Source organism: Mustelus asterias, chromosome 6, assembly GCF_964213995.1.
Source record: "Mustelus asterias chromosome 6, sMusAst1.hap1.1, whole genome shotgun sequence".
Taxonomy (NCBI): Eukaryota; Metazoa; Chordata; class Chondrichthyes; order Carcharhiniformes; family Triakidae; genus Mustelus; species Mustelus asterias.
This window is the reverse complement of record NC_135806.1, coordinates 3,485,386-3,557,474: the sequence shown is the minus strand read 5'-3', so window position 1 is coordinate 3,557,474 and position 72,089 is coordinate 3,485,386. Positions and strand designations below refer to the sequence as shown.

Here is a 72,089-nt window from a genome sequence, read left to right as displayed (position 1 = left end):
GAGTCTGTATGTGTGTGTGTGTATGAGAGTGAGTCTGTGTATGTGTGCGAGTCTGTGTATGTGTATGAGTCTGTGTATGTGTGTGCATGTATATGTGTGTGAGTCTGTTTGTGTGTGAGTCTGTATGTGTGTGTGTGTATGAGAGTGAGTCTGTGTATGTTTGCGAGTCTGTGTATGTGTGTGAGTCTGTGTATGTGTGTGAGTCTGTGTATGTGTGTGTGTCTGTGTATGAGTGTGTGTCTGTGTATGTGTGTGAGTCTGTGTATGTGTGTATGTGTCCAAGTCTATGTACGTGTGCGAGTCTGTGTATGTGTGTGAGTCTGTGTATGTGTGAGAGTCTGTGTATGTGTGTGTGTCTGTGTATGCGTGTGAGTCTGTGTATGTGTGTGAGTCTGTGTCTGTGTCTGTGTGTGAGTCTGTGTATGTGTGTGAGTCTGTGTCTGTGTCTGTGTCTGTGTGTGAGTCTGTGTATGCATGTGAGTCTGTGTATGTGTGTGAGTCTGTGTCTGTGTCTGTGTCTGTGTGTGCCAGTCTGTGGGCAGGATTTTCCAGCCATGCTCGCCCCAAAACCAGAAAATCCCGCCCGAGATCAACGGACCTTTGCATGGTCCGCCCCCCCCGCCAGCTACAATTCCCGTGCTGGGCGGGATGGGGAAATTCCCCCGTGTGTGTGAGAGAGAGTCTATGTGTGTCAGTCTGTGTTTAAGTGTGAGTGTGTGTCTGTGTCTGTGTGTGTGAGTCTGTGTGTGTGTGAGTCTGTGTGTGTGTGTGTGTGTATGTGTCTGTGTGTGCGTGTCTGTGTGAGTCTGCGTGTGTGTGTCTGTGTGTGTGCGCTGTGTTTAAGTGTGAGTGTGTGTATGTGTCTGTGTGAGTCTGCGTGTGTGAGTCTGTGTGTGTGTGAGTCTGTGTGTGTGTGTCCGTGTGTCTGTGAGTCTGTGTGTGTGTGTGAGTCTGTGTGTATGTGTGTCTGTGTGTGTGTGTGTGTCTGTGTGAGTCTGTGTGTGTGCGTTTGTGTTTAAGAGTGAGTGTGTGTATGTGTGTGTGTCTGTGTGTGTGTGTGTGTGTGTGTGTCTGTGTGTGTGAGTCTGTGTGTATGTGTGTCTGTGTGTGTGTGTGTCTGTGTGAGTCTGTGTGTGTGCGTTTGTGTTTAAGAGTGAGTGTGTGTATGTGTCTGTGTGTCTGTGTGTGTGTGTGTGTGTGTCTGTGTGTGTGAGTCTGTGTGTTTATGAGTGTGTTTGCGTGAGTGCGTGTGTGTGTGTATTTTTGAGGGCTCAGCACAGATGCTGAAAGTGTAATGAGATGATGGCATTCGGCATGCAGTCAGAGTAGACGATTTATTGGGAGTCATTAGTTTCAGTGAAAGCAGATGCAGCTCGAGTGTTTTATATTATTGATGTGACATCTTGCATAAAGCTGCCCAGAAATGAAGATGAAGAAAGACACGCAGCCTCGAAGGAGAAAGAAGGAAAAAGAACTTGCTTCCTTGCCCTGATGTTGGTGTATTTGACACCTCATTATTTTTCCGAAGGTCACTGTACATGTGCTGTATGTATTTCCCATATTTATGACTTACGTCTCAACGAGTGATGAGCTAATACCATAGAGAATCAGACCGGGACACTTTCATAAATTTCCTATTCCAAATTTACAAGGCCCCTATCTACCTGGCGATCATTGCAAGGACCAGTTACAACTGCGAATGAACTCTGTTCAGTGACATCACAATGTTTTCACACTATAGCCTCAGAATGAATGAGGCTGAAATTGCTGCCTCTCCAGTGTTGGATTTCTCACCAGAAGTGGAAGGGGTGACAGTTTCTGAATTGCAAATACTTCCCCCCCACTTCCCTTGGTCTTACAGCAATGAAGAACGTGTCAATGCCCCTGCCGAGGGATCCTGAATACACACCGCATGGGGTTTATAAGCCATAGAGCCTCCCAGTTACACTGTCCAGTACGTGGCCAAACCTGAGTGTCCCTCAGGTGTATTGATGGAGTCACTCAGGTAGTGACCGGATCCAAGAATTTGATTTGATTTGATTTATTATTGTCACATGTATTAGTATACAGTGAAAAGTATTGTTTCTTGCGCGCTATACAGACAAAGCATACCGTTCATAGATAAGAAAAAGAGAGACTGCAGAATGTGGTGTTACAGTCATAGCTCGGGTGTAGAGAAAGATTAATGTAATATAAGGTAGGACCATTCAAATGTCTGACAGCAGCAGCGAAGAAGCTGTTCTTGAGTCAGTTGGTATGTGACCTCAGATTTTTGTCTCTTTTTTCCAATGGAAGAAGGTGGAAGAGAGAATGTCCGAGGTGCGTAGGGTCCTTGATTATGCTGACTGCTTTTCCCCGAGGCAGCAGGAAGTGTAGACAGGATCAATGGATGGAAGGCTGGTCTGTGAGCAGCACTGAAAGCCCTTCCAGTGCCCCCCTCGACCACTGTTAGACCCTCCGTCATGTCCCTGAACCACACCACTTCTCTGAGTGCTCCGTTCCTGACTATTTAAGGCATTCCACACAAGCATTGACCCCACTAATGTGTGTGACTCAGTTAGAAGGTAAAATTCATATGTGCACTGGATGCAAAAACCCTGGGTGAAATTAGTTTCATTTCTGTGGACGCTGTCTCTCCACTGTCAGAAAGAAGAATAAGTCAGAGCCAAAAGATAATGAATTATCAACAATGTCTAAAGAAGAAGCAGATGACTTAGATCGGAGCTGTAAAGTGATCCCCTTCTTCTGAGGAGACAGGACCTAGAGCTCTGTGTATACAAGAACCATTGAACCTGTCAATGCTCATACACATTATAAAGACATTCCCTTTCCCTCCGCCATTAACTTTCTAAATCCCCCGTAACCTCCCCCACCTATATTTTGATGAGTTTGTGAAGTTGTACGAACTAAGGAATAGCATGATGGGAAAATTGGTTAGCTATTTGGTACAATATAAGCAAGGCTGACTCTGCATAACTTAAAGCTGTATGAATAAGACAAGATAAGGTCAGGGATGAAGGAGTCACAGACCTTCTTCTGTTACATAAAAGGACAAGATAAGGGTATGAATGATGCGACAAAGAGTTCTGGGAGGTCAGCAAGTTATGACATGATTAATGACGTTGCTTATGATTCTATTACTAATCGAATTCCTGAATATGCTCTGGTCACGCAAACTGATAATGATTTCTGTGATTACTGCTACTGGGGATAGGATTGCTTGGCTGCATGTGCAAATGCATTTTTAATCAGGTCATGGATATACCTATTTAATTAGTTGTCATGATATGACAAAAGGAGGGAATGTGAAGTTGTATGAACTAAGGAATAGCATGATGGGAAAATTGGTTAGCTATTTGGTACAATATAAGCAAAGCTGACTCCGCATAACGTAAGGCTGTATGAATAAGACAAGATAAGGTCAGGGATGAAGGAGTCACAGACCTTCTGTTACATCAAAGGACAAGATAAGGGTATGAATGATGAGACAAAGAGTTCTAGGAGGTCAGCAAGTTATGATATGATTAGTGACATTGCTTATGATTCTATTACTAATCGAATTCCTGAATATGCTCTTGGTCACGCAAACTGATGATTATGTATAAATACTGAACTGATTCTTTGTGTAATTGCGGACTTGAGGAGGAATTAGCAAGTTGTACCAACTGCTCTCTGAACTCAAGTTTTCAGCCAATACTGCATGCAGTCTTTCGTAAATAAAGGCTAGTTATTTAGTCAAAACGAATTTTGTTGAGTCTTTCTATCACAGTCAAGAAGCAGGAAAGTTTCCACTTGAACATTTGGCGTTGCGAAGCAGAAACCAATACCCTGAGTGAATTCCGTGGGGGACTGAAGAAGTGATCGAGCCACGACCTGGAGGGAAGAGAAGGACGCCGGCACAAGGTAAGATTCACCTTGGTCTCTCTCTCTCGGATCGGTGCTACGACCCCTCGTCCCTGGCGGAGAACACTAACAGGTGACGGTATTCGAATCTAAATTGGACTGTGAGTAGAGTATTTAGGGTCAGGGACCCGATAGAGTATTTAGGGTCACGGACCCGATTGTGTCTAGCCTAAGGTCAGGGACCCCTTGATCTCGTTTTACATCCGGTTCAGGGTTACACAGGCTTAGTTTGGGTCAGGGACCCTGTGATTTGAATAGTTTGGGTCAGGGACCCTGTGATTTGACTTTGGTACCAGGAATTCTATTTTATTAACATTTTTGCCAGGGGCACAGTATACAGATGTTGTGGGACAGAGTTTAGACAAAACAGGGGGAAATTCCCCTTTGCCTTTTATGTATACTGAGTCCCCCGCTCAGGAACGTAATTTACGTCGATTAAGTGCCGCATTAAACAGTAAATTGGGTAATGATATTTGGCCACTAGGCAGCACATGGAACTTGGATAATTGCACTGCAGCAGAAAAAGCTATTTGGACAAAAAATGCAGGTTCCAAGTGGAAAACTTTAATTTCAAAATGGAAAAAAGAGTCGACTAGGCGCCACGAACAATCGTTATTAATGAGTTGGAGGGATAATGCCCGTAAAAGAGGGATTGATGAATGTGTAGACGGGAAATCAAAAGATTGGGAAACATTAAAATTGGAATGTGAACTTTGGGATAGGAAGCATCATGGGACGAAACGACAGGATAGGGATCAGAAATCATCGGGTGATAGGCAGGCTGGGCTAGCCCATCAAATTAAACAACAGGAGGATCCTCCCAGTTGCTCTGGCATGCCGCTGTTTCCCTATTGCTTCCTCATCAATCGGCTATTATTAAATGTGCTGCGCACATGAAGGGGGATGCTCCTGTGCAATTAGGGAATGCCCGTGCTGATTCAGCTGCTAAGGCAGCAGCTGTATCGGCCTCTGTGATTGTTCCCACTGGGGGTAATCAGGCTCTAAATCGGGTACCAGCATTAGGGACGAAGGGCATGCCAGAGATAACTGAGGTTCAACAATTACAGAGGGACGCCTCTGATTCTGAGCGCACGCTATGGAAGTCACTGGGTTGTTCACACTCCTTGGCACGGGACCTCTGGCTCACCCCAGTTGGTCAAGTTTATATTCCAGATTCTTTATTGCCAGTCCTTATTGACTATTTGCATTCTTGTACCCATCTCGGCAAGGCGGGAATGGTACAGCGACTTCTAAAGACTTGGTGGCACCCAGATTTGAATACAGCAGCGCAAACGCGGCTGGATCGATGCCTCATTTACATGAGAAATAATAAGGGTAAAGGCACTAAATGCCCTCCCGGAACCACTCCCTTGCCAGATGGACCGTTTGCCTGTTTACAGCTTGGTTTTATTGAATTACCAAAAGTAAATTGCTATATTGTTTAGTAATAATCGATGTGTTTAGTAAATGGATTGAAGCCTTCCCCACCACGAATTGTACTGCACATACGGTGGTGAAGTTATTGTTGACAGACATTATTCCCCGTTTTGGGGTACCCAAAATGGTGAGCTCAGATAATGGACCACATTTTGTGGCTCTGATTAATACTGAATTGTGCGAAGCGCTCGTAATTAAACAACGACTGCACTGCGCGTATCACCCGCAGGCAGCAGGAATTGTGGAAAGAACCAACGGGACTTTAAAAGAAAAATTATCTAAATTGACTGAAGAAACTGGATTAAATTGGCTAAAGGTATTGGCACTGTTTCACATGCGGGTGACTCCACATTCGCGGACCGGACTGTCAGCTGCAGAGATAGTCTACGGTCGGCCAATAAGGGCTCCCTGGGATGCCCATGAAAAACCCCTGGAGGGAGTAGACCTCCGTGTGATGGGGGAACAGATGCAGAATTATTTGAAACAATTAATACTTTCTCTGAAGTTTCTCCCCTCACAGGTGAAACAGGCAAACCTCCCAGTGACAGCAGGGACAGCCACCCCTCGATATCCAGTGATCGAACCCGGAGACTACGTATTGGTGAAGAACTGGGATAGAAAGAAGCTAGGACAACGCTGGAGCGGACCTTTTCAAGTACTACTGACCACACCGACTTCCGTCAAGCTTGAAGGACATCCAAGTTGGATACATCTATCCAACTGCAAGAAGATAGTCTCCAACCCAGATACGAACGCAGGATGAAGATCTTCATTATATTTTTTGGACTTTCTGGACTATTTGGCCTTAATGGCCACTCGGTAGTGAAAAAGCGAACTACCCGGGGACTGCATGCCAATACCTATTTATATATGTCATATATTTATCCTGAAAGATTGAATGTAAGCAAGTGTTGGGTTTGTACCCACATCCCCGTCCATTCAAGGGAAAGAATACCTCTCCAATCCCTCCCATTCCATATAGAAGAGACAGTTGAATGGATTCTACGTCAAAACCGAACAGGGAGTGGGGGAGATATGAAAAAGTGGAAGCGGCTGGCTATGAAATGACTAGGTTTTTGGCTTGGTACCAGCCTGCTCATAACCATGCCTTGCTTCCACCCTCCCTTACCGTCCCCTCAAATGATGTGCGAGGTTCCCTATGTTTTAGTAAATCAGGGAAAGGAAAGCTGATGGGACAAAGTGGATGCAACCTTACAGCTGAGAGGCAAGGACCAGTAGCAAACCTATCCACCAAGGGTATGTTTATTGTTGATTGGTCCAGGGTATGGAATATAACCTCTAGCAGTTCATGGGCACATACTTCCCCAATACCCTGGATGACATTGGCTGATGATTTTACGGCCTATAATGGAACATATTTTATATGTGGCACTAAAGTATACTCGTGGCTTCCTATCAATTGGATAGCATCCTGTTATCTGGGATATGTTGTACCCTGCATGCACCACCTACCCTCCCTTCAGCATCACCCCTCGCGAGCCAAAAGGACCATTAGCGGAACCGAACGGTTCTTTATGATGGCCTTTCCACTATATGGAAGGGGCAGGGCAGCCAATGAACTGATTCTTATGGCCTCAGCATTGGAACAAGTGGCAAACGTAACAACGGCAGAAGCCAGGGCAACTGGACAGGCACTGGCCGAGGTCTCAGCTGAGCTGGTGGCTGTCCGGACCATGGCATTAAAAAAATCGACTGGCTTTGGATTATCTGTTAGCCTTGCAGGGAGGAACGTGCGTCATTGTAGGTCAGGAATGCTGTACTTATATCCCAGATGCCTCTGAAAATATCACCAACCTGGCCGACCATATTAAGAGCCAGGCTGATCAAATTCAAGAGATTGGCCGTGATTTTCATGATTATGACCCACCGGGTTGGTTAGGATGGCTGGATCACGGATTATTTGATTGGATCTTTAAGGCCTCCATGTTATTACTACTACTGGGTTTCCTCAGGGTGCTCCGGTTTCCTCCCACAGTCCAAAGATGTGCAGGTTAGGTTGATTGGCCATGCTAAAATTGCCCCTTAGTGTCCTGAGATGTGTAGGTTAGAGGGATTAGCAGGTAAATATGTAGGGATATGGGGGTAGGGCCTGGGTGGTATTGTGGTCGGTGCAGACTCGATGGGCCAAATGGCCTCTTTCTGCACTGTAGGGTTTCTGTGATTACTGCTACTGGGGATAGGATTACTTGGCTGCATGTGCAAATGCATTTTTAATCAGGTCATGGATATACCTATTTAATTAGTTGTCATGATATGACAAAAGGAGGGAATGTGAAGTTGTATGAACTAAGGAATAGCATGATGGGAAAATTGGTTAGCTATTTGGTACAATATAAGCAAAGCTGACTCCGCATAACTTAAGGCTGTATGAATAAGACAAGATAAGGTCAGGGATGAAGGAGTCACAGACCTTCTGTTACATCAAAGGACAAGATAAGGGTATGAATGATGAGACAAAGAGTTCTAGGAGGTCAGCAAGTTATGACATGATTAATGACATTGCTTATGATTCTATTACTAATCGAATTCCTGAATATGCTCTTGGTCACGCATACTGATGATTATGTATAAATACTGAACTGATTCTTTGTGTAATTGCGGACTTGAGGAGGAATTAGCAAGTTGTACAAACTGCTCTCTGAACTCAAGTTTTCAGCCAATACTGCATGCAGTCTTTCGTAAATAAAGGCTAGTTATTTAGTCAAAACGAATTTTGTTGAGTCTTTCTATCACAGTCAAGAAGCAGGAAAGTTTCCACTTCAACAAGTTAACTGTTTGAATCTTCAGGTTATCCACCCAGACAAAACTGATCACTGCTGTGAAGATGGCAACTGGGATTGGATTCAGCATTCAACGAATGCCACCGAGTGGAATCGGCTGCCGTCAGTGGTGGTGGAGGCAAACTTAATAGGGTCTTTTAAGAGACTCCTGGATGAGTACATGGGACTTAATAGGATGGAGGGTTATAGGTAGGCCTAAAGGGTAGGGATATGTTTGGCACAACTTGTGGGGCCGAAGGGCCTATTTTGTGCTGTAGTTTTTCTATGTTTCTATGTTTCTAAGTCTCCTTCACCCATCGCCCACTCCCTGTTGCTCACTGTCCTAAATTGGTTCCAAGGCCATCAACACCTCCCTATTAAAATTCTCATCCTTGTTTTCTACTCCCTCCTTGTCCTTCTCCCTCCTTATAGAAACATAGAAACTAGAAGCAGGAGGAGGCCATTCAGCCCTTCGAGCCTGCTCCGCCATTCATTTTGATCATGGCTGATCATCAAATTCAGTATCTTGATCCCCCCTTCCCACCATATCCCCTGATCCCTTTAGCCCCAAGAGCAATATCTAATTTCTTCTTGAAATCACACAATGTTTTGGCCTCAACGACATTCTGTGGAATTGAATTCCACACATTCACCACCCTCTGGGTGAAGAAATTTCTCCTCACCTTAGTTCTAAAAGATTTACCCCTTATCCTCAAACTATGACCCCTAGTTCTGGACTTCCCCACCATGGGAAACATTCTTTCTGAATCTACCCTGTCTAATCCTGTTACAATTTTATAAATTTCTATGAGATTCCCTCTCACTCTTCTAAACTCCAGTGAATATAATTCTAACCGATTTAGTCTCTCCTCATGTGACAGACTTGCCATCCTGGGAATCAGCCTGGTAAACCTTCGCTGTACTCCCTCTATAGTAAGAACATCTTTCCTCAGATAAGGACACCAAAACTGCGCACAATACTCCAGGTGTGGCCTCACAAACGCCCTATACAACTGCAGCAAAACATCTCTTTATCTATACTCAAATCCTCTCGCTATGAAGGCCAACATATCATTTCCTATCTCTGCAATCTTCCTCAAGTGGGGGATGGGAGTGGGAGGGTGGGGTGGAACTGGGGGAGGTGGGGTTGAGAGTGGGGGTGGGGGATGTTAACCAGAGAGCACAGATTTAAGGTAGTTATCACAAGAAGAAAGGGAGATGAGGAGATTTGCACGTTGTTGTGATCGGGAACACGCTCGGTGAAAGACTGCTGAAAGCAGATTCAGTAATAACTTCCATAAGAAAATTGGATAAAAACTCAAAAAGGAAAAAAAATGTTAGGAAAGAAAAGGGGATAGGAATATTTTGATAGCTTTTACAAAAGGGCTGAATGGCCTCTTTATTTCTATTGGGGAACTAACCAATGCCAGTTTCCCCATAAAGAAAGCAAGACAGGTCCAGATTCTAAACATCAATGCAGCAATTTGGCATCACTTGCAATAGAAAAGTTATTTTCTACAAAAAATGATGGTGTGTTTTGGTGGTTTCTTGATGATGGGTCTGAATGGGTACCAGAGCAAAGAGATCTTGGGCAGTAAAGAAACACAAATCAATGGTAAGGTTTCGACAGAAGTCAACACTGGGGTTCCAGAGGGATAGATTTGAAAAGCAGAGAAGTTAAACATGCTTGGAATCTTGGATGGACCACATTAGGGGTGCTGTGCATTGCTCTGACCTGCATCTTATAAAAAGGATATAGTGACACTGGAGAAGGTGAAAAAATGGCTTACAAAACTGATCCCAAAATTCAGAGGTTACACCGATCAGGAATCGTGGAACAAATCAGGGCTCCTTTCTCTAGAAAAGACAAGACTCAGGGTGATATAGTTACAACTAGAATAGGTTTGATAGAGTAGATATGGAGGGCTGAATTTTATTGGGGGAGGAGAGCACATATTGCTGCCACCTCCTACCACCCCTTTGTAAAAAGTCAGTTGTGACCTAACTGACTGTAAAAAAAAGGCAACCCTGCAGTGAAAATATATTGAGCTGAGAGAGGGACTTGTGTCCCTCAGGGGCAGGTTGTCCAGTCGAGTAGATCCAGTCGCATCAGAGCTCAGGAGTGGATCCTGCTTAGGCCAGACTCAGTCCTAAGGAGATGATCATGTGAGCAGACTCTAAGGTGAGTCCCAAAGTAGGACAAGGGAAGGTCATAGACCTTAGGGAGGGGGGAGTGTGTGATGGAGAGTTTAGGAGCATGGAGGCTTGAACCATACCCCCTCCAAAAGGAGGTATCCCCTCCCTTCCCATCCTTTTAACTCAGATTCATGGCACGAACCCATTCATTGACAAATTAAAGGCTTCAATCAGCCCAAGGATAGATTTTTTAAAATTCATTTATGGGCTGGAGGAGTCACTAACTGGGCCAGCATTTATTGTCTAACCCTGAGAACATTTAAGAGTCAACCACATTGAACTGAGCTGTAATTTTCTATGGTTCTATGGTTCTACGGAACAAAGAGCAAAGAAAAGTACAGCACAGAAACAGGCCCTTCAGCCCTCCAAGTCTGTGCGGAACATGGTGCCCTAACTAAATTAAAGATTGAAGAAAAGTACAGCACATTGCTCTGGCTCTGGAGTCACATGTAGACCAGGCCAGGTAAGGGCGACAGATTTCCTTCCCTAAAGGACATTAATGATCCAGATGGGATTTTACAACAATGGTTTCATGGTTATCAGTAGATTCTTCAGATTTGTATTGAATTCAAATATACCAATGTCCATAGTGGGGTTTGAACCCAGGTCCCCGTAGCATTAACCTGGGTCCCTGGATTACTAGTCCAGCAACAATACCACTACGCCATTGCCTACCTGCCCAGCTTGTTATGGGGATAGCTCAAGGATGGGCAGGAAGGAAGGCAGTGGGCTAGCCACCCAAGCCCGGCAGGGGAGCTTCATGCAACTGGACCCCTTCCTCCCCTTCTCCCCCTCCCCCAACCAGAGAAGATATTGGGGAGACTAAAACCAGGGACCACCAATCTAAAACAGTCACTAATGAATCCAATCGGAAATGCAGGAGAAAAGTCTTTGCACAGAGAGTGAGGGGAGATTGTGGAACTCACTACCACACGGAATGGTTTGAGGTGAATAATATAGTTGCATTTAAGCAGAAACTAGGTAGACATTTGAGAGAGATGGGAATAGAAGGATATGCTGATAGAGTGAAGTGACGTCAGATAGGAGGTGGTTGGTGTGGAACATTAACACCAGCGTTGAACATTTTGACCAATCGTCTATGCTGTAAATCTGATACAATTCAATGTAGAAATGGTATTAACCAGGGGATATTCTATTTTATTTCATGCATGTGGTTATTATTTTATTAAAAGTTGATTATTTTTAATCTTAAATCTTGTTGTTGAAGGCTGCACATAATCTTCACATGTTCTTCCAAACGAGCCTCTAGAGGGCACCGGTGTATCTCATGTCCATCCCTGGAGTCTCGATAAGCCACATCTGTCAGAATTTACCAACTCAGCATGTTTAATAAGTCATACCGTAGCGTGTTTCACATTGATTAGTCTCCAAAATCACACAGCACAGGAGGAGGCCACTTGGCCCATCATGTACGTGTTCTTTTGAAAGAACTATCCAATTAGTTCCACTCTTCCCCCAAAGCCTGACAGATTTTCTCCCACCTTCAAGTACTTTAAAAGCAGCGAGTGAATCTGCAGGACTCTGGGGGAGAAGTCCGCCAACAACACATTTCCAAAGATGCTTGGAAAAAAAAATAGGATTTTGTTTTAAAATGTCAAGACATTTTGTGCATCTGCTTTACACTCAGTAAATATCCAACCACCCACACCAAACAGGAAACCTTTTGAGTCCCGACAACCAAGATAGATGCAGCCATGATTGGAATCATGGATAATGCTGGACATTGTCGTATAGAGGGCATTGAGGTGAGTATTCGTGGTCAGCACTGCTGCCTCACAGCACCAGGGACCCGGGTTCAATTCCTGCTTGGGTCACTGTCTGTGTGGAGTCTGCACATTCTTCCCGTGACTGCATGGGTTTCCTCTGGGTGTTCCGGTTTCCTCCCACAGTCCAAAGATGTGCGGGTTACGTTGATTGGCCATGCTAAATTGTCCATTAGTATCAGGGGGACTAGCAGGGTCAATATATGGGGTTACAGGGATAGCGTCTGGGTGGGATTGTTGTCGGTGCAGGCTCAATGGGCTGAATGGCCTTCTTCTGCACTGTAGGGATTCTATGATTCTATTTCTGTTCTTCCAGGATTTCTAAAGGATTTGTAATCAGTGAAACACTGAATGATTATCATGCGAGCAACCTAGCTCCCTCAGCTCCTGGCATTTCCTTGATGTTTGCAAAATTGTTGAGTTGAAAATCTTGTGCTGATGCCACCAGTATTAAATAAATCTCTCCAGAGGTTTCTTTGCAATGGACTCCCTGACCAGTTTCTATTAGTTTGATCTCATGTTGTTTCCACGGATCGGAATGTCCAGGGTTCCAAGTCCTGTCTAGGTATTTGAACATCTAACCTGGGCTGACACTCCTTTGGGATAATCTGGGAGGGCGGAAATGTTAGTCGGATGTGATGAACCTGTTAAACAGTGTGCAAAAGATCGATGTCACCAGGTGAAGCGCAGAATAATCCATACTGAACATCACCCACAAAGGCAGATTCAGAAAGCAGCTGTCTCACCTTCAGTTCGTGGGGCCTACTCGTGTGTGACAACAACAACCTGCATTTGTATAGCCCCTTTAACATGGTAAAGAGTCTACTGGGGAGTTACTGAACTAAAGAAAAGCCACGTTAGGAGATATTAAGACAAGTGACCAAAAGCTTGGTTGAAGAGACAGGTTTTGAGAAAAGCTTTGAAGGAGAGGGAGTTGGGGATTCAGGGAGGGAATCATGTAGTTTAAAGCCCAGGCAGCTGTGGACATGGCTGCTGTCAGACAAAGAAAATTGGGAGGCTGGAATTGGAGGGCCGAGGTACTTTGGGGTTGGAGTGAAAATTGGCCCACATTCCATCTGTAAAAGAAGCCACTCATTGTATTTGAAACAATCCAAGCATATGATAGGCCAATTACACCTTCTTTCTTCCATTGCCACAACCAAGAAACATTAGCATTCATGTTGAGAGGGCTAGAATACAAGAGCAGGGATGTACTTCTGAGGCTGAATAAGGCTCTGGTCAGACCTTATTTGGAGTATTGTGAGCAGATTTGGGCCCCATATCGCGGGAAGGATGTGCTGTCCATGGAAAGGGTCCAGAGGAAGTTCACAAGAATGATCCCTGGAATGAAGAGCTTGTCGTATGAGGAATGGTTGAGGACTCTGGGTCTGTACTCGTTGGAGTTTAGAAGGATGAGGGGGGATCTTATTGAAATTTACAGGATACTGCAACGTCTGGATAGAGTGGACATGAAGAGGATAGAGATCTTTCTCTACGCCCTAGCTATAACTGTAACACTACATTCTGCACTCTCTCGTTTCCTTCTCTATGAATGGAATCAGGGTGGGCGAGGATCCGACAATGGAAATCTCTGTTGACCTCAGGCAGGAATTTCTGGTCTCGCCCGAGTGAGGCCATAAAATGGGTTAATGAGGGCGGCACGGTGGCACAGTGGTTAGCACTGCTGCTTCACAGCGCCGGGGACCCGGGTTCGATTCCCGGCTTGGGTCACTGTCTGTGTGGAGTTTGCACATTCTCCCCGTGTCTGCGTGGGTTTCCTCCGGGCGCTCCAGTTTCCTCCCACATTCTGAAAGATGTGCTGATTAGGTGCATTGACCCGAACAGGCGCCGGACTGTAGCGACTAGGGGAATTTCACAGTAACTTTATTGTGGTGTTAATGTAAGCCTTACTTTGTGACTAATAAATAAACTTTAAACTTTAAAACGTCTTTTAAAGTTTAATGTCTTTTTTATGTTTTTTATGTCTTTTTTTAAGTTATTAGCTCAACTTACTGCATTCATGGTTCATACTGCATTAACACTGCCTATATTTCCAGCATATTGGCAACATTGCTTCTTATAATAGTCATGAACTAGTTTTATACCCATAAACACAAAATATATAGCGTGGCATTGTGGCACGGTGGTTAGCACTGCTGCATCACAGCACCAGGGACCTAGGTCCGAAGCTGACCTTGGGTAACTGTCTGTGTGGAGTTTGCATGTTCTCTCCGTGTCTGCGTGGGTTTCCTCCGGGTGCTCCGGTTTCCTCCCACAGTCCAAAGATGTGCAGGTTGGGTGGGTTGATCATACTAAATTGATCCTGAATGTCCATAAATGTGTGTAGATATTAGATGGATTTCTCAATGTACAGTGTGAAGTTGTAAAGGACTTGTGCAATTGTAACCAGTTTATATTTGCTATTTGTACACATCAGAAGATTTATTAACCAAAATAGCATTTCTTGGTGACATTTGTTACATTGTCAGCTTTGGGGCCCCCCCACTCTGAGCCAGAGGTTGCGAATTCAAGTCCCAATGCAGAAACCTCAGCACAAATTCCAGGCTGACACTCCCTGTGTAGTACTGGGGGACTGCTGCACTGTCAGAGATGCTGACTTCTGGATGAGGCACTAAACCAAGATGCCACCCGAGATCTTGGGTGAATGGAACAGACCCCATGCCACATGAAGAGCAGGGGAGTTCTCCCTGGTGTCTCTACACATTTTTGATACAATTTCCCTTGAATTTCAACTTAAAGAACATCCTTTTTACTCAATCCTATGTTTTTACTGTACTCTACAGGGAGTGAATAAATTCCACCTCATTCCTCCCAGAATTAGTTAAGAGAACACAGCAGGAAATTAACCATAATTCTACGTCCATTGGAATTTAATGTGGAAAGTTGTGGGCTTCAGTTGTGCAACCCTGATCCATGTTCCTGGTATCTATCAGGAACAGTGGAGCTTTCATCTAAATATCAGTACCTCTCGCTATGGTTTTTATTTCCCATTTCTAGCATCAATGGCTTGACGAGATCATCTTGCTGTAACATCTAAAGTTCTTAAGGGGCTTGACAGGATAGTTGCTGGGACGATGTTTCCTCTGGTCAGGGAATCTGGAACGTGGGGTTAGAATGTCAGACTAAGGGCTCATCATGTAGAGATGAGATGAATATAAAGGCTTTCTTTACTCCCCTTTTGAGGCTCCAGTTCTGATGATGAAGATATAAGTCTCTAATGCTGCTAGCTGTAAGGAGCCTACATTAAATTTGGTGTGATCTGAGTTTATCTAGTTCCTAGGGTCAGGTCCACAATCCAAAAACTGCCCATCGATACCTCGAGTGAAGCCAAGCAAAAGGAGCTGGAGTGGGCCACTCAGCCCATTGAGCCTTGCCCCTCATTCAACAAGGTCATGGCTGATTCTCAACCTCAACTCCACTTCCCCAGCCAATCCCTATAACCCTTAATTTCCCAAGTATCTAAAATCTCTCAAAGTCTGCCGCGAATATACTTAACAGCTCAGAATCCAAATTCCAAAGATTTCCAATCCTCTGAGTGAAGAAATTTCTCCTCATGTCAGCTGTAAGTGATGGACCCTTAGTCTGACATTCTAACCCCAAATTCCAGATTGTTTCTAGCTTGCTGCCCCTTCTAAAAACTAAAACCTGCAGCTCAGAATTGAAAATGAAAGTGTTCCTGTCAGCTGACCCGCAAACATTCTTTCTCCTGACAACGCAGGCTCATAAAACTAGTTCCCAAAGTAAAAGCAAACAACCCCCATGCAAGCCACTTAAGGAGCAATAAAAAGGCTTCTTGTGGACAGCTCAGCAACAATGACATCAACTAAGGCTGTGAGCGGCAGAGAGCATGATTTTTAAAAATCTCGAAGGTATACTAACGTCACACAATTCAGAGCCGGAGTAGGCCCCTCGGCCCCTCGAGCCTGCTCCACCATTCAATAAGATCATGACTGATCTGATTGTAACTTCAACCCAATATTCCTGCCTACGTTTCACCCCCTTGTTAATCTAGAATCTATCTAGCTCTGCCTCAACCATATTCCAAGACTCTACCACTCTTCCACTGTCTTTTGAGGAAGAGAATTCCAAAGACCCACGATTCTGAGGGAAAAGAAATTCTCCTCAGCTCTGTCTTAAATGCGCGACCCCTTATTTTTAAACGGTGACCCCTAGTTCCAGCCTTCCACTATCCTTTCAGGCAGCATGTTCCAGATTCAGAACAATTGTCTACCTTTATGTGGTGTCCTCAGTTGTCTCAGGGTTGCTAATCGTGACTTTCCACACATCTGTATCCGTAGCAGTTGTTCCATGCTGAATATCCAGTGATATCACACTGGACTAAGTGAAAGAGACAGGAAGAATTATCAGCCAGAACAGGGCCCAAACCTGCACTGGCAGCACCAGTAATGACCCCACTCTAACCATCTGAGCTAACCGGCCAGACCAGAACAAGTCAATGTGTTAAAAATGATTGTCTCCTCATTGGCCCCTCCATTTTTTTTCATCAATGTAAATTTTTGTCCTTTAATTACCAACTTGCCTGATAGTGGAAACAATTTCTCCTTATTGACCCCATCAAAGCCCTGTATTACTTTGAACATTTCTATCAAATCTCTTCTGAACCTTCCATGCTCTAATGAGAACAATTCCAGCTTTTCCAGTCTCTCTATATAACTGAAAATTCTCTGGTTTCATCCTAGTAAAATCTCATCCACATTCTCTCCAAGGTCTCACCATCCTTAATCTGGTGGCCAGATTAGACACAATACTCCAGCTGAGGTGATAGATGACAATCGTATTATCCCCAAGTTGTGTGAAATGTGAAACCAGGCAAAATCGGTAACGGCATTCAGTTTTCGATCATGTGCCCAAATGCATCACTACAATCAGTGTGAGACCCCCCCCCTTCCTAATCACATCCAGGGTAAGTGATGGTGAAGTGGTATTATCGCTAGACTATGAATCCAGAAACACAGTTAATGTTCTGGGGACCCAGGTTCGAATCCCGCCACGGCAGATGGTGGAATTTGAATTCAATAAAAAATATCTGGAATTAAGAATCTACTGATGACCATGAAACCATAGTTGATTGTTGGAAAAACTCATCTGATTCACTAAGGTCCTTGAGGGAAGGAAATCTGTCTAGCCTATATGTGACTCCAGGGCCACAGCAATGTGTTTGACTCTCAACTGTTCTTCAAGGACAATTAGGAATGGGAATAAATGCTGGCCAGTCAACGACGCCCATGTCCCATGAATGAATAATTTTAAAAAAGGGAACCCCAGCGCAGTGCCCACCTATAAGACAACAGGTGACTTATTCACCCCATAGCATTTCAGAAACTTACCCTTTGCCTGACAATAAAAAGCACTGAAGTTCGTGGTTCTCTTCTGCCCCCTCTCCAACATTGAAAACTAACCAGCTGGGAGCAAGAGTTGTGTGTGGCCTGGGTTCACTGGATTCTGCATGATCTGGGAGTGGTCTGGGGACAGGCCCTATGTATGGCCCAGCAGTGATCTGGGAGCAGGGACTGTGCGACAACAGTACAGTTAGGAAGGAATCCCTCTTCAGGCTCTTCCATGCATTTTATAACGCAAACCCTGGCAGCCATTGCATTTGTTAATCTTCTTTCTAGAACATTAACTTCCGAAACATCATTCATTTCTGCTGAATCATGGGAGAAAGGGGGCAAAAGTTCTGTAGCAATCTTCACTCTCAGATACTTATATTAAGCTCAAGATTAGCACAAGTTACTCCAGTTCAACCAGAGGGGAAAAAATGTTGAGGTTAGAGATGAATGATACCACAAGCTGTTATCTTGCTGTACATCGAAAAAAAAATGAAAATGCAACTTGAAAAGATTTGACCCCACACATACATTCTAATCACAAAGGAACCATCACTGCTATAATACATACAATACTGTCTCCACTAGCCCATGCACATTACACCATACGCCCCATTCTATTTAGGAGTATAGGAGCTATATTTGGTATTTCAATTACGGAAAACGTTTTGAGAAGCATCAAATTAATTTCCATCTCAAATCTTTCATCACCATCATTTTTCACCAGTGATTATCTGGAAACTTTGCAGTGTTGAATTTGGTGAAACATTTGGCAAAGCACATTGCTGATTCTCTACATGGGAACTGGTATCCTTTGATGTCATGTGCTGTTGCAGCTCTCAATTCAAGCGGTTCTGCTACAAACATGCATTGAATTCAAATGAGTGAGTTCACACTATTCAAATCCAGTATGCACTCAGTTGTGTAGACCAAACAAAAACTGTTCACCGCTTTGAACGAAGACAGCTTGGAGCCCAGTCTTTCTCATTATAGCACAGTACTCTCACATCTCAGTCATCGGACTAAAATATGTTTACATCTGACAAGTAGTTATCAAATACCCAAGTCTGCAAGATGTTGAAAATGCTGTTTGATTATGCCATGAAAATGAGACATAATGATATGTGAATTAGCACAACACCGACACAACCCCTCTAATTATATGGCATTTTTGAATTAATTGCTCAGTTTCGAAACCAGGTTGCTGAAACACAGGCTGACAAATCCATCGGTGCGGGATTCAGGATGCAAAAGGGTGGAGGAGGAGATCGTGTGGCGTTCCACACGCTTTCAAACCAGACCAGCAAGAAATTGGTCCTCATTAACAATAACATTTATTCATTAGTGTCACAAGCAGGCTTACATTAACACTGTAATGAAGTTACGGTGAAAATCCCCTAGTGGCCACACTCCGGCGCCTGTTCGGGTACACTGAAGGAGAATTTAGCACGGCCAATGCATCTAACCAGCACATCTTTCCGACTGTGGGAGGAAACCCACATAGACATGGGGAGAACGTGCAGACTCTGCACAGACATCCCTGCTGCCATCAGACTTTTGAATGGAGCTACCTTATATGATCTTTCTCTTCACCTGAGCTATGACTGTAACACTACATTCTGCACCCTTTCCTTTCCTTCGCCCCTATATACTCTATGTATGGTATGCTTTGCCTTTATAACGTGCAAGAAACAATATTTTTCACCATATCCCAATACATGTTACAATAATAAATCAAACCAATTTTAGAATCCCTGAAGGGGGATTTTCACAGTAACTTCATTGCAGTGTTAATGTAAGCCTACTTGTGACACTAATAAATAAACTTAAACATCTGGCTCATCAAGTCTGCACCGACTCTCTGACAGAGCATCCCACCCAGGTCCTATCCCCATAACTGCACATATTTACCTCTCTAATCCCTCTAACCTTTTTGAACACTAAGGGGCAATTTAGCATGGCCAATCCACCTAACCTCCACATCTTTGGACTGTGGGAGGGAACTGGAGCACCCGAAGGAAACCCACGCAGACAAGTGGAGAAAGTGCAGACTCAACACAAACAGTCACCCAAGCCGGGAATTGGACCTGTGTGCCTGGCGCTGTGAGGCAGCAGTGCTAACCACTGTGCCACCGCGCTGCCCCAATATTTGAGCAAATTAATATTAATCAGATCAAATGGGCAGGCAGCTTGAACATTTGAAGAAATGTTCTTTTTGCATTTACAAGGTGAGGATGTCGATGGCAAGGTCAGCATTTTGTCCATCCCTGTACAGCTGAGTGAGTACCTTGTCAGGCAGTTTCAAAGGCCAGTTTAAAGTCATTCTGAACATTAGTCCTTCTCTCAGGGTTTTCTTGTAAAGCTAGAGCCTTGGGCTTTCCTCTGGGGACTTGAATCCAGTGGCACTTCTGAATGACAACATCAAAGCCTAGTTACTTCAATCCAGACAGGTTTATCCGGTATGAGATTTCAAGCACAGAATAAGGAAGAAAGCAACATTAGTACAGGCATTCTATGTTGACTGCTGTAACTGTGGGAGAATTAATGGCTGGAGCTATCAACTCTCACAGCTATTATGGAGCAAATTGGACAGCAAATTCTGCAGTCAAATGTAGAAATCAAGAAGTCTCTGTTTAATTCACCCTGCCCCTCCTGAATCTGTGCTGCACCAATAGACTCAGCATTCAAACAGATGTAGGGCACTGGAATGCAGTGCTTACCAACTGATACCCTTTAAACACATCAGAAAAATATAGGACCTAACCGTTGCAGTGTCAGTAAATGTTTAATTGTGCGTTAAGTCCCAATTGCTGCCAAACAATCCCTTTGGCACTGAAACGAAGGAGATAGTCATCGACTTCAGGAAGCACAGTGGAGAACATGCCCCGGTCTATATCAACGGGGACAAAGTAGAAAGGGTCGAGAGCTTCACGTTTTTAGGTGTCCAGATCACCAACAACCTGTCCTGGTCCCCCCATGCCGACACTACAGTTAAGAAAGCCCACCAATGCCTCTACTTTCTCAGAAGACTAAGGAAATTTGGCATGTCAGCTACGACTCTCACCAACTTGGAAAGCATTCTTTCTGGGTGTATCAAAGCTTGGTATAGCTCCTGCTCTGCCCAAGACCGCAAGGGACTACAAAAGGTTGTGAATGAAGCCCAGTCCATCACGCAAACCAGCCTCCCATCCATTGACTCTGTCTACACTTCCCGCTGCCATCAGACTGTGGAAAAGCAGTCAGCATAATTAAGGATCCCCACGCACCCCGGACATTCTCTCTTCCACCTTCATCCATCAGGAAAAAGATACAAAAGTCTGAAGTCATGTACCAACTGACTCAGAACAACTTCTTCCCTGCTGTCATCAGACCTTTGAATGGAATTACCTTGCATTAAGTTGATGTTTCTCTACAACCTAACTATGACTGTAACATTACATTCTGCACTCTCTCCTTTCCTTCTCTATGAATGGTATGTTTTGTCTGTATAGCGCGCAAGAAACAATACTTTTCACTGTATACTAATACATGTGACAACAATAAATCAAATCAAATTAAAAATATACTTTTACAGATATGGAGACTCATTCCTTCAGAACTGAATAATTGTTGGAGATTTTAACAATCTATAAAACACTAATTCCTTTTAAACTTCCCGGCTCAGGTCACTGTGCAGAGTCTGCATGTTCTCCCTGTGTCTGCGTGGGTTTCCTCTGGGTGCTCTGGTTTCCTCCCACGGTTCGAAAGATGTGCTGGTTAGGTGCATTGGCCATGCTACATTCTCCCTCAGTGTACCTGAACAGGCGCTGGAGTGTGGTGACTAGGGGATTTTCACAGTGACTTCATGCAAGCCTACTTGTGACACTGAGATAAATAATATGTTCTCTGCTCTTAATCTAATTTTTATTTCCCTTTATTTGCTCTCAATGCTTGATTTGATATTAAATTAATTATTTTACCTTACACTCGCTGGTTTAAACTCTGCATACCTCAGTAAGGACTGATTAAGGAGGTCCCCAATAGTTTCCTTGTTTCCTCAAGTCCCAGGATCCCTGTAGTGGACATCACACAGAAATGTCATTCTAATTGCAGTAAGTTATCACAAAAATGCCCAGTAATAATCTCTGTGCAGTTACAAGTGCAATGAAGACCAATTGCTACTCCTTTGACACAGAGCAAACTTTGGGCCATTGTATTCTAGGCACTGGTTTAAAATCAGATCCTGCAGAGGGCACAGTTAAACCACAAGATGTGAATAGCACAGGCACCTCTCACTTTCCTCTCTGCTGAGCCTTGACAAAGCTTTTTAAAAATTCTCGCATGGCATGTGGTAGTTGCTGGTTAGGTTGTCCGAGAGAAGGTGGTTGTGAGGCACCTTCTTGAAATGCTGCTATCCTTGTGTTGTAGGAACACCCAAGGTGCTGTTGGGGAGGGAGTTCCAGGATTTTGTCACAGTGAAGGCACATTGATATTGCTCTAAGTCAGGATGGTGAGTGGGAACTTGCAAAATCACAGAAACACAGAATTGTTACAGTGCAGAAGGAGGCCATTTGGCCTATTGCATCTAAACTGGCTCTCCAAATAAAGATTATGTCTTTGTGCCATTCCCCTGCCTTTTCCCCGTACTCCTGCACATTGTTTCTATTTAAATAATCATCTAATTCCTTCTTGAATGCCTCGATTGAACCTACCTACACCACTCTTCCAGGCAGCACATTCCAGACCCAAACCACTCGCTGTGTGAAAATTTTTTTTCTCACATCACATTTGCTTTTATTGCAAATCAGCTTGGATCTGTGCCCTCTCGTTCTTGATCCTTTTACAAGTGGGATCAGTTTCTTCCTACCTACTCTGTCCAGTTCCCTCATGCTTTTGAACATCTCTATCAAATCTCCTTTTAACCTTCTTCTCTCCAAGGTGAACAGTTTCAACCTCTCCAATCTAACGTCATAGCTGAAGTTCCTCACCTCTTGAACCATCCTTGTAAATCTCTTCTGCACTCTCTCCAATGTGTTCACATCCTTCCTATAGTGTGGCATCCAGAACTGTGCACAATATTCCAGCTGAGGTCTAACTAGTGTCTTGTATAAGCTCAGCATAACCTCCTTGCTCTTGTACTCTATGTCCCTATTGATAAAGCCCAGAATACTATATGCATTTTTCACTGCTCTCTCCACCTGTCCTGCCACCCTCTATGATCAATGCACAAATACACCCAGCTCCCTCTGTTCCTACACTCCTTTTAGAATTTTACTCTTTGATTTATATTGTCTCTCCAAGTTTTTCCAAGCAAAAGGCATTGTCTCATGCTTCTCCACCTTCATCTGCCACCTATCTGCCTACTCCACCAACTTGTCTTTGTCCTTTTGAAGTTCTACATTATCCTCTTTACAGTTTACAATACTTCCTAGTTTTGTATCATCGCAGGTGCTGGCATTCCCTTGCATCTGCTGCCCTTGTCCTGCTAGGTTGTACAGGTCGGCTCTGATGAAGGGTCATCTAGACTCGAAACGTCAGATCTGCTGAGACTTTCCAGCATTTTCTGTTTTTGTTTCAGGTTCCAGGATCAGCAGTATTTTGCTTTTATCTTATGTATATGTCATGGGAAGAAGGTTTGGTGAGTTGCTGCAGTGCAACTTGTAGATGATATACATGGCTGCCACTATTCATTGGTGGTGGAGGGAGTGAATACTTAAAATGGTGGATGGGCTACCCATCCAGCTGGCTGCTTCTTGAGTGTTGTTGGAGTTGCACTCATCCAGGCAAGTGGAGAGTATTTCATCACACTCCTGTGATTTAAGCGTTGTAGATAGATGGTGGACAGGCTTTGGGGAGTCAGGAGGAGAGTTACTCACTGCAGAATTCCCAGCCTCTGACCTGTTCTTGTAGCCATAGTATTTATATGGCTGGTCCAATACTGTTTCTGGTCAATGGCAACCTGCAGGATGTTTATAGCGGGGGATTCAGTGATGGTAATGCGATCAAGGGGAGATGATTAGATTTTTTCTTATTGGTCATTGCCTGGCATTTGTGTAGCAACAAGTGTTACTTGGCACTTATCAGCACCAGCCTGAGTATTGTCCAGGTCTTGCTGGATATGGACACAGACTGCTTCAGTATCTGAGGAGTTGTCAATGGTACTGAATATTGTGCAATCATCAGTGAATATCCCATTTCTGACCATACAACAGAGGGCAGGTCATTGATGAAGCAGCTGAAGATGGTTGAGCCGAGGACACTGACCCCGAGGAATTCCTGCAGAGATGTCCTGGAGCTGAGATGATTGACCTCCAACCACCACAACCATCTTCCTTTGTGCCGGGTACGACTCCAACCAGCGGAGAGTTTTCCCCCTGATTCCCATTGGCTCACAGTGATTACCAATGGAATGTGAATATTCAATGAACAGCCGATTAAACTTTCATGTCAGCTGAGAGTGACGTCTCTGACATTAACCAGTTGAAGTTTCCAATCCTCAGACTGCATGAATAGGCAGGAGGTAAATATTTAAAATCTGGGACATTGCAGCTGGTTTGCATAGGTTTTTTAATTATACCTGGCCATTCAAGTCAAGGATCCAGCACCTTGCTGTTAAGCTCTTTGACAAAGATAAGCAGTAGAGCTGGCCATTCAACCCCTCAAACCAATTCTGCTATTCAATTACATTGTGATTGATTTGTAACTTAAACTCCATCTACACTCCTTGCTTCTGTGACCCTTAATACCCTTAACCCAACAAAACATTCAGTTTTGAAATTTTCATTGATCCCCAACCTCAGCTTTTTGAGAGAGAAAGTTCCAGATTTCCATCCCCTTTGTGTGAGGAAGTGCTTCCTGACATCATTGCCAAACGGCCTGGTTCTGATTCTAAGGTTCTGTCTCCTTGTTCTGGATTCTCCCCAACCCGAGGAAATAGTTTCCCTCTGTATGCTTAATCAAATCCTTAAAGCACCATAAAATATCTCAATTAGATCAGCCTTTAATCTTCAGTATCGCAGGGATTCAAAGCCTGTTCTAGTCAACCTGTCCTTGTAAGTTAATTCCTTTAGTCCCAGGATTGACATTAGATTGCTACAAAAATGAAATGGTATGGATATTGGAAATGGAAATTCAAGAACAGTGGAGACACTGAGTTAGATGGCCTTTGTCAAAAGAGGAATTTGACTCAATATTTCACGCACAATCCCCTCAGAACTGTTTTGAAGATGAATCCAATGTCCAAATGGCACAGTGGTTAGCACTGCTGCTTCACAACGCCAGGGATCTGGGTTCGATTCCCAGCTTGGGTTAATGTCTGTGTGGAGTTTGCACATTCTCCCTGTGTCTGAGTGGGTTTCCTCCGGATGCTCCGGTTTCCTCCCACTGTCTGAAAGACGTGCTGGTTAGGTGCATTGGCCGTGCTAAATTCTCCCTTAGTGTACCCGAACAGGCACCGGAGTGTGGCAACTCGGGGATTTTCACAGTAACTTCATTGCAGTGTTAATGTAAGCCTACTTGTGACACTAATAAATTAACTTAAAAACATCTGTTTTGTATGTGTGTCTCTCTCTTGCTCTCAACAGAGGTCGCTGACATTTATACATCTTCCATTCTATTTGAAGAAAGGTTTTTAAAAGATCAGGGCACAAGAAACTAGAGAGTCAAGCCCGGGGCAGATGAGGATCTGCCAAGCTGGACATTAAGGTAGAGGGAGCATTCTGATGGAATAGCTCACAGCTCGCCAGGGCACACTTGCACATTTGTGACAACATCAAGGGGGGAAGGGGGTTTGCACACACTCAGAGGATATAAGCTTATACATTAATCCAATGGTCGATTTAGAACTCGTTAGGCTTTCCGCGGCTAATTATACAATTGTCAGTAATTATTCCCACTTGAAACCACTCGAACATACTAGAATTCAAAGCAAAGACACAGCAGGTTAGCTCCTTTGAGAGTAAACATATAAGGGTAAACATTAGTATACATAAAGCTAAGCAAAATAATTTTCCTTTTGAAATGGCCACATTAACATTTAATGGCGATTATACCCAGAGGAAAAAATAGCTTAAGGGCAGCTTAGCAAAAAAGAGCTCACTTCAATAGCAATACAACAGATACAGCGCAACCATTTTCTATTTGTTTAGAATAAATGATGCAGACCCAGGAGCAACTGTCTTGTGTTTATTGCAAGATATAAAACTGTATAAATCTCCACCCCCCCCCTCGCCAACCCCACAATATGTCACTGACTACTTTAAACGCTGGAAAAATGGCTTCCACTTCAAAGGCAACAGTTGAAATCGGACTACACAGAGGAAGTTGGGAATGTCCTTCAAAAGAATGTCCCATTGGTCCCAGGTCCCGAAACCTCCCTGGGGAACCTTAGCCCCACAACTTGAGCCATCTCACAGAAATTCCCACCGTGCCGTTCCATTCTGCACAGTGGGATTTTCCATACAAAAACAGAAAAATGCTGGAAAATCTCAGCAAGTCTGACAGTATCCGTGGTGAGAGAGTAGAGCCAATGTTTGGAGTCTGGATCATCCTTCATCAGAGCAGATTTTCCATACAGGCTGTTATTACACACTCCCCACTTCCTCACCCTTGTCAACCATCCGGACACACCATGGCATCTGGTCCTGTCATCCGGAGGTGGTGATGTCCCGAAGGGAGGGTCCCTCTACATGGGAGTTCTACTCTTTTCCATCAGAGGGGGTTGCAGACAGCAGTCCCGTGCAATAGGGATTAAGTAGGTTCACGGGCTCCCTGGCTGCCTGTGATGTCCGTGTGCTTGAGGGGTCTGTGTTCCATGTTTACACTGGGTGTGCCACATTGCAGCCCCAGTTTGACTATCAGTTTTGAGACCAAAAGTCTCAACTCTTTGGTTGCACTTCAGATCCATGCTCCTAATCTTTGGGCACTGTAATATGTCTTCAGAGGCAGATGTCCCTTCACCAAAATCCCTTTATTTACAATTCCAACAGCAGTACACAGAGTGCTATCAGTCAGCGGTCTACCTTCGGGAGTGCCAGAGGAACTGATATTCCTGGTTAAACACAAGAAAAAAACTCCCTAATTGGCCCATCAATTGACTCCTTAATCAGGGAGTTCATATTCCAATAGGCCAGCCTCAATGGCCTGATTGAACTCATTACAACCATCCCATGTGGGGGGGGGGGGGGGGGGGGGGGTGAGTGTGTGTGTGTGTGTGTGGGGGGCAGGGTGGAGGATCTCCTTGTTAGCCCACTGCTGGTCCTGGCAAAAGTGGCCATGAACAGGCCCAGGCAGCAGCAGGAGGTTGAGAGGGCCGCTCACCCTGACTACCTGTCCCTCCTCCATGATTACATCTGTGCCCAGGTGTCCTTGGAGTGGAAGCACAAGGTGTCCATCGGTACTCTTGAGACCTCTGCAACTTGTGCACAGTGAAGGGACTGAAGTGTTTCGTCAGCTCCAGAAATTATATATTGATTTGATAATTTAATAACTTCCCTTTCTTTTTGATTTTTGCTACTGTGGCCTTTCAAAGGGGCTGTCAGCTAGCTAATTTATTCGTTAATTTGTTTAAATGGTATTCTTAAAAAGAAAGTCCAAAGATGTGCAGGTTAGGTGGATTGACCATGGTAAAATGCATGAGGTTACAGGGATAGGGCATAGAGGTGGGCCTTGGCAATATGCTGTTTGAGATTCGGTGCAGACTCGATGGGCCGAATGGTCTCCTTCTGCACTGTAGGGATTCTATGAAAGAACTTGCTTTTATACAGCATTTCTCATATCTCGGTCATCCCAAAGTCCTGTATAGCTAATCAAGTACTTTTGTGTTGGAGCCACTGCAGTAATGGAAGAGATGTGCACAGCAAGATCCCACAAACAACAATGTGACAATGAGTAGATTGATTTACTTTTCCAGAAGATGCTGCTTGAGGGATAAATACCAGTCAGGACACTGTGGGGGACACCCCCATCCTCCCCCCCCCCACCCCCCACCCCACCCTCCCCTGCTCTTCTTTAAAATGGTGGGTGATCTTTTATGCTCTCCTGAAGGGTCGTGGGGATGTGGGGCGTGAGTAGAAGCTGGCCCTCGGATTAATGTCTCATTGAAAAGATGGCAGCTTCAACAGTGCAGTTGAACACTCCCTCAGTACTGCACCGGAACATTGGCCCGGATTTTGTTTTTTGCAATGGATTTTGAAACTACAACCTTCTGACTCAAGAGGCAAGAATCCCGATTGAGTCACAACTGACACATTTAGAGAACGCTTGAGAAAAATGCAAGAACTGGTCCAAGAAAACATCCTATACAACAGTCGCAGCACAGTCTCACATCCATTCAATAATTTCAAACATTATTTGCTCTATTTCATTTTGCCATATCTGTGAACAGCAGCTAATTACACCTTTAACAGTCAGTAGGAGCTTGAATGTTTAAGGTGAGGAGACTCCTGTACATTGTGGTGACATCTGCTCTCTTTCAGTCGAGGTATCATGGCCACTGACACAGTTTTATTTGACTGTATCGGACACAGAATGAATGTACAATCTCCAATAATACCAGGTTGAGTAGACAACTCCTACAGCACAGGGACATGGACTATTATTATCGACAACAGCATTTATGCTGCTCGAACCTTTGCTCCCAAATATTTCTGGATTCATGTAGCAAAATAAAATCAAAACTATACCTTCAGCTGGTGCAGTTCACCTTGTTGCTGGTCAGTGGGACAGATCTTGGTTTAGTGCAACTACACAAAGTGAGCGATAGAAAATCAACGGCTAATATAACATCTGCCCCATTTGTACTTACAATTAAGTGAATATCTTGCCCTAAAGACCTCCAACATGACGGCACGCCCTTGGCATTGCACAGGGAGCATCAGCCTGGTTTATAAACTCAAGCTGGTCTGGATTGGGACATAAACTTTCTGATTTAGAGAGGTGAAAGCTACCCATTAAAGCCAAGGCTGATAACATCTGTGCTTAAAGACACAATATTATGCACAAATGGGAAAATATGAAAACTATTTCATGGTAGGCACAATGGATTCAGCCATTAATCCAAACTTAAACCAAAGTTAATAAAAATACATTAGATACTCAATCATATGTATGATGTGGGGATGCCGGCGTTGGACTGGGGTGGGCACAGTAAGATGTCTCACAACACCAGGTTAAAGTCCAACAGGTTTATTTGGAATCACGAGCTTTAGGAGCGCTGCTCCAAAAGCTCGTGATTCCAAACAAACCTGTTGGACTTTAACCTGGTGTTGTGAGACTTCTTACTGCATTTATATGCAACAACCCTTCACAAACCCATAGTCTAAATATGCAAACTAGTCCAGGCACAAACAGGATTGTGGGTATGGAGAGCAAAACTGGATATTTCACTAAACTTGAGGCTGTTTTTTTATGGTAAAATGGTCAAAATTCCTACAAAGGAAACCTTAAGAAAGTCATCTTAGGATATGAAAAAAACTCCAAACATGATTTGGAAACATCTTGATGTAGTTTTACTGTCAATATTACAAAACTCTCCCTCAACAAATTCACAGAAATGATCAAAATTCCACAGTGTAATTTTGCATTGCTGCTGTCATTAAGGTTGACATTGCCAATTGCCTTATTGTAGTTGTGGTCACATTGTTCTCAGAATTGGAGCCTTTCTAAATTAGTCCAGGATCCGTTTGAGAGAAATGAGACATGAGGCAGTTCACCACCTCAAGTAAGCGACCAGTTTGCAAGGCATGTGTAAAATTTAGAAATGATGTATAGACTCAAACTGGGCCCCCTGAGAGGACTCTCATTGCTGTGCATGTTACAGAGAATGATCCATCATGAAACAAACGTGCTTTACAAAATTTCTGCACGACATGCGTATTATTGCGGAGCTCCTGCTAAAACGAATTATTATCACTCTATTTAGAAAATGTGAAGAAATATAGGAATTGCATTTTCCCCTTCAACATGAGATGATATAGGGGAAGGTACATATGCAGGTTGTTCACATATTAATTTAGACACAATAATACATTTTGATTGGAAACGTGAAAATGCTAAATTGAGGGGAAAAAAAAGACATTTCTCCCAAACTGTATTTTTAAGTTACAAATAGTGATGTTCAAAGTGTGAGTGGGTTAAATCTGTGCACCTCTGGGGTTATGGGAATGGCGTCCTCATTCCTCCCATATTCATGGAATCCCTACAGTGCAGAAGAAGGCCATTCGGCCCATCGAGTCTACACCGACTCTGACAGATATCTTACCCAGGCACTCTTCCCCACCCTATCCCCATAATCTCACATATTTACCATGGCAAATCCATTCAAGATACACATCTTGGGACACCAAGGAGTAATGTTCTGTTTACCATGGCCAATCCACCTAACCTGCACCCGGAGGAAACCTACGCAGGCACAGGGAGAATGTGCAAACTCCACATGGACAGTCACAATCAAACAATTTTGAAAAGCACTTTGAAAACCTCCGTTTAAATGATGGACATGAATCAAAATGTCCACGTTATTGCAAAATTATCGGCTATGAAGTACTTTAATTTGCTTATTTTGAATGCTATCCAATTTACACTTACCTTCCTACAAAGTTATGCCTTATCATGTATCTCTAACACTGCTGGTTAAGGATGAATTCGAGGTCTGTATGGAACTCAGGTGTAAGAAAATCTATTTGCTGGCTAGTTATTTTTCTGTTTTAGGGAATTAAACACAAACACAAACAGGAACACAAATATGTGCCGGTTAGATTGATTGGCCATGTTAAAATTGCCCTTTAGTGTCAGGGGGATTAGCAGGGTAAATACGTGGGGTTACGGGGATAGGACCCGGGTGGGATTGTTGTCGGTGCAGGCTCAATGGGCTAAATGGCCTCCTTCTGCACTGTAGATTCTATGATTCTATGAACCTACTCACCAAATTTGCTCACAAAGGAATTTTATTTTATTCCTTCAACTGTCAGACCTTTGTTTTCATTGTTTTAGTTTTAACTGAATCAGCAATTTTTATTTACTGCAAGTCTTCCCATTCCCATCAAACACTTCCTTCCTCTGTACCAAATACGCTTTTTTTAGAATTGTTATGCAAGTAAAGATATTTCAGAGTTATGGATTGAAATTCAGAGAAATTCTCTTTTCCATTTCCAATGCGCTTTCCTGATTCGGGTCCAGTTTGTTTATGAATGCATGGACAACTGACAAAACGTCCCATCCAATTCATACAAACCATCTGTTGTTTCTCATTGCATATAAAAGGAGAGAACATGCATTTATATAGCACCTTTCATGAAGTCAGAACAGCCCAAAAGTGCTTCACAATCAATGAAGTGCTGTGGAACAATATTTCCTTTAAGCCGCATGGGTGTGCACTCATTGCAGCAGCCCACAATGTACCGTATGAGCAACATACAGACTACACACAAACAACATTCTCTTTAAGACGCACATGTAAGTGACCATGCAGCAAACTTAAAGGGACCACACCGTGCAACAGACAAACCACACAAAATTGAAAAATTAGGCAGAACATTGCTTTCAAAGTGTAATCATTGTGGCAAGATAGAGCCAATTTTGTGCAAAGAACAAAATGCCATCAACAGCTATGTGATAATGGCCAGATTATCTGTTTCAATGATGTTGACTGAAGGATAAATATTGGCCAGGACATCAGGGAAGAATTCCCCCTGCTCTTCTTCAGGTAATGCCTTGGGATCCTTTATGTCTGTCTGAGAGGATAGGCTGGATCTCAGCGAAACATTGCATTTCATCTTTCAGACCTCAAACTGCGCAGCATTCCCAAGCTGTTGCACTTAAATCTCTGGAATGGTGCTTACATTGATATACAGCAGAGAAACAGGCCATTCGGCCCAGCCAGTCCATACTGGTGTGTACACTCCCCAAGAACTTCCTCCCACCTTTCCTCACTTAATTCTATCAGTAAAACACTTTAATCCCTTCATCCTCATGAGTTCATCTCACCCCCCCTATACCATTCACCTCAACCACTCCCTTGAACTCACAACATTCTGACTCAAAGGTAGGATTGCTGTGGCAACTGAGCCACAGGTGACACTTAGAAATCCTTCTTTGTTTTGCATCTTCTTATCATAAATAGTGTGTGTTTTGTCGGGACAAGTTGAATGCATGGTTGATGTAAGCATATGTAATAAAGAACAATGAACTACTCTAACGAGAATCGACTATGAAGTTGTATTTCTTGTGATAGAGTGACTAAATTATAGGAGAATCGTGCGTGTGTTTGGACATAAAAGGGACCAGATTACAAGGGTATAAACTTTCAGGAACTGGAATGTGATAAAACAAACCTGTATATATTACATTACAATATTAATAGAAGCTGTCTGGGAGTCAGACTTAGGCACCACACTCTAGATCACTAAGAGTGCCTCTGGCTGAAAGCAGCCCTGTGTGGCTGTGTCTGATTTCACCTTCTAACGTCAGGCTTAAAACAGATTCAACTCTAAAGATGTTTTTTTTCCAAAATCATTCATTTCAAAATACCGACTTTAGAGATATAACTAAAGAAATTTACACCAGTACTGATACTTCACTGAGTCGAATTAGTTCTTTAATATATGTTTTGTCAACAAATCATCTACACTAGAAGAGCAAAGAGCCGCTAGGGGAAGGAATACAGATATTTGCATTAGTGCTTTATCTTAATGTATAAGTGTGCATTGACCACAAAAGTATTTCATTGGCTGCGATACAATGTTGGATGTCCTGAGGTTGGGATAGGTGCTAGATAAATACAACTTCTTTCTCTGCAAATTGAAATGCAAGCATAGTTGCAATACCACCTAAAATACTTGGAAATGAAAATTAATACTAACATTGGAATACAGGAATTTAGTCCCTCTAATCTGATCCACTATTCAGTTACATCATGGCTGTTCAGTACTTTAACTCTATCTACCCACTTTGGTTCTGTAACTCTTAATGTAATTGCCCAACAAAAGTCTATCAGTTTTGGTTTTGAAATTTTCAACTGACCCACAACCTAAAACGTTTCTTTGGTGGAAGAGAGTCCCAGGTTCCTGTCACCCTTTGTTTGCAGAAGTGCTTCCTGGCATCATTCTTTGCTCCAATTTGAAGGTTCTGCCCCCTCTGTCGTGGACTCTCTGCTACCACCCCCACGCACCACCCTACCACCCGCCCCCCCCACCTCCCTACCACCCCCCCGCTCCCCCCCCCACCTCTCCAACCACCATACCATAGGAAGCAGTTTCCCTCGATCCACCCTGTCAACTACTTTAATCATCTTAAACCTCTCAATTAGATCACCCTGTAATCTTCTAAACTCAAAGGAACACATGTCTCCTCTATGCAACCGGACATCATAATGTAAATCATTCAGGTATCATTCTGACAACTCTACATTGTACCTCATCCAAGGTCACCATCTCCTTCCTGAATAGCCAGAACTGAATTTTGTTACTCCAGGTGTGGTTGAAAAGCAGTTCTATACAACTTTCTCAAAACTCCCACTTCTTAGTCTTTCAGCTCCCTTGAAGATGTTGTTAGTCCTTTTTGTACCTGTCCACTGGACTTTAGTGATTTTGGTGAAATTAGGAAGTGATTGGTGAACGAACAATGGCTCCAATGCACACACTGAAAAGTAAAAATTGCATTTCCCTACACTGTCCAATGAAAAATAAAACTAATAGCGTAACTGATCCACATCCTGGGCATCACTTATCCATTACCAAAACATCAACAAATTTGGTGCTGCATTCCTTCACCTTTTCCGAAAGCAAATCAGTCTGCAAAACAGAGGTGCACTCGGAATGTAGCAGAATCCAAGTCTCTAGAATCAGATACAGCATGCACTTGGTGTGATCTTTCACAGAAGCAGGAAACCTGCAAGTGCTAAACAAGATGATTTGCTCCCCTGCATACTATTCCCATCCCCAGTTACTCAACTATCCAATTTGCACTGCCTTTCTAGAGCTAGTAAGAAGTCTCACAATACCAGGTTAAAGTCCAACAGGTTTATTTGGAATCACGAGTTTTCGGAGCACTGCTCCTTCAGCAGGATTCACCTGAGGAACATTATTTGGAATCACGAGCTTTCGGAGCACTGATCCTTCAGCAGGTGAGTAAGGACTCACCTGAGGAAGGAGCAGTGCTCTGAAAGCTCGTGATTCCAAATAAACCTGTTGGACTTTAACCTGGTGCTGTGAGACTTCATAGAAATCATAGAATCATAGAAACCCTACAGTGTAGAAGGAGGCCATTCGGCCCATCGAGTCTGCACCGACCACAATCCCACCCAGGCCCCACCCCCATATTTACTCGTTAATCCCTCTAGCCTACACATCTCAGGACACTAAGGGGCAATTTTAGCATGGCCAATCAACCTAACCCGCACATCTTTGGACTGTGGGAGGAAACCGGAGCACCCGGAGGAAACCCACGCAGACATGAGGAGAATGTGCAAACTCCACACAGACAGTGACCCAAGCCGGGAATCGAACCCAGGTCCCTGGAGCTGTGAAGCAGCAGTGCTAACCACTGTGCTACCGTGCCGCCCCTCTTACCACCACTTCTTGCCGCCAATTCTTACCATGCCCACCCCAGTCCAATGCCAGCGTCTCCACATCATTTCTAGAGCTATAAACATGTATTTCAAAACATGACATTAGCACCCCCCACACCAAACTTCCAAAGAAAGCACAGCAGTTGAGTCAAAAATACTACTTTCTTTTTAATATATCAGATTAATAAATTCATCAGCAATGGTTTCTTGACTAATCTTCCTCTTTCTCTGTTGGAGAACTTGCCTGAGTGCCTACAATGTTCCCTGGTACTCTAGACAGCGTTGAATCTTATTTCTGAGCGCGTAGGCCAATAGTTGTTTCTCATCTTCTTGACTAAAGCTTTCTGACTTTTCCACCAACTTTAGCTGCTGGACTTTAACTTTTTATCAACAGGATGACTAGTCAAACAACCAAGTTTATTCTCCAGCCTATTGGAATCTCAGAGCTCAGTGGAATCGAGCTGGCCAGCAATCAGGAGGCCAGCAGACAGGGGCCACTGCACAGGCGCTGATCTCAGTGCTGACGGATCGGCGCATGCGCAATGGCCCACTCAGCGCTATGCTGCCGGCCTCTCAGGCGGGAATAGGCCTCGCCCACTGATTTCTGGAGAGAATCCCACTAATGCGCTCTGAGTGTGGACGATTCATTTTGAAAGTCCTGCTGAAAAAACCAGTGGGATTTAACTCCAGTTTTTACTCAAGTTCGACACTTAGAATTTTTCTGGGAGAATCCCAGCCACGCTTTCTTTTCCGCTGCCCACTTGTTTTAAAATCTAGAAACCAAACCATTTGAACACAAAACCAGCCCCAGGAATATATTCACCCTAAAATGAACTTCTTGTACAGTTTATCTCCTAGTCCACTTGGCCCCATGATCATTTACTGAAATCCAGGTGTTTTACAATAAATGTCCCTTCAGAGAAAGCTGGTTCTTAAAAGGACTGTCACCCCCTATAAAATACAGGGTCACCACCTTCTGCCCCCCTGAAAAGAAGCACATGTTGCAAGACTAAATGTTCATGCAACATGCTTTGCAATTGTCAATATTGTGAGTTCTCATAATATACAAATACAATTTCAAAACTGTTATGCTATCTGTATATTTGGCACACTAAATTGGCTTTTAATATGTGTTACTTTTGACCATGGGTAGAATAGTCAAGTACTAGGGAACACATGGATTTAGGGTGCATGGGGAAAAGTTTAGAGGAGTTGCGTGAGGCAAGTTCTTTACACAGAGGGTGGTGAATGTCTGGAACGCTCTGCCTGGGGAGGTGGTGGGAGCAGGTACGATAGTGGCATTTAAGGGGCAACTAGACGAATACATGAATAGGATAGGAATGGAAGGATACGGACTCCGTAAGTGCATACGGTTTTAGTTTCAGCAGGCATCGTAATTGACGCAGGCTTGGAGGGCCGAAGGGCCTGTTCCTGTGCTGTACTTTTCTTTGTTCTTTGGTTACAGGAGAGTCAATGTAAGCTCACAGGACTGAACTGTAAGTTTCAAACTATTTGCATTTTGGAAGCCTGAGAGCTGGTTGGTTAAATACTGTCCCTTCAACAACAACATCAACTTCATTTATGTAACACCCTGAATGTAGTAAAACACCTCCCGGATCTTTACAGGAGCGACATCTAACAAAACTTGACAGTAAACCACAAAAAGAGATATGAGGACAGGTGGCCAAAGTCTTGGCGATTGATTGAGGTTTTAATGAGCATCATGAAAGGAAAAGAGAGAAACAGATCAGTTTAGGGAGGGAATTCCAGAACATCGGGTCCCAGGTAGCTGAGAGCATGGCCACCAATATTGGAGCAAAGGGAATTGGAATGCACAAAGAAATTATGGGACCTGATACTTTTACGACCCAAATTCAAGCCTGGCCCATAATGACAGGAAGCAAGTTTCTTTGCCTGTTTGATTAATGCTCTTATATGAAATGTATTTATGATAAGACCACAAGACGATAAGACATAGGAGCAGAAATAGGCCACTCGGCCCATCGAGTCTGCTCCGCCATTCAATCATGGCTGATTTTTTTTTTTCTCTTCCCCATTCTCCTGCCTTTTCCCCTGATCCCCTTATTAATCAAGAACCTATTTTTGTCTTAAAGACACTCAATGACCTGGCCTCCACAGCCTTCTGCGGCAGAGTTTCACAGATTCACCACTCTCTGGCTGAAGAAATTCCTACTCATGATGTGGAGATGCCGGCGTTGGACTGGGGTGGGCACAGTAAGAAGTCTCACAACACCAGGTTAAAGTCCAACAGGCTTATTTGGAGTTCACGAACTTTCAGATGATGAAGGAGCAGCATTCTGAAAGCTCATGATGCCAAAGAAACCTGTTGAATTTTAATGAAATGCATTTAAGCAGTCTCAATCAATTCCTAATGCCTATGCATCCACAATACTAAGTGGCACACTGACACAACTGTAGCTGCAGGAGATCTGTCACAGGAAAAACAAGTGTGGTACCGGTAAGAATTCTCTGCTTGGAATTAGGGTAAATTTTCATCTTCCTGACTCTAATTTGCAGCTTGTCATGTCACAAGTGCCCATCGGGAACTCACATGCAAAGCTCTGCTCTCCCAGCAATGCAGATGGAAATTTAACTTCTAAAAATGTCCTCCTCGTCGGAATAGCATATGTGGGGCCTTCTTTGACACGGTGATCCTTAAAATTCAAAATACTACAGATGCTGGAAATGTGAAATGATATCTGATCATTCTGGAAATATTCAGCAGGTCTGGCAGAACCTGTGGAGCAGGAGACGGGATGTTTAGGTTGATTGCTTGTCAAGTACATTAACTTTGAAACAATAACTGTTTTGCCCTCTGCACAAATTCTGCCCCACTTGCTAGGCACGTTGACAATCAAATCAGGCAATTTCCATTTGGCTGCAGTGACATTAAATCCTTGCATAAAAAGATAATTTTAAGAATGCCACTTTCCTCCTGCCCCCCCCCCCCCCCCCCCACTATCCTCCCCCCCCCCCCCCCCCCACTATTTTTCCGTTAAGGTCACTGAGCTGATTACTCACACCAAATCTTTGGCTCACTTTGTACAAGCGTATCTTTAAATAGCTTTCAGATATTGCAACCTATATAAGCAGAATCCACGGTGAGGAAATATTCCAGTCATCAGGCAGAAATTAAATTAACCCCGGGACATCATATCAAACTTATTCTTGCATGTTTTCCATTGTAATTTTGAGTGGATGTTAAAGATCTCAGCCTTTAGTTTAAAGAACATAAGAACTTGGAAATTGAAGCCATTCAATGCTTCGAGCCTGCTCCACCATTCAAGAAGGTGATGATCTTTTACGTCAGCTCCACCTTTCTGCCCTATTCCCACATCCCTTGAATCCCTTAGCTGTGAAAAATGTATTCACCCATATCTCGAACATACTCAAGGACTGATGAGATGGATGATGACAATACCACTACAGCACTGCCTCCCCACAAATAGGGCTAAGGCGGGAAAGTGAAGTTGATGATTATAGCAGATCAGCTGTGACCTCATTCAACGGAGGAAAAGATTCGATGGGCTGAATGACCTACTTCCTTATGTCTTATGGATGGAATCTCCACAGCTCTCTGGGCTAGAAGATTCCAAGGATTCACAATTCCTCATCTCAATCCTGAATGGCTGACCTCTTATTCTGAGGCTGTGGTCCCTTGTTTTGGATGCCCCAGCCTAGGGAAACATCATCCTAGCATTGACACTCTTAAACCCCTTAAGAATGTGATGTTTCTGTAAAATAATCTCTCATTCTTCTGAACTCCAGTTAATATAGGCCTAATCTACTCAATCTCTTCTCATTGGAGAACTCTCTCACCCAGGGATCAGTCTTTGTTGCACTCCCTCTAATCATAGAATCCCTACAGTGCAGGAGGACATTCAGCCCGTCGAGTCGGCACCGACCACAATCCCACCCAGGCCCGATTCCCGTAACCCCACATATTTACCCTGCTAATCCCCTGATACTAGGGTCAATTTACCATGGCCAATCTAACCCACACATCTATATGGGGCGGCACGGTGGCACAGTGGTTAGCACGGCTGCTTCACAGTGCCAGGGACCCCCGCATTCAATTCCTGACTTTGGGTCACTGTCTGTGTGGAGTTTGCACGTTCTCCCCGCATTTGCGTGGGTTTCCTTCGGGTCCTCCCACAATCTGAAAGATGTGCTGGTTAGGTGCATTGACCCAAACAGGCACTGGATTGTGGCGACTTGGGAAATTTCACAGTAACTTCATTGCAATGTTAATGTAAGCCTTACTTGGGACTAATAAATAAATAAACTATATCTAAGGTAGATACATCCCTTTTTAGTGAGGGAGACTGAAATAATAGTACCCCAGCTGCTGTCTCACCAAGGCTCTGTACAAATGTACTAAAGCAAAATACTACAGATGCTGAAAATCTGAAATACAAACAACAAAACACTGGAAATACTCAGCAGGTCAGGCAGCATCTGTGGAGAGAGAAACAGAGTTAATGTTTAGCTTCAAGTTGAAAGGCATCAGCTTTGTCATTCCAATGCTTTCTGGTTGTTGTGAGACTTCAGTATTTGGATATGCTCAGATCCTCTAATTCCAGATTTTCACCATTCATAAATGATTCTACTTTTCCATCTATCCTTCTGAAATGGATAACTTCACATTTCTCCACAATCTGCCACATTCTTCCCCATGTCCATTTCTCTTTGCAGATCATAAACTCATAGAAACCCTACAGTGCAGGAAGAGGTAAATGATTTATTAAATTAGATTTAAATTAGCTGCTTTGTTGGGTTTTGAACCTGTGTCCCCAGTGTATTAGCCTGCGTCTCTGGATTACTAGCCCAGTGATGTTAGCACGCCACCCCCGCCTCCCCTATATAAGACAAGCGGGGGAGTTCTCCCTGGGGCTCTGACTAATATTTATCCTCGAACCATCATGAGGCAAACAGATTTATCTGGTCATTACCACGTTGGTGTCTGTGGGAGCTTGCTGTGCAGAAAATCAGTTGCCGATCTTTGTAGATTACGAGGGAGGCTACACTTCAAAAAAAGTTGTTCATTGCCTTTGAAGCATTTTGGGTCACGGTGGGATTGTGAAAAGCACTATTGAAAGGCAAGAGTTTTTTTTTAGAATGTGTTTAGTATGTAATAATGGACCAGTGATTTGGTATCTTAGTATATATTAACTTACAATATGTACAAATGTAGATAGATTTCGGACAGTTTAAACATTTTACAGGATAGTTCATCCTGACATGATTGACAGCGGCATAGACAATTGTCTCGGGCTGGAACACGCAATTATTAGGATCATTTCACTTAATAAATTATCGATTTAACCCAGAAACACTAATTACTGGCGCCCTCTCCTCTGAAAAAAACTTCTAAGTGCCTAAGCCACTTCTTTTTTCAGGAACAAAGGCTGAATTGCCTGTCACCTTGTCTCTGTCCAGGATCTCTCCACACTGAGAATAAAATAAAGCAGCTTCACCCAGCAGTCAAGATACAGACATTTTTAACTTTTATTACTTTTTTCTTTTTCCAAAAAAAACACTATATTCAAAATCCAAACGGCAGAAAAAAATGTTACTCCTTATTTACAAATGTACAAAACCGTCACATAAAATGTAAATTAGATAAAAATATCGTGTAGAGTATAATATAGAAATGCAATTTGTTCCGTTGGAAGTATAGAATACAATAGAATGACATACAGTTATTGCACACAACCACAGAATGATATTTAGCGACTTGAACGAGATACCGTTACCTGATCTTTGGCAATACCTTGAATCTGGCGTTATCCAGTGGCAGGATTCGTTGCATAGTTTTCTTTTCAGCTTCTGTACCTCTGAGAGATAGTCAGCGAGCACCGTCACAATATGGCTTCTTTTAAAAAAAAACATTTATGTACCTGAACTCCCCCTTTTAAAAAGGAAAAATAAAGTTGCTGGCATTGAAAGTGAAATCATCCCGCGAGTTTGTGAAGGCTCGCGGACAATTGCAGGGAGCCTGTTTTTTTTCCAACCTCCTGCCCCAGCTCCAATCTTTCTGTGGCTACAGACAAGGGTCATTGGGGCCAAACGCTCCAGCGAAGAGATTCCACTTCCAGACCATAGGCATACTGGGGTAAGTCAAAGTCCTCCGCATGGCCCCAGGGTATAGTACACAAGGCAGCAACTCTTTCTATTTACAGGTTGTAGACATGGAGCAGTTTCTTTTTGGCTTTTTTTTTGCTTGCTTGGCTACAGGTGTCTCTTCATGTGCAGAGCCAAGTGGTCAGACCTGGAGAAGGCTCGGTCACACTTGTGGCACTGGAAGGGTCGGTGCCCCGTGTGTTTCCTGTAGTGTCGAGTCAACTCGTCAGAGCGAGCGAATTTCCAACCACAGCCTTCCCAGTCGCAGTGATAGGGCTTCTCACCTAGAACACGGAGACACAGCTCCATGGGTCAAAACTGCCGGCTTGGAGAGGCAGACAAAGAGAGAGAAAGAGAGAGAGAGACAGAGATAGTGAGAGACAGAGGCAATGTGTGTGTGTGAGAGAGAGAGAGCTAGTGAGAGAGACACACAGAGAGAGAGAGAGAGACACACACACAGAGACATACAGAGAGAGAGACACAGACATACACACAGAGAGAGACCGAGAGAGAGACACACACAGAGACATACACAGAGAGAGAGAGACTGAGAGAGAGACACAGAGAGAGAGAGAGAGAGACTGAGAGAGAGACTGAGAGAGAGACACACACAGAGACATACACGGAGAGAGAGAGACTGAAAGAGAGACAGAGAGACTGAGAGACATACACACACAGACACAGAGCGAGAGACAGACAGAGAGACAGTGAGAGAGAGACAGAGAGAGACAGTGAGAGAGACAGACAGAGAGAGCGACAGACACACACAGAGTACAACACAGAGTACAACAGAGTGTGACATCAGAGAGACAGACAGACAGAGAGAGACAACACAGAGCGAGACAGAGAAAAACACACACAGAGCACAACATAGACAACAGCGAGAGAGAGACACAGACAACACAGAGAGAGACATAGTGAGACAACAGAGAAAGAGAGAGAACACACAGAGAGGCACACGCACAAAGACGACCCAATAATTCCTTCCATTATCTCTGTCATTTCCCCAAATGAACACCTGCACTGACACCCTTAAATTGTGCGGTATTTACAATCTAATCTGTTCCGCACCAACAGAGAATGCAGCACCAAAACGCTTTTCAAGCAGAAGATTCGAACACCATCATAAGGAATAGGAGCTAGGAAAGACCATTCAGCCCTTCCAGGCGGCTCTGCCATCCAATAAGATTATGGCTGAACTGATTTTCAACTCCACTTTCCTGCCCCCCACCCCCATAACCTTTGCCTTCCTTATAGATCAAAAATCTATCAAATTCCATCTTGAATATATCCAATTACCCAGCATCACTGCTCTCTGGAGAAAGAGTATTTCACAAATACCCCTCAGAGAAAAGAAATTCCTCATTATCTCAGGGAGCCTAGATTTAAGATAAGGAGCAGGAGATTTATAGGGAATTTCCGGAAAGGGGGTGGTGGGAATCTGGAACTCGCTGCCTGGCAGAGTGGTAAAGATGGGAACCCTCACAACATTTAAGAAGCATTTAGATTAGCACTTGAAATGCCATAGCTTACAAGGCTACGGACCTAGAGCTGGAAAATGGGATTAGAATAGATAGGTGCTTGATGGGCGATGCAGACATGGGCTGACAGGTCTCTTTCTGTGCTGTAAAACTCTATGGGGGCAATCTTACCAGCCGTTCACACCACATTCCTGCTGCAATGAGGTCGGAGAACCTGGCGTTCAGCCAAATCTGTGTTCCCTGCAGCGGAATGGGAAAATCCCACTGCCCTGAATGGCCATAACATTCCAGCCTATGACTCCATCTCCTTCTTAAACGGGAGACCCCTCATTCTGAAACTGTGTCTGCTACTTCTAGATTCCCCCGTGAGGGGAAACATCCTCTCAGCATCCACCTGTCAAAGCCTCTCACGTTAAGAACGTAAGAACTTGGAGCAGGAGTCGGCCATCTGGCCCCTCGAGCCTGCTCTGTCACTCAATAAGATCATGGCTGATCTTTTCATGGACTCAACTCCATTTACCCGCCCGCTCACCATAACCCTTAATTCCTTTACTGTTCAAAATCTATCTATCCTTGCCTTAAAAGCATTCAACGAGGTAGCCTCAACTGCTTCACTGGGTAGGGAATTCCACAGATTCACAACACTTTGGATGAAGAAGTTTCTCCGCAACTCAGTCCTAAATCTGCTCCCTCTTATTTTGAGGCCATGTCCCCTAGTTCTAGTTTCACCCACCAATGGAAACTACCTTCCTGCTTCTATCTTATCTATTCCCTTCATAATCTTATATGTTTCTATGAGATCTCCCCTCATTCTTCTGAATTCAGTCTCTCCTCATAAGCCAACCCTCTCAACTCCGGAATCAACCTAGTGAATCTCCTCTGCACCCCTCCAGTTGCAGTATATCCTTTCTCAAGTAAGGAGACCAAAACTGTACACAGTACTCCAGGTGTGGCCTCACCTGCACCTTATACAGCTGCATCATAACCTCCCTGTTTTTAAACTCCATCCCTCTAGCAATGAAGGACAAAATTCTATTTGCCTTCTTAATTACCTGCTGCACCTGCAAACCAACTCCTTGTGATTCTTGCACAAGGACACCCAGGTCCCTCTGCACAGCAGCATGCTGCAATTTTTACCATTTAAATAACAGTCCATTTTGCTGTTATTCCTACCAAAATGGATGACCGCATATTTACCAACATTGTACTCCATCTGCCAGACCCTCGCCCACTCACTTAGACTATCTGTATCCCTTTGCAGACATTCAGTGTCCTCTGCACACTTTGATCTACCACTCATCTTAGTGTTATCTGCAAACTTTGACACACTACACTTGGTCCCCCAACTCCAAATCATCTATGTAAATTGTAAACAATTGCGGTCCCAACGCTGATCCCTGAGATACACCACTAGCCACTGATCGCCAACCAGAAAAACACTAATTTATCCTCACTCTGCTTTCTGTTAATTAATCTTTGTGTTAGGATCTTACATGTTTCCATAAAATCTCCGCTCATTCTTCTAAACTCCAATGAATATAGACCTTTCCCTCATAAAACAATCCCTTCATCCCAGGTATCAGCCTGGTGAACCTTCTCTGGACTGTTTCCAATGCGAACATAACTTTCTCAAATTAGGAGACCAAAACGGTACACAGTGGCTAGGTGTGGTCTCACCCAATGCGGTGTAATTCCTAACCCTTGGACTGAACTTTCGCTTAAACTCCGGGAATATTGAATGGGAACACCTCACACCTCAAGGAGTGAAGTCAAATCACATGCACGGGATACTGGGGGGAAGATTTATTTTAAAATTACATTTTGGGATTAATATTTTGCCTTCAATTGTGAAAGAGTCAGTCAGATATTCGATGGGAAATGGTGAATATCGTTTCTAAAGACGGAGAAAGGAGCTTGCCGGGTCTCAGTAAACAACATAGAACCATGGAAAAGCTACAGAACAGAAGGAGGCCATTTGGCCCATCTTGTCTATGCCAACACTGGGCTTAGTTTACACAGGAACAGAGGCGAATGTTTTCACTCTGAGAACTAATTATAGAATGATACAATCCCTACAATGTTAGAAGGAGGCCATTCGGCCCATGGAGTCTGCACCGATAACAATCCCACCCAGACCCTATTCCCGTAACTCCACGTATTTACCCTGTTAATCCCCTTGACAGTAAGGAGCAATTTAGTCTGGCCAATCCACCTAACCTGAACATCTTTGGCGTTATTATGGATTACAACATCGATATTTTCACCGGCACTTCACGTGGGATCAATATTTGCATGGGACAGAGAGAAATAAGATTTATTCCCAAATAAAGGAGAGTTTTCGGTCTCGCCTCGCCCTACAGTGTAAATATCTCCCACTTTCTAAGCCTTTTAGCTTTGACAAAGGGTCATCTGGACTCGAAACGTCAGCTCTTTTCTCTCCTTACAGATGCTGCCAGACCTGCTGAGATTTTCCAGTATTTTCTCTCTTGGTTTGGGGTCTATCCATCCTTGCCTGACCAGCAGTGCAAACAGGAGACTATCCCACCTGCCCCAAGACACAAGAAGCAAAGTCAGGAGGGAGGGAGGGAGGTGATGAATACCTGTGTGTGTCCGCAGATGTGCCTTGAGGTGAGAACTTTTGGTGTAGGTCTTTCCGCAGCCCGCATAGTCACACGTGTGGGTGGCGACCCGCTTCCTGGGCCACGATCGGCGCCCCCTCCGCGGCTTCTCCTCTTGAGTGAAGGCCGAGGGCAGGAGCTCTAGAGGTGGAGAGGGAGGGGAGCGGAGGGTCAGCAATGTTCCTTCAACCCGACTGCCGAAACTTTAATGGATCTTCAAAGAATAAGACAAGACTGACCTTGGTACTGGATGGGCGGCTGCTCCGGGAAGTGGGGGAAGTTGGCAGGAGGGGGTAAGCCCTGTTGTTGGAGGGGGAGGCCGGCCGCTCTCTGGTGAGCCAGCAGCGGTGTGGAGGAGCGGCACTGGCGGCTCAGCATGTCCTCGGAGGCCACCCTGCCGGGGAAGGAGGTGTGCTGAGCCGGCCGCCCCCTGCAGCCCTGCCTCTGGCTGCTGTCCCCCGGCACCGACACCCCCCCACGTCCCAGTGTCCTCGGGGAGGGAGCCGGGGGGCTCAGGCTGAGCGCCTCCTGCTTGATCTTGCGGCAGCCCTGCGGCAGTGGGTGCTGGGCTAGAGGAGCCTCCATGCCCGGGGATGCCTTGGCCAGGTTGCTGCTGCTGTAGTCCCCCGCCTCGGCCGCTGTCCTCACCACGAACCTGCCGTGCAAGCTGCTGAGATGGCAGTAACTGGGGTCCAGGTCCGGCCTCAGCAACTCGGCAACGAAACTGCCCGCAGTCGGCGGGCCCTCGCCAATTTCCGTGAGGTTGTAAGTGGCAGCAGAATCCCTGTGGTACATGTCCCCGCCACTGCACTGGGAGCTGGCCAGAGGGCACTGGAAGCTGCCACTGGACTCCGAGTTCATGGTGTTGGACAGAATAAAGTCCAAATCTAACAGTTCACTCAGTTCCTCATCTTCCCTCCGGAATCCCAAATTCTGACCCTCCGGCTCGGCGGATCTCCGAAAGCTTGCCATTTCTTCCTTCCACCTCTGGAAGAGAGAGAGACACAGTTTTAGTTTCATTGGATGGCCCCATATTTAAATATCACTCCACACGCACCGAACAGCCAGTCATTAGCATCAGACATTGGCTCGAGAATCCTCAAGAGAAATCCGGTCCAGTCCAAAAAAATAAATGAATACATAGCACAAATATTGCAATGTGTAAATTCTCCCCATTCTCAAACAGCAATATCCTTCCCCCATCACACCCACAGCCCAACCAGTGAGGAGCAGCGCAGTCTGCACCAGCACTTGTACAAAGTTTGACTCTGAATGGGAACTGGGGCGAAGGGAGTGTGGGATAGGAGGAACTGTGAGCTGCCTCTACTTACAGTGCACGCAGTGTGTTGTCCCGCCGACCTGTCCACACTCCTGTCGCTGGAGCCGGTGGCGAATGTGTTTATGGGGGGGAGCACCGTCCCGCTGAGAGCCATGTCCAACTCAGTGTGAGGCCGCCTGCACAGAACAACAGGCACATCAGAGAGACTCTCTCCCCCAGCCCGTCAAAGTCTCTCCCCCCCATTCCCTTGTCAAAGTCTCTCCCAGCCCCTTGTCAAAGACTCTCTCTCCCAGCCCCTTGTCAAAAACTCTCTCTCCCAGCCCCTTGTCAAAAACTCTCTCTCCCAGCCCCTTGTCAAAGTCTCTCTCTCCCAGCCCCTTGTCAAAGTCTCTCTCTCCCAGTCCCTTGTCAAAGTCTCTCTCTCCCAGTCCCTTGTCAAAGCCTCTCTCTCCCAGCCCCTTGTCAAAGACTCTCCCAGCCCCTTGTCAAAGTCTCTTTCCCCTATTCCCTTGTCAGGGTCTCTCCCCCATTCTCTTGTCAAAGTCTCTCTCCCAGCCCCTTGTCAAAGTTTCACTCCCCATTCCCTTGTCAAAGTCTCTCTCCCCCATTCTCTTGTCAGTCTCTCTCCTCCTGCCTCCAGTACATCCCGGGGTTCCGGGACACTTGCTCAGTGAGCCGCCGGGACCACACCCCTGTTTCACTCACCTTTATCACTGAAAAGAAAGTTGGGGGGAGAAACCTACCTCATTAAAGTCGCGTTGGCGGGTTAGAAAGCCTCTGGGTCCGGGGGAAGCAGCAGCTACGCTGGGCTCGGCTGGAGCATGGGGTGTGCTGTGTGTTGGTGCTGGAGGCGGCGTGGCCCTGCCTTTAGTCCGGGTGCGTGGGTACAGGGAGTGGGCTGGCTGGCAGTGTGGACACACAGGCTGGACATTCAGTGCGGGGAGGCAGCAATCCGTGCCCGCTGCTGCAGCCGCCACTCCGGCAGTGTCCCCCGGTAGTGAGGGAGCAGGCAGAGGGAGGGAGGGAGGGAGTGAGTGTCAGCTCCAGCCTACACCGCCCTTGCCTTATGAAATCTCCAAGGACCCGCCCCTGGCGCCGTTGCCATGGCGCCGCAGCAACAAAAATAACCAATTTGCCCGAGTGGCGGGAGGGGAGAGGCCGCCGATTGGGCGGGGACCCGCTGACGTCACAATGCCCCTCCCCTCTGCGTCACCGTGACGCGGAGCCGGAAGCCCAGCTTGTAACTATTTGGGAGCAAAACAGTAGCAACAGGAGCTGCCCTGCCCACTGTGTGTGTACCCGGGCATAGCACTGGCAGCTTACTAGCAACAAGCTGTTTAGGATAAATAACACAAAGTATCCCCATCCTCCCAAAAAAACAATAATTCAAAAGCTTCCCCCCTCCCCACTTTTCAAAAGCAGCCTCTTTTTGCAAAAAAAAGGAACTCCTATCTGTTTACATTTCTGTGTCTGCAAACTTTCCAAACTTTATAAGCTTTCCAAACTTTTCTAACTTTATAAACTTTTCTAACTTTATAAACTTTTCTAACTTTCCAAACTTTTCAAACTTTTAAAAAACTTTTCTGGCTGAGATGGTTGCGGTTGCAGTGTTTCAGATGCATTTTCTCTGCTCTCACCCTAAGGGTTTTGCTTGAGTCCTTGCTTTTTATTTAATTTTTTTTGCATTTTCTTTCTTTTTTGTCTTCAAGGGCGAGTCAGTTTCTCGGTCTAGTGGACAATATTGTGCAGCTTTGCAAATTTCCAAACGTGTGCGCCGGCCAACATAACATTATTCTCGGTTGTGTGTGCAATCTTTCTGAATGCGGATACTAAAAACATAATAATGAAAAAACAACTTGGGGCTGAATCTGCACCATTGACGCTTCCATTAAACTGAAGTTTCTTTGACGTTTCTGTCACGGTACAGTTTCCTTTGATGTTAATTTATTACTGATACATCTCCATGTTAAAATTAAAGGGAGACCTCAGTGCCAGATTACAGTTTACAGAGATGTTGGAGGGGAGGGGGGAAAGAGTTGGATTAGTTTTTTCTAAATAAAAGGTTGCACTGACGCGATGGGCCAAATGGCCTCTTTCTGTGTTGTGGGATTCTCTGAATGCCACCACCCTCATTCATTCAAGAGGATGCCAGGTTTAGTAATAGCCAGAGGGGGAGGGAGGGAGGGGGAACTGGTAACTGCTTCCAAAAGCAGGGACCTCCCTCTTTTCCTCTTCGGCTTCCGATATCAGTGATAATTGTTAACTTTCAAACACCGCTCTCTGGGTGGAAGAAAGCCGCACTGACGTCAAGAGCATTATATTAAATCCAGTTCAGTGTTGGATTGGCAACTGTCTACACTCGCCGCAGTATTTTCATCCCTTGTGCTTTCATTGTGGGAACTTCCTTATCCTCAGTGCCAACCAATGCCGCCCAGAGCAAAGCGGCAGAACCGGGAACTTCTGGCAGGTTGCCCGGCCTGACTCACACACACACTCTCTCACTTTCTTTCAACCTGTATTACGCTCCAGGCCCCTGGATTCCATAGAGTTCACCCAAAAACAATTAAAAGAAAAGCTTTGATCCAAAGGCTTCTTGACCTCCCTCCGCCCTCCAAAAGTGAGGCTTGTTACTGTTGCAAACGCGGAGACCGCTCCAGAGCGAGGGATGTGAAAACACCGAGTTAGTTATCACCAGACACGGCAAAACAATGTTCGGTTCAGAAAGTATCCCTGGCTTCATTCCATTGGTAAAACTTAAGAGTTTCTTAGAGGTAAACCCTACTGTCGCTGATTCGGAATTATAAATAACCCCGCTGCTTCCAGAGCAGCTTCTGACAGCTTTTTATACTCACAGTGCTGACTTCTACCTTTCCACAGAGTGTAAATGTTACTTAAAAAAACCTGATATTTAAATCTTTGCTTCTTTTTCTATTGCCGTTTTTAATTGGGACACAAGTCATTTCCGTATTATTCGCCTTATCCTTTCCCATGACGCTCGTTGTGTTTAGTGCAGCGTGGAGTTAGAATCCAGTGCGATTATGTTGCCTTAAAGAAACGGCATTGTGAATTCCAAGACCCCGAATCTTCCTCCGCCAGGTAACAGCCCCTCAGATATCCTCCACTCCAGGCACAGTAGTTTTATTGCCCCTGTTAGTACTTTTTGATTTGATCTGATTTATTATTGCCACATGTATTGGTTGGTATACAATGAAAAATATTGCTTCTTGAGCGTTTTCCAGGCAAATCATACCGTACATAGAGAAGGAAAGGAGAGGACGTAGTATTGCATTTTATTACATTTCAAAATCTTTTGTCCAGCTAAAAATTATACTGACCATTAAAAAAGAGACCGTGAGTGTATGGATATAGTATTTGTTATTATACACCAGTTATATCTTTGTAAATTCAGAAAGTATATTCAGCAGAGATAAAAATCTCATATCAATTTTAAAAGCAAACAGGTAGCCTTTGAAAATCACCTGCTTTAACACCCATGTTTTGTTGATAGATAGAAAATCTAGACATTTAAACTATTCGTATCTGCAAGACAATGAGATAAGACAGGAAGATAAGACGCAGAGAGACATACACATACATACAGTTTATTTCCTCATCCTAACCTGAATTATTTTTAAAAATGCATTGATTTTAAAAGCAAACAACCAACCTCTCATTATCCCTAATTGTCATCCATGTCCTGTTGTGAGTCAGAAAATGTAAACATTTAAATTTCTGGTGTTCATCAACAAAACAAAGAACAAAGAACAATACAGCACAGGAACAGGCCCTTCAGCCCTCCAAGCCCGTGCCGCTCCCTGGTCCAAACTAGACCATTCTTTTGTATCCCTCCATTCCCACTCCGCTCATATGGCTGTCTAGATAAGTCTTAATGAGTAGCAAACAGGGGCACAGATGGGGGAAAAAAAACAGAAAGAGTGAAACAGACAGGAATAGAGAGATGGAAATGCATTTCCAAGAACCAATCATAAATATCAACTTTGCTGTAAGCAGAAATCTTTCAAACTCTCACTCACCAATGCTGCCAGATCAGGTTGCCAGCTACTCAATATAGCCAGACAGACTGCCACTCTGCCTGTCTCAGGTTTCCAATATAGTAATGACAGATCAAAGAGTTCCCATTGAATAGAATATCCCGTAGTGCAAAAGGAGGCCATTTGGCCCTTCAAGCTTGCACAATCCCACCAAGGCCCTATCTCTGTTACCCATTGTATTTACCCTGCTAATACCCCTGACACTGTAGGGCTATTTAGCTAGGCTGATCAACTTAACCTATACATCTTTGGAGTATGGGAGGAAACCGGAAAACCCGGAGAAAACCCACGGAGGCACGGGGAGAACGTGCAGACTCCACACAGTCACCAAGAATTGAACCCTGGTCTCTGGCGTTGTGAGGCAGCAGTACTAACCACAGTGCCACCGTGCTGCCTGTTCCCAAAATATTCTTTATTAATGATTTAGTTTGTGTTACTCTGTCACTAAAAATCAATGGCCCTATGCTTTTTCCAACAAGGCAATATCAGTCCACTTTACAAAATAATGTGTCCTTGAATACAATAGCAATATCGTATGAAAGATTGCTGGTGTTGTATCTTATCTATAAAATATATTTAGGAACTGAAGAAAGATAGGGACTATACATTTGTTTAGGGACTGTGATGTGTTGTTTAGATGTGAGGTTTTCAGTTAAGGAAGAGTCCCAATATCAAAATGCTCCACCGGCGAATCTCTTTCAGTAAATAATTTCTCATGTGGGGGCTTCTCTATATTCAGTTGCATCTTGGGTAATAGAATTGCTCGGAGATCCTCATTCTGTTTCAAACATGTGATATAAAATAGTAAAATATTATCTTTAGTTAATGACCTGCATCTTGTTGGCATTCATTTTCTTTTAAATATTGTTTGATAGGAACAGAACCTAGTCCTGTACATCAAATCATCAATGTGGTCTCCTAGGAGCAACTGCTTACTTACCACTCTTTTTCTTTTAAAAGATGACTGCAAATGGATTTTAATTAAAAACTGATTTTAAAAAATTACAAATATAATGGAACATTTCAAAAGAGAATTCAACAGGAAGTTTTGAGTAATGATGCCTTACATTGCTGATTTTTAATATAACAAGTCTACTCGCTTTAACTATAGCTAGAATCCTCACTAAAACTATAACCAGACTCTACTGGATACTTTAGAAATTAGGTACCCAGGTGACTTGGGGAAAAAGGAAATGACATCTCAAGTAAGGAATTTATTTTCTAATTGCAGTAGGAGGCTTGCCAAACAATCAGCCAAAGTATCAATTGTGGTTGTTTGAAATTTGGTATTCTTGCATTTCTCCTGATGAGTGCCCGATGAAAAATATTCAAGTTTTGTATTACCCAAGTGACTGTTTGTAAATTTCAAGAAGCTTTTATGCAGTAAGTAGTACTATTTTTCCAGACATATTATGTATCATTAAAAGCAGCCTCTGTGAACAGGAGACAGTCCCACAATCTGTGGGTAGACCATCATCTCTGGACTCCAATACTGCACACAATTCTCACCAGCCCACTATGGTGGCCCAACCCTAGCCAATGGTGCCGCATCCCACACTAAGCTAGGCAGAGGGTAGCTACTGCGTGCATGTCACTGAGGGGTGTGGAGACACACATCTATCTCCCATCTGGGCATCAACTATACTGCTACCCAATAAACCTGTTGGACTTTAACCTGGTGTTGTGAGACTACTTACTTTGGTTAAAAAGGCAGGATTGAAGGACGAAAGAGAGGGAGAAAGACAGGGAGGTTTTGGGGAGGGAGTTCCAGAGCTTAAGGCTCAGATAATTGAAAGCCTTGCCACCAATGGCACAGTGGTTCAAATCAGGGAATCAGGGCAGAACAGGAGGCCGGCTTTGGAGGGGTGCAGGTATCTGTGAGTTGTGAGCCAGGAATATATTATGGAGCTGGGGAGGAGGGGGGTGGGGGAAGAGGGGGGTGTGGGGGGGGGGGGGTGGATTAGTTTTGGGGAGGGTCAAGGTTGTGGAGAGATTTGAAATTAAGGATGAGAAATTGCTGGGACCCATTGTACGCCAGTGAGCACAGGGGTGATGGGTGAATCTTCGTGTGAGTTAGCAGAAATGTAGGGTGACACAAAGTACAGTTAGGATGGTAACTAGTTCACCCACGCACACACACATACCTCCCTTCACTCCTTTGTCAGCTTGTGGTTTTATGCGTTACATGTAGCAATAAATTACAATTGAAATCTGTTGAAATCAAACAGAAAAGCAGACTCACTGGGAAGGAGGGCCAGCTTTTTTCCTGTGGTGGTGTGTCGAGTGTCTGCCTTGTCACACCTGGTGAGATTGTCTGAAGGTTTAGAGAGAAGAGTTACTCTCCTCTGGGCCACACAGAGATAAGCGTTGCGATATTTCTCATGTTAAAATGGACCCTATAAAAACACAATATGAAAAGACGACAGATATCAAGTCTAATAGTTGAATATTCATTATTAATCCAGCCGATTCTTCAATAAAATACAAATACCCGTCAAGTGATTGCATGCAAAGCTCCTCACTGTTAATAGGTCCATTTCAGTCCTGGTCCCGATTAAAAATCCTTGTTCAGATCAGTTTTTTGTTCTGTATTGAAACAGCAAGTAAAATCATAAATGATCCAGTTCCAGGCGGTGGGTGTGTTCCAGACAATAATAACAGCATGAAACAGCCCGGATTTCAGAAACATTTTAATATTGTAAGAACATATTTAGCAATTAAACTCGCACGCAAATTTGCACTCCAAAGATGTGCATGTTAGGTGGATTGGCCATGCCAAATTGCCCCGTAGTGTCCCAAGATGTGTAGGTTAGGGGGATCAGCGGGATAAATACTTGGGGTTACGGGAAACAGATCTGGGTGGGATTGCCCCTGAGTGTCAAGGGGATAAGGTGGGTTACAAGGATAGGGCCTGGGTGGGATTGTTGTCAGTGTAGGTTCGATGGGCCGAATGGCCTCCTCCTGCACTGTTGGGATTCTATGAAAAGCTGATAAATGCACTCAAACATATACACAGGATGTATACACACTCATTCACACAGGCAGCAGATACAGTTTAAGGCCTGGTTAATAAACACATGAGGGTGTACAATATGTTGGGAGAATGAGACCAAAAGCGATAGGAGGAGGCTCGTGCGGAGTATCAATGGCCCGAATGGCCCGTTTCTGTGCTTGAATCATTTAAATAAGTCCATGCAATACACCCAACCCACACCCATAAATACAAAAGTCAATATCTACCAAAAAAGAACCGGTAAACACACACAGAAATTCACTCACATTGCGAGTACCACACATGTCACAGTTACTCAGGTACGCAAGTCTCAGGTAAGCAAGAAAGCTGTTTGGGATAATGTTCACAACTAAACGCAGCTGCGTTTCATTTTATAGCCCTCGCTTCATTAACAGAGTCTATTGAAATGCATGATCCAGCCCAGGAGTGTCGGGGAAAAGGCACCCCTCACCCAGACATTCTGAGACAACTTTCTGAGAGAATTCGGTGATGTTTTAAGGGCCTTGTGGACGTTCAGTGAACCCGACATTGAGTTAGAAAGCCGGTGATACAAAGCGAGGAGTGTGCGTGTGTGAAAGTTCGTTCAACATTGACAAATCCAGCAACCCACCCCCTGAAATGTAACAGAGACTGGGGAATAGTGCGGGTGGGCCTTTAAATGTGTTATAGCCAGGCAATTTTAATCACGGACACACAAACACTGCCTTTCAAGATTGAGTCTCATTTCTACAAGACTGACTACTCTCCCTCTCTCTCTCCCCCGTCCCTCTTCTCTCTGCTCCTCTCTCCCTCTGCTCCGGGATTCCGCTGCTCCAGTCCTTAAATATCGCAGTTATTTTTAACTTGCTACGTAATTCTCAGTGTCGACAAATCCCACAACACAACTTTGTTTCCTCCAGCCCAGAGAGAGGCAAATGGAAACAGTGCCCGTCACCCTCAACACATGCCGCTGAAGTCAGGGGAAGAGAAAGCCAAATACACAACTTCCTTCGGAACTTTTGTCCATGATATATATAAATATATACATATTCAGAAACCCCCCGAACCACGGCGTCTGGCCATGATGTGCGCTTCAGGAGCGGGGCCAAATTAAACATAGAGGATAAATACAGCTTCCCCACCTGATTGGTGACTCGGGGAAGTTGCGGAAATGATCCGGTCCCGGCAGAGAGTCAGCTGATGACATGTGGGCTGATGTCAGGACTGCACCAGAATTAGAAACCCATATATTTCAAACCAAACTCCCCCAGAAAACTGGGGAGCTGGAGCTCAGAGTGAAGCTGGAGTATGGCGAGAGATGCCAGATTGGATCCGGCTTTCCCCGGGATTGGACTGGGATCTCAGACACATACAACTCCCTCACCCACCCACTACCCTCCTCAGCTCCCCCTCTCCCCCACCTCCCTCCCCCTCCCTCACCTCCTCCCTCTTCCCCAACCCCCCTGTCCCTCCTCCCCAACCCCTCTCCCCTTCCTCCCCAACCCCTCCCCAACCCCTCTTCCCGTCCTCCCCAACCCCTCTCCCCTTCCTCCCCAACCCCCCTCCCCCTCTTCCCCAACCCCAACCAGGAAATAAGAGACAATTTAAACGGTTCTTATAACTCCTTTTGCCCAAGGTGTGACCACATCAATCTCAGGGGGGCAAATAATAAATGACAGGAAGTATTTTTCGATAAAGACTCCCCCCCCCCCCCCCCCCGGCCCCCAAAAAACACACACGCACACACTTCGAAGAATCATCTTCCAGGCACTGCTTTCAAACTATTTCAATAAATAATTGCGCACAATAACCAATCGACTATATATCTCTGTGGAAACATTCAATCCCGATTTATTAAATTCCCACAAATCTTTTCCTGCCTTCACCCTGCGAATTCCACATACTGACCGGCTGGGGGAATGGGTGTGGGACATTCTCACCCATCCCCAACTCCCCAATCAGAGGGAAAGGGCTGTTTGTGATGGATTACATCGAATAAATACTTGTCTTGTCGTGGACATTACTTGTGGTAAATCTGAAGAACCACAGCTTCATCCACTCAATAAATTGCTGACACTCAGACAGAATGCACAGGAAGGGATCGTTCCACACAGCAGATAGGTGACCAGAGACAGATTGAAGGCTATTGGCCCAGAGGGGACATGAGGGGGGAAAACATTGTTACTGGGTGATTGTGCTGCCTGGTGGGATCTGAATTCAGCAGCAACCTTCAAAAGGGAATTGGATAAACACTTGGATAAGGTCAAACATTGCGAGGACACGAGGAAGGAGCTGGAGAACGGGACTGACTGGATTCTCCTTCACAAGTTCCGGCACACATCCATGGGGCGAATGGTCCCCTGTGCTGTGTTGATTCTGTCTTTATCCAAGTGACTGTTGCCTGGAAAGAAAGCATGTTATCATGTGGAATAGCCAGCTCCCTGCAAATCCAAAACATACACCGCTCAGATAGAATCAGATTAAACATATTATGGAAAGTTAGAAGATGTTTTCATCAGGTTATGTGCCTTATAAGTATTTTTAAAGAATAAGATGCCCAGATAATTGTATTCCTGTATTGCCAGAACATATTGCAGCATGTTAACATTTGAATCGGTGTGGACAGAGCAGCAGAGACAGCATCATGCGAATAGTCAAACTAAATTCAATCTCCAAATATTTCCCCTAGATTGATATATGTTATTAATGCGTTCCATAAAGCAAAGGCAAGAGATATCACACCTGCCGTGGCCTATGTGAGGACAGTTACCAGTGATATTGTTAAATACATATGGCAACATAAAGTAGGGCATCAGAGTGGAAACTAATGCACCAAAGGTTAGGATAAATAAACTGACACATCAAAGTCAGGATCCACTGCTCCAAAGTATTTAGCCCAGGTACATTGACCAACCGTCATAGCGTTCACGGGATGCGAGTGTCAGTAATAAGGTCAGCACCCATCTAAATCCTCCCTCAGTGTGCCCGAATAGGCACCGGAGTGTGGCGCGTCGGGGATTTTCACAGTAACTTCTGTGCAGTGTTAATGTAAAACTGCTTGTGACACTAATAAATAAAAAATAGATTTAAAAAAACTACCCTTTAGAAGGCGGTACATGTTTCAGGCAAAATGACCATCGCAAATGAGGAAGTCATTTAACATTAATTTCTTTGTTGGAGAGTTAAAAAACTGGAAAGACACAGATCTAGATTAGATTCCCTTCTAAAATAAACGATTCAAATCTAGTCAGGCTGGAGTGTTGAAGCGCAACTTTGCACGGTGACCCCATGTTACTATTAGGAGATAAATACTGTCGGGGGCGGGTGGGAGAGTATTTAGTTACAGGATTAGACCCAATATCAGAATTTCACATTGTTGATCATGTAACAGGAACATTGCTGGGGATGTGGCATTAATAATGATGTGGAGATGCCGGCGTTGGACTGGAGTAAACACAGTAAGAAGTCTCACAACACCAGGTTAAAGTCCAGCAGGTTTATTTGTTGGACTTTAACCTGTTGGACTTTAACCTGGTGTTGTGAGACTTCTTACTGCATTAATAATGCCCAGAGCTTTGGATATCTAAAGAATATCTCTATCCCATTTTACCGTTGAAGTAATCCCATGTATGGGAAGGATCCCGAGTCTCCTCCAACATTTGGTTGGCGAGATTTTTTGAGCTGGGTGGAGGTCAGGAAAGAAATTCGGATCAACTCACTGAACGAAGGGATGACATTTCTGACAAGGGAAAGCAGAGATTTTAACCATTACACGGGGATGTTTTTTGAAATGAATGAAATCGCTGGGAAACAGGAGGTGGGAAAGAACAACACGCTTGGATGAAAGTGACTTGGCGATTTGAGGGTTATGAATAGAGAAATGGAAATGGCATTAATCAGAGTCCGTTTTAAGAGAACAGCGGAAATGCTTTAGAAACCACACCCCGATCATTGGACTGAAATAAAACTGAAAGTAACCTCTTTTATTGAAACAATCATCAAATTCTAAAAAAAATGTTTTACTACAGCGTTAGTCAGCGCGAGTGAGCTGCCAGGGACAAGTAACTTGTTAAAATACACAGAAGCGCACGGGATCCGCACGCAAATGCCACTCAGTTAGAAACAACGAAATCTAAAATTCCTCCTCCAATCATCAAAACTTCATCACATAACTGTGTCCGAGATGAAAATAGAATTTCAGATAAAATGGCTTCGGATCATGGTTATTAAACGCCGGGGGGTTAGGTATAATTCTTATTTCAAATGCTAACTGCTTCCAGTCAGGCAGAGTTTTAATTTGGCCAGTGGATATCAGGGCAAGGATGAGTGGATTATCTATAAGTGATGAGCTATCACGCGATTTAGTGAAGAATTTACTCAGATCCTTAATTCTGTATTAACAGCTTACATCCAGGTTAACAACATCGGACTCTCGCTATGATACGTGTTTCCGTAGGTTCAATCTTTGCAAATTGCCATTTGCCACTGTGCTGCTAATGTAACATTTCCTTGTAGCACTCACTGACATGTTAATTTAAAATCAGTGTAGATCACATTTCGGTTCAATGCAGAAATTATTCAGTAATACAGAAGGATATTAAAATATCGATCTAAACTTTAATCATCGAACTCTTTTGGCGGACTCTCGCTGAATTCTCAATTCTTCCTGTATATATTCGGTTTTAAACGCGACAACAAAGCCGACATTCAACTCTGTCCCGGCTCACTACCCAGGCAACCCCACTTTATCTGGAGTTAACCTATTTCATTATTGATGGTTGCGGCAGTGCCTGAACGGACCCGGCTTGGTGACATTTGTGGCTGAATGGTTTAAGCGCGATAAATGGTGATCCCGGAGTTCGGTTGATGGTCCGAAAGAGTTTCCCCGTCCTCCTCCTTCGGGTATCATATTGTCACTCATTAAACCATACTCATATTTTGTATTTAATACACATTCCCTTAGTTATTTCATATTAAATTATTTCATCACATGTAACACATTTGAGATACGTAAAATGAAGATTTTATTTGTACAGATTATGCAATAAATATCAATATAATCCATTTTAATATCCGCTTTATCAAATGCAAATATAGATTCCAAATGACCTGTGGTAAAACTCAATATTTTCTCCCGGTGTTCAAGATGAATGCTAGATGAAGTGGGAATATTTAAAAATCTTTGATTCTTTGGCGTCATTTTGGCATACCCGCATCAACGCTTTTTACCTTCTTCATGGAGAGATGGGCTGATGTCTGCCCGTTCCTGAAATGCTGGAAAATCTCAGCAGGTCTGACAGCATCTATGGAGAGACAATTGGCTCTATTCTCTCCCCACAGATGCTGTTAGACCTGCTGAGATTTTCCAGCTTTTCCTGTTTTTGTTTCAGATTCCAGCCTCCGCAGTATTTTGCCTTTGTTTGTCATTTCCTACTCGCCGGGTTTCTTGTCTCAGTCATTCTGTTAGGCAGAGTGGTAAACTACAACTATTCTTATAGGGAATGAGGAGAGTCAAAAGGGCAATCTGTCTTGAACTGCTCCATTGGAGGGCCTAACAAGCTTAACTGTCTTGGCTCATTGGCTACTTTCCTGCACAAAGGTCTTAGGACTGACAAGAGGAATTCATAGAATCCCTATAGTGCAGAGGGAGGCCATTTGGCCCATTGCATCTGCACCGACACCAATCCCACGCAGCTGTAACTCCACGTATTTACCCTGCTAATCCCCTTAACCTACACACCTTGGGACACTAAGGGGCAATTTAGCATGGCCAATCAACCTAACCCACACATCTTTGGACTGTGGGAGGAAACTGGAGCACCCGGAGGAAACCCACACGGACACGGGGAGAATGTGCAAACTCCACCCAGAGAGTGACCTGAGGCCAGAATTGAACCTGGGTCCCTGATGCTGTGAGACAGTAGTGCTAACCACTGTGCCACCGTGCCGCCCAAGTTATTCCTATAACATAAATATATACAATAAAAAAATGTAAATGACCTATTATTTTCTAATGAATAATAATTTTTTGCTAAATATGAAATAACTGTGTTATATGCTTAAGCAGTGGAGTTTTTGATGGGGTGTATGGCCTACTCCCACTTGCTTTTGATTATTTTCTCATATTGTGGAGTGAGTTATCATTTCTAACATTATGTGTATAATATTTTCTGATAATGCAGAACACATAAAACTTTTTATTTAATATATCATGCCGCAGTACAAATCTTCCGAAAGCCTCACTTGCTGCTCATCATAACATGTGTGAAGATCTCTTCAAATTTGGAAGTGAAGTATGTGTGTAAGAACCAAAAGTGATCCAGAGAGGAGACTGGAATTTCACTGCAATAATCATTTCTATCACTGACCTTGTCCCCTCTATGAAGTACCTGAGGTATTCTTCTTTGTTAAAATCCAATGGTTTGAGCACAGTGTCTAGGCTGACACTACAGTGGGTTACTGAGGGAGTGCTGCCCTGTCAGGAGTGGTATCTTTTGGAGGTGACATTGAATCAAAACTCTGTCTTCCCTCTCAGGGAGTTATAAAGATCCCATGGCACTATCTCAAAGAGGAGCGGAGTTATTCCTGATGTCCTGGCCAATATATATCCCTTCAGTCAATACCTAAAATCAGATCAGCTGGTCATTGCATGTAACTGTTTGTGGGATCTTGCTGTATGCAAATTGGCTACTGTGTTTCCTACATTACCATAGAACCATAGAATTGTAGAACTGTAGAATCCCTACGGTGCAGAAGGAGGCCATTCAGCCCATCGATTCTGCACTGATCCTGCATTACAACAGCGACGACACTCTAGAAGTGTTTCATTAGGTGCAAAACACTTGAGGGTGATTCAAATCTCTATGTAGGCCCAAGTCCATCTTTGACATGAGTGCTATGCATAAATGCAAATTTTTGCTGCTGCTATTGTCATGTAACACTCAATAATCCCTTGTCCATTTTTATTCAGTTTGTTCTTTGTTGGAACTGAGTCATTTCAGCAACCTGCTTTGTTTCAATGCTTCCAGTTTTGAATAGAATTCAGCATTTGGTGATGTTTTTCCAAAGCAAGGTGCAAACAAAATGCACAATAATCTGAAACAGGACATCTCTGAATTCTAGGTAGTTCTGTCATAGCTTGTGCTTTGGTGTCACAGCCCAATTGCATTCATAGTTTAATGTCAATCAGTACAAAAGAGGTTTTAAATAGCCAACAAAAGGCCATTAGCTGCATAGGAATTTTATACTTTTCGCTTCCAATATTTACAATTTCAATACCAAATCAACTTCCCTTTCAACTACATTTCAGTTTAACTGACAGAGGGATGCTGATGACTGGATGGCATGGTGGTTTGCACTGCTGCCTCACAGTGCCAGGGACCTGGGTTTGATTCCCGGCTTGGGTGACTGTCTGTGTGAAATTTGCATGTTCTCCCCGTGTCTGCATGGGTTTCCTCTGGGTGCTCCGGTTTCCTTCCACAGTCCAAATATGTACGGGTTAGGTAGATTAGCCATGCTAAATTGCCCCTTAGTGTCAGGGAGACTAGCTAGGGTAAATGCATGGGATTATGGGGATAGGGCCTGGGTAGGATTGTGGTCGGTGCAGACCCGATGGGCCGAATGGCCTCCTTCTGCACTGTAGGATTCTATAATTAATGGCTATGCAAGCAGGAATGCACTGAGATCTGTTTTCCCAGGCTAATGTGCAATGCACAGCCAACAGTATATCCTGAGCTGCTGGCCTCACGGTGATCTAAGTAAAGACTGATCCCAAAAGGATGACTGTGGCATAGGCATCACGAAGATATTGCATATTCTCAGATGCCCTTTCGGACAGGCTGAAGAAACCGGCATCTAAACTGCTGGAATACAAAATGGGGGAAATTATCCTTCAGCTGCAGGGAGACCTGATCGGATCCCATCCACAGAACTGTGTTGTGCACAGTTCTGGGAGATGCACCTCAGGAAATAAATATTGACCTCAGAGGTATGCAACACAGATTCAGCAGAATGCCACTGGGTTAAATGATGAGATCATGTTGTAAAAACGTGACTTTTATTTCCTTGAGTGTAGAAGATTGAAGACAAACAAGTGGGGGTGTTAAATGATTAAAGGATTTGATGGAGTTGATAGAGAGAATCTCTTTCCTCCGGTAACAAGGGGACATCCAAAACAAGGGAGCATAAGCTTAGAACTAGGCTGGGCTGTTCAGCAGATATGTCAGGACGCACATCTTCACATAAAGGGGAGTGTGCAGCTAAAAGATAAAGTTTATTTATTAGTGTCACATATAGGCTTACATTAACACTGCAATGAAGTTAGTGTGAAAATCCTCGAGTCGCCACACTCCATCACCTGTTCAGGTACACGAAGGGAGAATTTAGCATGGTCAGTGCACCTAACCAGCAGATTTTTCAGACTGTGAGAGGAAACTGGAGCACCCAGAGGAAACCCGTGCAGACACGGGGAGAATGTGCAGACTCCTCACAGGGCAGTGAGCAAGCTGGGAATTGAACCCAGGTCCCTGGCAGTGTGAGGCAGCAGTGCGAACCCACTGTGTCACTCTGCCGCTGGAATTTTCTCTCCCAAAAAAACTGCTGAGGCTTTCAAAATTTTAAAACTGAGATTGATGTATTTTCATCTGGGGAGGGGGTTACAGAACCAAAGGTGGTAGGTGGCATTATGCTGCAGATCAGCTATCATTTAATTGAATGATAGAGCAGTTTGAGAGGCTGAAAGGCCTTTCCTGTCTCTATGTTCTGAAGCCTGACACAGTTTGTGCTTTATTTAGTTGCACACAAGTTCAGCAAGTCAGCGAATCATCAAAAAAAAACCCAACAGATCTGAAATATATTAAATATTTGGAAAAGACAGGTTGGTTATAATTTTATTTTGCATTATAGCTCTCTGTCTGCCAGACAACAGCATGAATACTGTTTGTGAGCGAACCTGTGATTTATTGTCAGTTAATAGTTTCTTTTTTTGACATTTTTAGAAGAAATGGGTTATACATAGTTATATTTTGCAAAGCCTTAATTAAAGAGATGGGATCTCTTGCGCTGACCTAGACAGACTGTGAGGCAGATTTTCTCTTCTGTGCTTTTTTTTAAAAATAGCTAAACCGTTTGAAAGAGAAGTATAAATAGTTTGCAGAAGGCTGAATGCAGAAAGTTGGCCTCGAATCGAGTAATCTTGTAACAACTAGCCTGCCTCCTTTAGATGTTGGTTCGTGAAATTCATCAAATGGAGTTGATTCGCTTTTGAAGAAAGCTGCACTGAGGATTTGGGATCAGCTGGAACATGTTCATGGAAAACGCTGCAGGTTTTGTTTTATCAGCTTTCAGGGTAGAGTTTTTTAAAAAGTGGTTTCAAAGGCTCAATAATCACATAAATGTAATCTTAATTATTGTCATCAATTAGAACAAAAACTAAGGTATATTTTGAAAGAAATGGAGTCTTGTATTATATACTGTCTTTCATGACCAACAGACATCCCAAAGCACTGAACCAACCAATGAAGTGTAGCCACTGTTGCAATGTGGACAGTGTGGCAACCAATTTGTGTACAGCAAGCTCCCACACCACTGAAAATTAACAGATAATCTGTTTCTCTTTGTGATTTTTTTTCTCATTCGTTGGACATGGGCAACGCTACTGGCCAGCATTTATTGCCCATCCCTATTGCCCGAGGGCAGTTGAGAATCAACCACATTGCTGTGGCTCTGGAGTCAAATGTAGGCCAGACTGGGTAAGGACAGCAGATTTCCTTCTCTAAAGGACATTAGTGAAGGAAATCTTAGTGTTGATTGAGGGATGAATACTGGTTAGGACACCATGGAGAACTTCCCCCTCTCTTCATCCAAACAGTGTCATGGAATCTTCTATTTCCACTTGAGAGGACAGGCAAGATCTATGGTTTAAAATCCGCAAGGCAGCCTATCTGGCAGTGCAGCACTCCCTCAGTATTTCACTGGATCAGCAGCCTTGATTTTTTTTTCAAGCACTGAAGTGGGACTTGAACCCACAACCTTTAGACTCAGAGGTGAGAAGTCACGAAGTAGAAACTCCTCACAGCAATGATCTTTTACTAAACCTTTGGGAAACAATGCTTTATGTAGTAGGTGAGTGCTTACACAGTTGACACATTTCTTCAACAAAAACAAAAATGCTGGAAAATTTCAGCAGGTCTGACAGCATCTGTGAGGGGAGAATAGAGCCAACATCTTGAGTCAGGGTGACCCTTTGCCACAGCTGCCTTGATATTATGATACTCTTGGGGGAAGGCGATGGCCTAGTGGTATTATTGCTAGACTATTAATCCAGAAACTCAGCTAATGTTCTGGGGACTTGGGTTCAAATCCCACTACGACAAATGGTGGAATTTGAATTGAATAAAAAAAATCAGGAATTAAGAGTCTACTGATGACCATGAAACCATTGTCGATTGTCGGAAAAACACATCTGGGTCACTAATGTTCTTTAGGGAAGGAAATCTGCCGTCCATACCTGGTCTGGCCTACATGTGACTCCAGGGTCACAGCAATGTGGTTGATTTTCAACTATCCTCCAAGGGAAACTAGGGATGGGCAATAAATGCTGGCCAGCCAGCGACGCCCATGTCCCACGAATGAATAAAAAAATGTCTTTGTGTTCCAATGGACTAAGCACATTTAAAACATATATTCAAGTTTTCATTGAAATACATAATCTATATGAATGAAGATCGGCAAGTCTGATTTTCATAATATATCCGCTCTTGCCAAGCTGTGACAGAATTTGTCGAGTGCTCACTTTATTTTTTAAAGTTGGTGCTTGAGAGAACCGAATAATAAAACCTACCTCAACAGCTCTGTGATGTTGAAATAAGTAGACTCTCAAAAAGCGAAAACTGTGCCAACAAATACTTCGAAATGTAAACATTGCTGGTTTGTTGCTGAATATGTACACTCTCATTCCCAGGACAATAGAGACTTAAATATTTATGAATCCTTCATGTTACATTTGCATGCATTGCAGACAGAAAGCTGCCTTTGACAGGAACATTAGAAACAGGAGCAGGAATGAACCATTCAGCCCCTTGATTCTGCTCTGCCACTCAATATGATCATGGCTTATCTTCTGCCTCAACTTCACTTTCCAGCCCACTCCCCATATCACTTGTTTTCCTGAGAGACTGGGGAATGGCTTATTTTTCTGCCTAATCTGTTATATGCCCCGTTTCTCTCTCGCTCGAATCTCTACATTCTGGGTGTAATTTTCATCTGTTTGGGTGGTGACTTTGCAGAATGGATAATAAACCACAAAGCATAGAAGGAGGCCGGCTCTTCAGTTAGTCCCATTCCTCATAACTAGGCAAATTCTTCTTCTTCAAGCACTTGTCCAATGCCCTCCTCACTATTAAATCTGCTTCCACTGCTTTTTTAGACAGCACATTCCAGATTACAACAATTCACTGTGAAAAAAAATATTTTCTCATCTCCTCTTTGCTTCTTTTCCCAATCACCTTGATTCTGTATCCTTTGGTTACTGACCTTCCTGTCAGTGAAACAGTTTCTCTTTATTTATTCTGTCGAAACATGTCTACCATTGGATTTCCCGGTCCTGCTGACAGCCACTGGGCTTCTAGCTGGTCCGACACTTCCCCCGTGTTGTTCCTGCCGCAGTGGGGCTCAAAATGCTGACCTTTGATTTTGAATGCCTCTATTAAATCTTCCATTCAGCTTCTCTGCTGTAAGGGGAATAACCTCACATTTTCCAGTCTCGCCACACATCACCCACTTGCCATAGAGTCAGCCTGAGTTTCGACCAACTGAAGCTAACAGGAAGCAAGATCAGGTGGGTATTGTTGATGGTGGACAATCCAGTTTCACTGCCCAATGTAGATAAGTGAGAATTTTCCTCAAACGCCTTTTCCAGGAGAGACAATCAGCGGGATCTCTGAGCTCCTCCGATTCTGGCCTCTTGCCCATCCCTAATTTCCACTGCTCCACCATTGGCAGCCTGGGTCCTAAACTCTGAAATTCTCTCTGTAAATCTCTCCCTGCTCCCTTAAGATACTCTCTAAATTCTCTCATTTTAAATGCCTCTACTTTCTTAGAAGACCAAGGAAATTTGGCATGTCAGCTATGATGCTGACCAACTTTTACAGGTGCACCATAAAAAGCATTCTTCTGGTTGTATCACAGCTTGGTATGGCTCCTGCTCCGCCCAAGACCGCAAGAAACTACAAAAGGTCATGAATATAGCCCAGTCCATCACGCATACCAGCCTCCCATCCATTGACTCTGTCTACACTTCCCGCTGCCTCAGAAAAGCAGCCAGCATAATTAAGGACCCCACACACCCCGGACATTCTCTCTTCCACCTTCTTCCATCGGGAAAAAGATGCAAAAGTCTGAGGTCACGTACCAACTGACTCAAGAACAGCTTCTTCTCTGCTGCCGTCAGACTTTTGAATGGACCTACCTCGCATTAAGTTGATCTTTCTCTGCACCCTAGTTATGACTGTAACACTACGTTCTGCACTCTCTCCTTTCCTTCTCTATGAACGGTATGCTTTGTCTGTATAGTGCTCAAGAAACAATACTTTTCACTGTATCCCAATACATGTGACAGTAATAAATCAAATCAAAATCAAATCAAGTTTTTAGTCAATTGACCTAACAGCCCTTTCTGCAACTTGGCTGCAAAGTGTTTCTGATTACGTCCCTGTGAAACACTTTTGGATATTTCGTCACATTAAAAACATTGTTGTAGTGCTGTAGACTTTAACCATTGGCCAATGTGACAGAGCATCAATATAACTTGAACCTGAGTAGAATTCACCTTGTGGACAGTATTCCTTTGGAAGAAAATATAAATAAATGTGACAGCAAACAAAATTAAGCAACAGGAAATGAGTTGGACTTAATGTGATGTGTTGGAGACACAAATGGCTTCCAGGACTAGAGGTAAATCACAATGTGTTCTCCCAGCAAGACAGAAAGAACCAGTGTGCATGGGAGTTTACACACAAAAGGGTGGATTTGAGTGACATTACTGATCAAGATGTGGTGATGCCAGCATTGGACTGGGGTGGGCACAGTGAGAAGTCTCACAACACCAGTTGTGAACCCAACAGGTTTATTTGGAATCACAAGCTTTCAGAGCACTCACCTGAGGAAGGAGCAGGGCTCCGAAAGTTCATGATTACTGATCAACATCGACAAAACATGATCTGTTTAGATTGAGCAGCTATTTCTGGCACAAGAATAGTGCAAGAAAATTATGAGTTAAAATAATGAAAGGGAAAACTAAAGTAGTTGTAGACTTTGCATTTTCCACGTTGGGGGGCTATTCAGTCTAATCATCATTGCTCATTGACTAAGATAAAACCTATATTTCCTCTGGATTGTGACCAAGTGTATTGGAGGAAATCCTGAATAAAAATGATAGGATCCACATTCCTGAATCTCAGTAAGGGCAGGAAAGAGCCAGACATTTGTTCATGGTGACATGGCGCTCAATCAGGACAGATTACAAGATTTTTTTTCCAGATTGAGGGAAGTGTTATTGTTTCTTTCAGGTAAGAATAGAGCAAATCAAGTATTGAAGAGCTGGACTTTTCTCAACACCTTAATCATTGTGGTGCCAGCTCTAAGCTCATGCTGCTGGCACCAGTTCAAGAGCTATTTCTCAATGCGATAATAATAAATCAGGAAATGTCATCAGCCATCTCTGTAGCCAGGTACTCAGCTAATCTCAGGACACTTTGAAATAGCATGCTGAATCGGTGCGGAAAAGGCAAATATTTTGACCAGATGTGGAAGGGGTGCATTTCAGTGTGGTCACAGACCATAAAGCATTCTAACAGCTTTACAATAAAGAACCCAAAGTGGCCGATACTCCTGCGAGGAAGGGTTTGATTTAGAAGTTCAGCACAAGGAAAGAAAAGCTTAATTTAGAGCCAGATGCCCCATTACACAACCCAAGCCAGGCACGCAACCAACAGGCGAATAAAAAACACATTCGCTGCTAAGTAGAACATACAAATCCACTTAGTTGGATGATGTGCATTGAAAAAGCAGAAGCGCCTAACCCTAAAGTCCCTGTCATTGTGCTACATGCCTTAGCGTGTGAAAGGCAACTAAGAAATTAAATTACAGTATGCAAGACCAAATTGCTTGCATTTGATCAAATTATATGCTGAAGAAAGGAGTATGTTTTAGCCAAGCAGATGGAGTTAATGGACGCAAAAGTACAAGACTTTTAAAGGGAGATAATTAGTAGTTGTGTATCTATTAGAGGCAGACATTTCAGAGAAATGCACGGGTAATATTGTGGTGGATTTCATAGAAAACGCAATTTAGGAACTTTTCGCTAAAGTAACAGAATATGTGATAATTGCAAAGTTGTAAAAGCCGCCCGTGCGCCAGTTAAGCACTTCGACGTAATTGAAATTTTTACAAAGTTATGTGCTGTTAACTCTGTAAGGGTAAGAGTGGGATTCAATAAAACTGAGGAGTAATTCTGGCGAACTTGCTTGCTTAAAAACATACAGATAAATGGTTACTATTCTGTGGAATTTTTAAAAAAGCAGCATGTTTTAATATCACAGCCCATCTAGATTGAGGAATATTAAACATTTACAGGAATGTCGAGTACTAAATGTGGCCGGGATTTTGTGGCCCGTTCATGCCAGTGGGATCTTCCGGTCCTGCCGAGGGCAGTCCCCTCCCGCAGCAGGGTCCACTGTGGCGAGGCTGGCGAGCAGCACAAATGGCGGGAGCGGAAGATCTTGACCGTGGAGGTCATTGATTCCAAATGCAAGGAAAATAGGCGAAAATTTTATAAATCACCAGTTAGATCTCAGCTGGAGTATTGTGTGGAGTGCCAGGCTTTAAGAAAATGCACGGTGGCACAGTGGTGAGCACTGCTGCCTCACAGGGACCCGGGTTCAATTCCAGCCTTGGGTGACTGTGTGGAGTTTGCATGTTCTTCCCGTGTCTGGGTGGGTTTCCTCCGGGTGCTCCGGTTTCCTCCCACAGTCCAAAGATGTATAGGTTAGGTGGATTGGCCATGCTCAATTGACCCTCAGGGCGGGAATTTCCGGTCTCACCCGAGCGAGGTGGCGAGACCGGAAATTCCCGCCCTAGGTCAATGGAGATTTCCGTTACCGGACCTTTGCCTATGCCAATTCCGTGGCGGGCGAGGTGGTAGAGTTCCGGCCTCAGTGTCCCAAGATATGTAGGTTAGGTACAGTAAATGCGCAGGGTTACAGTGGTCCTTGGTAAACAGCAAGAGTCGGTGCAGACTCGAGGGACCAAATGGCCTCCTTCTGCACTGTAGGGATTCAAAGGAAGATGTCAAGCCTTGACGAGGGTGCACAGATGATTTATCAGAACTGCATCAGGGATGAAATACCCAAGGAAAACAAAGAAGGTTCAATTATCCCCTTTAAAGGAGATACAGGTTTGGGGAAATTAAATAAGGATGAAAATGGTATTAAATAATATCATGAAGGGTTTAGACAGAGTGAATAAGGAAAAAACTACTTGGACTGGCAGGAGGGTCAGTAATTATGGGGCACAGTTTGCAGATAATTGATTAAAGAACGAGAGATAAAGAGAAATTATTTTACACAGTGAGTTGCTGTGATCTGGAATGCGCTGAAAAAATGGAGGAAGAAGATTTAAAAATAACTCTTAAAAGGAAATTAGACATATATTTGAATTGAGAAAGTTGTAGGATTAAAAGGAAAGTCAGTCTAATTGTACAGTTTGATAATAAAGGTACAATGGACTGAATGGCCTTCCTACTTTGCTGTCTAATTCGATGATTGTAGGAATGTAAATTAGAGGGCATGATAATGATTTTATCCAGAAGGATTTACTATTGTTTGGAAGTCACGTTAGAATATGCTATGGGAGCAATTGCCACCTCATTTAAAAAAGAACAGGAATTTTTCTGGTTTGTTTTTAGTTAACTGATGTCACTTGGGTTGTAGAAAGTGTTTTACAATTAACCTCTGGGTCTTGGCTGAGAGAGGGAAATAAAATCAGATCAAGCTTTCGGCTCTGGTCCACTAAGTGATTCCTGCAGGAAGGTGTACGTGTGGATAGCAAGCGTAAGGAGACCGTGTGCTTCTCACACTGTCGCTCAGGGGATAGCACTCTTGCCTCAGAATCAGAAAGCAGTAAGTTTGTGATCTATTTCAGCATCAAATCCAGCCTGACAATCCCAGCCATGTACTGGGGCTCTGTCTGCTCTCTCAGGTGAAAGTTAAAGATGCCATGGGCCCCACTTTACTGAGGAGAGCAGAGTTGTTCTCCCCAGGGACCTGGTCAACATTTATCCCTCAACTACCATCACTGAAATCTGGTCATTATCATCTTGTTGTTTGTGGGATCATACTATGCATAGAATAAGCCAGTATGCTTCCTACATCACAATTGTGACTGCACTGCAAAGGTACTTCATTGCGTGTAGCACACTTTGGGACATCTGGAGTCTATAAAAGGTTCAAGTCTACATTGACAGCGCCTTCCAAACCTGTGACCTCTCCCACCAAGAAAGACAAGGTCAGCAGATGCATGGAGAGACCACCACTTGCAAGATCCCCGCCAAGTCACTCACCACCCTGTGTTGGAAATGTATCACCGTTCCTTCATTGTCGTTGGATTAAAATCCAGGAACTCCCTCCCTAACAGCACTGTGGATGTACCTACACCTCAGGGACTGCAGGAGTTTAGGATGGGGGCGCACCACCACTTTCTCAAGGGGCAGTTAGGGATGGGCAACAAATGCTGGCCTATCCAGTGACACCCATACACTGAAATAATTTTTAAAAAGGCTTTCCCCTTTCTCTTTGTTACTGAGGACAGAGTTCATGATCTGAAGTTGTTGAACTCAGTGTTGAGTCCAGAAGGTTGTAAGATGCTTCATCAGAAGATGAAGAGCTGTTTCTCCAGCTTGCATTGGGCTTCACTGGAACATTGCAGAAGATCAAGAGCAGGAAGGTGAGTATGAGAGTAAGATGATGAACTGAAATGGTTAACAACTGTAAGATTGGGTCATGCTTGTGGACTGAGTGAAGGTGTTCCACAAAGCAATCATCCAGTCTACATTTTGTCTATCCAATGTAGAGATTGCATTGGGAGCATTGAATACAGTAGACCAAACTGAAAAAAGTGTAAATAAATAGTTATTTCATTTTGAATGAGTGTTTGGGGTCTTGGACAGAGAGGAGGGAAGAGGTATAGAGGCAGGTATTACACCTCCTGTGATCGCATGCAAAGGTGCCATAGGCAATGGGGCACTGGGGGTGACAGACTGTGGAGCAGGGTGTCATAGAAGGAATGGTCCCTTTGGAATGCTGACAGCACGGGTGAGGGGTAGGTGTGTTTGGTTGCGGTGTTACTCTGGAGTTGGCGAATGTTAATTATATTGTGCGATCCATTCTTCCTCACAAAGATTGAGGAATGCCAATCCAGAGAAATGGAATACCTCTGTACAATGTGCTCAATGCCAGCAGCAAGCATTGCCAATTCCTTTGCATTACTCCAATATTTGGCATCAACTCCAACCACAATGCAGTGGTGTGAATTTTTTGTTTCCCCTACTACCTATCATTGCAATCTCCCTGATGGGTTTGCCAGTTTAAATCTAATTTGTGACAACTTTCAGACTCACTGCCGACTAATAAATGAGTTGAGACTAGTTCATGGCTGCGAGTTGACACAAAGTGAATGAGCGAGAGAGAAGTCTCTTATCCGTCTAGGTTAGGTTAGAAACCAAGTTCCACAGATCATAGATCATAGATCATAGATACCGTACAGTGCAGAAAGAGGCCATTTGACCCATCGAGTCTGCACCGACCACAATCCCACCCGGGCCCTATCCCCATATCCCTACACATTTATCCACTAATCCCTCTAATCTACACATCTCAGGACACTAAGGGGCAATTATAGCACGGCCAATCAACCTAACCCGCACATCTTTGGACTGTGGGAGGAAACCAGAGCACCCAGAGGAAACCCACGCAGACACGAGGAGAATGTGCAAACTCCACACAGACAGTGACCCAAGCCGGGAATCGAACCCAGGTCCCTGGAGCTGTGAAGCAGCAGTGCTAACCACTGTGCTACCGTGCCACCGATGAAGGGTCAATGTGACCTATCCATTCCTCTCTAAGGACAAAGAGGATTTATCTTTCCTAACTTTCTTCCCTATTTACATATGAACATATGAAATAGGAACAGGAGTAGGCCATTCAGCCCCACAACCTGCTCCACCATTCAATATGATCATGGCTGATCTGTTTTTGTTTCAAATTCTCCATCCCCATCTACCCCAATAGCCTTTGATTCCATTGCCTAACAAGTGTCTATCTACCTCCACCCTAAAAATATTCAATGACTCTGCCACCACTGCCTTCTGAGGCAGAGAATTCCAAAGTTGTACAACCCTTTAAAAAAAAATCTCCTCGTTCCTATCCTATAAGGGTGACCCTTAATTTTAAAACAGTGCCCCCTGGTTCTGGAGTCACACACAAGAGGGAAAATCTTTTCCATGTCCACCTTGTCAATATTATTCAGGATCTTGTATACCCCTCACTCTTCTAAACTCCAGTGAAAACATACCCAGATAGTCTAACCTTTCCCTATAAGACATCAATCTAGTAAACCTCCTCTGAACCATGTCCAATGCATTTACATCCTCCCTTAAATGAGGAGACCAAAACTGCACACAATATTCGAGATGGAGTCTCACCAGTGCCCCGTACAAGTGAAGTATTACATCCTTACTTTTATGCTCAATTCCTGTCATAATAAAGGATAACATTCCATTAGCCTTCTTAATTACTCGATGCACCTGTGACTGTCAGGGAGAAAAATACAGTTATTCAGCTATTGTGTACTTGACTCTCTCACTCTTGAGAAAACCAGAAGAAGACTCGTGGGGTTTCAGACAAGGGGCGGAATTCTCCCGCCGCGCTGGTCTAAAAGCTGGAAATTCCCACCTATCAATGGAGTTTCACATTGTCCGCAACCTGCCCACTAAAATTCCAGTGGCGGGCGGGATGGGAGAATTCTGGCCAAGGCCTTTAATACAAACTATAGTACGGGTTGGTCCCAGTACTCCAACTAGTGGTTCACCAGGGAACGCACTGATTCAAGAATTGTACAGACATTTATAGTTAAGATTCAGTAACAGGAAATTAGCACATACCTATCAAAAGAGGCACATTTGCGCATGAGTTAATATATATATACATATATATCCATGCACAATTATTGATTAGATTTACATCATGCCTAAAGTGTGAATACAATTGACCAATTACAACATGTGCACGTCTACTTGATTATAATATCCAATCAGTGTAAGGACTCATACATGTTATCTATTATGATTTACTGCCAGCTACAATTGGCTTTTAACATTACAACTTGTGTCTGGATTGTGGACATCAATTATACTCCCTTGTCTAGTTTTCCCAGTGCTTAATGAATTCTGCAGTGTTGCC

At 43.9% G+C, this 72,089-nt stretch overlaps 1 protein-coding gene across 2 annotated transcripts; it reads right to left on the bottom strand.

Moving 5' to 3' along the window:
- Positions 1-39,518: 39,518 nt before the first annotated feature.
- klf4 (Kruppel like factor 4) lies at positions 39,519-51,897 on the bottom strand. 2 transcript variants are annotated; one of them, XM_078213912.1, is made up of 5 exons: positions 51,829-51,897; positions 45,587-45,710; positions 44,495-45,242; positions 44,238-44,396; positions 39,519-40,440 (listed from the first exon to the last, which is right to left on the bottom strand). In XM_078213912.1, the coding sequence occupies exons 2-5, from the start codon at positions 45,686-45,688 to the stop codon at positions 40,265-40,267; spliced, it is 1,185 nt and encodes a 394-aa protein (XP_078070038.1). In that variant the 5' UTR covers positions 45,689-45,710; positions 51,829-51,897; the 3' UTR covers positions 39,519-40,264. The 2 variants fall into 2 exon arrangements, with proteins under 2 accessions (XP_078070038.1, XP_078070037.1); XM_078213911.1 differs by lacking the exon at positions 51,829-51,897 and adding an exon at positions 46,278-46,523.
- Positions 51,898-72,089: the final 20,192 nt, after the last annotated feature.

Excerpts from the sequence above, each read along its gene's own strand:
- klf4 (XM_078213911.1), bottom strand. Across the intron at positions 45,243-45,586 it reads GACAACACACTGCGTGCACT|AGGTGGAAGGAAGAAATGGC; the intron begins GTAAGTAGAGGC and ends TCTCTCTTCCAG. Across the intron at positions 44,397-44,494 it reads GCCGCCCATCCAGTACCAAG|AGCTCCTGCCCTCGGCCTTC; the intron begins GTCAGTCTTGTC and ends CTCCACCTCTAG.